Source organism: Eucalyptus grandis, chromosome 8, assembly GCF_016545825.1.
Source record: "Eucalyptus grandis isolate ANBG69807.140 chromosome 8, ASM1654582v1, whole genome shotgun sequence".
Taxonomy (NCBI): domain Eukaryota; kingdom Viridiplantae; phylum Streptophyta; class Magnoliopsida; order Myrtales; family Myrtaceae; genus Eucalyptus; species Eucalyptus grandis.
In genome coordinates, this window is record NC_052619.1 from 5,647,971 (window position 1) to 5,710,504 (window position 62,534).

The window sequence follows — 62,534 nt, forward strand, 5'->3', positions numbered from 1 at the left end:
TGAGTCGATGGGGCGGCATGAGGACGGCAGGGCGGCGTGAGGTTTGGCTGAATGAGGAGCGCGTCACCATGGAAGTCGAGCGGGCGTGGGGCTGCGGTTGTCTAGCGCGAGAAAAGAAGGTGATGGAGAGTTGCGGTGAAGGAGTATAGCCGAATGAAGAAGAAGATGAGGATGAAAAGGAGGTGGCTGGCCTTTTATGCTTCTCGTTCTCCTTCTCCGCCGCTTAAAATGGGTATGTAGTCAACAAAGGGGTGCGCCACATGGAGGGAGAGGCTGATTTATTTTTATTATTATTATTTTTTTTTTGCTTTAATGATTTGGTCTCCTCCCTTTTGCCGCTTGTGATGGTCGTTGGAGCGGTGCAATGTGGTCGAGAGTGAGCTGGCGCTTTGTCGCGCGCGCGGCAAGGAACGATGGCGTCGCAGTGGTGTGGCGGGAACGATGAGCTGGTGAGGTGGCGGTGGTTGTTTTGGTGCGATTAGTTAGCTCGGCTGAAGTGTCGTGGTGATGTCAAGGATGAGCTGAATTGGCCGTCTTTACAGTAGTGCGGTGAGGCACGGCAAAGCACGGCGCCGCGCTCCGGTGTCTAGCTTGGCGGTGTTGACTGTTAAGCGTGTGAGGCTTGTAATTCGTTGAGCGAATATCCGGATGTCACAAAATGTGAATTGACTTAAGGTGTGCTTGGTCCGGCGTTGGAAGAAATCTTATGGGAAAATGCAAAGGTTTTTAGGGTCCGTTCGTTTTACGGAAAATGGGTCATTTCCGAAAATGTTTTCTCAGAAGTCATTTTTTAGGAAAATGACAATATTTTCTGGTGTTCGGCTAAAATTTGAAAATGTTTCAAAAAATATTTTATGATATTCGGTAAGGAAAATATTTTCCGCTCACTAAATTGACGAGCGCAAGCGTCAAGCTTGAGGCTCGCCAGATCGACGAGCATGAGTTTGAGATCAATGAGCTTGAGGTTCACCTGGTCTAACGACTAGCCAAGAAAAAAAATATGGGAAAAAATAAATAAATAAATAAAAGAAAAAGGAAATTAAAAATAATTCCAATTAAAAATAATTCAAATAAAAAAAATAAGAAGAAGAAAGAGGAGGAAGAAATGAGGATTTGTATTTCCCTAATTTAAAAGACATGTTTTTCTTTCATGGAAAACATTTTTCCAAGGAATTCATTTTGCATGAAATGAACGCCGGAAAATCCGGAAATTATTTTCTCGGAAATTATTTTCTGCGAAACGAACAGAGCCTTAGATTGAAGAAATTTTTCGAAATGCAAGTAGTGTTTGATAAATTGTAATTTAAAAGTGTATTGAAAAACAATTTTAATTTAAATGATATTTGCAAAAAATGACACTTTTGTCATCATCTAGGTTTGCACGACCTAGGCAAGGTTGTTAGCACTAGATCTAGCTCATTGACAGCTAGATTTCACCTTGGCGGAGTCTTGTCGAAGGCTCACCAACGGCCTAAACCCTCGCTGATGACATCAACTGAGGTGGGGTCATTTTCGGAATTATGAAAGTTTGGCCAAGGTAAAGTTGAAAAGAAAAAAATGCATTGCATTTCATAAATGCTCAAAGCTCATAACATCTCCGGACTTGTCTTGGGCTAAAAGCTTTTAAAATGTAATTGCATCTTTTCAAAGCTCTCCAAATAATTCGCAAAATAGTATTTTGCATTTGCCCAAACTCAAAACCTCTTGACAAAGCAGTTCCCAAGTGGAGCCTTACTTGCAAGTTGCAAAAGGGTTCAATTCCGTTTTACTATTAGTATGGCTTGTCCACGTACCAACTGTACCACTCTCCAAAATTGATAGTCCATGGTATTGTTTAATTTTCCTAACCATTTAGTGAAATTGCATTTAGAATTCATCAGTGAGCTGTGTGAAATTACTTAGGTTTTGTTGAGTTAAACAGAGGAGATGGACATCCAATCAAATAGGCACCTTGATATATTTCAACAATATTTAAATAATAAATCACGTCTTTATTTAACAATTTAATATATCATAATAGTTGGATGTGCTCGCACCAAATCCATCATGATAACACCTCCTTTACCTAGCTAACGATTCTTGCTCCATGGAAACAAAGGCTTTGATCCTGTGCCTTGAGAACTGCGAACAAGTCAGTGGCGCGTTCTTGGTACATTTCATCAGGTCTAAGTTCGATCTCTTCAACAATGGGCCCCCCTATTTATATTGCGATCATCAACCCCATTAAGATTTCACTTTAGTGTTATCTCCCATTTTTGCTATAGGACTGACCCATCTTGAACTTTGACCATCCGTCGTCACGCTCGTAGGACCGTTTGGGGGCTCATTCCCCACTCAAGCTCGCCGTAGTGGCGGGCGGCATCGAGCAAGTCAGAGGCAGCCCCGGTGACCCTGCCCTAGTCGACCTTTTAATTGCGTATGTTTGTATGTGTTTTAGCAATGGGGACACAACATAACAAACACTGAAATTCCAGACAGAAGTATAGATTCTTTTTGAGTAAGTAAAACGCAAATTAATGCTGTGAAAGACTGAGAAGGCAAACTTAATGCGATTCTTTACGATTCTTCCCGTAGATTAGCTTGGATCAAGGCTCAGGCACTGTATATGGTTGGCAAAAGTACACACAAAATTGATGACTGGCACTGGCAGCCACCACATCCTGAGTCAAAAGACACATTTTCAGCCTGTGTTTAGTACGTCTCTTTAGGCCTAAGTTCGATGCCTTCAACAACGAGACCGCTCCTCAAGGTGTATTCATCGACCTCCTTAAAGCTACACTCCAGAGTTCCATCGTCTCCGTTCTCGTTGTAGAACTCCCCCATCTCAATCTCCAGCCACCCGTCTCCACGCTCCCTCGTCGACCGAGGCTCCCCTTCTCCGGGGTCGAGGACCACGGTTGGCCATTCTCTGTGCGTGTCGGTGTCGCTTTCGACCGACACGCACGACACTGCCGGCCGATGAAATCCGCTTTTATGGCATCTGAATTGAAAGACGAGGTAAGCTGCGTACCTCGTCTTGGGCGAGAGCATTTTTGTTTCGAGTCTTGCTTTGATGTGAAACCAGCCTGCGAACAGGAGCTGAGCCACTTGATCAAACCTGTTAAAAAGAAGAGCAATGGAAAAGCTAATTGATGGATCATGGAGGGGATTCATGTATAGAAAGAATTGTCTGTTTGCAAACCACAATCGATATCTTCTTAAGAGTCCATTTTTTCACAGAAAATGAATGATTTAAAAAAACATATTTCTTAAAATGATCACTTGTCTCGCCAACAAAATAAATTAACAGAAAGAATTTTCAGTCATTCACGAAAACATTCGGACATAAATTTCAGTCGACAACAAAAACGATTTTCATAGACTAATATTTTTTGACGATAAAAGGGAAAATGACTTTTTAGGCAAGCAAAGGTGGAGAAAAATAGTGTATGTTTAATTTAACTTGATGATAGAAGATAAAGGGAGAAGCGTATAGGACCTGGAATTTGGTTCAGCAATCCAGCACCACGAACGATAGTCATCTCCCCCTGGGATTGCTAGCTCTCTTGCTCCGATCATAAAGCATTTCTTTGCACTCTTCTTATCCAACGAGAAGATCTACGTGACAAGATGTCATAGATAATTAGAGATTTAATACCAGTAATTCGACGTTAATTTTTTTTGTTTGGGAGGGTGGGGGTGGGGTGGGAATGTGAAAAAGAAATTTTACGCGCGAACAACTACAACACTTCATAGCGTTGTCACGGTTGCAACAGAGAGGAATTTCACAGACGTCTTCTGTACTTCGATCATTGAAATCTAGTACGCTTAGTATAATCTTTCACAGACCTCGGTTCGATCCTGGGCTCGCCAACATTTGCCAACAGGGCTTGCTTTTAAAACAAGACAATAATTCTGCAATTAGGCTAGTCCTCAATTTATCTTGAGCACTAATAATGTCTACTCAAATCTAAAAATAAATATACTGAAAGTTCTCAAACTAATTAGGATAGAACCCTAAAACTTTCAAAAAGTGCAATTTAAGTTTTAGAACTTCTACAAAAGTGTAATTGAATCCTAAAACTTAAAAAAAAAAAAAATGCAATCAAGTCCTAAAATTTGTCGAGTTTATAGGATCGGGTTATTCCGTTAATTTCGTCGAACTTGACAAATGAAAAATGCTAATAAGTTTTAGGACTTCAATGACAACTTTATGCCCTTTATTGGATAGCTCGAATCAAATGACATCAACTAGATTATAATCCAACCCTTCTTGGATTTCTAAGAAGAATAAAATGATTTATACTTAGATAATCCTGCTCTATCTATGCAGATTCACCACAGCCCGGTCAGATATGCCAAAGAATCATTGAAGAAGATCAAACCATCACACAGAATCCTCAACACCTCGTAATCACGTGAGGCTCGCTCCATGTTTCGAATCGAGCGCTAACCATGTTTCGATTGCCGCCGATGGGGACTGGATGATCGCAGAGATGGAGGTAGAGTGACTTCTTGGGTGATACCTGAGGGAGGACGAGCTTGTCGTGGTCAGGCGGCAAGAATTTGAGCCACACCTGATCTGAATCTGCGATCGATCTGAAGGAGGTAGAGACCGACGATACTCTGCAAGCGTCTCGTGGAGTTGTGAGAGAGATGATCTGAGAGATCACGTCGTCAGGCAACTTCGAGAATGCCATCGTCTTTGCTCTCTGTTCTCTCCTTTCTTGCCTTGGATTTCGCTGACTTCCTCCGGAAAAGACAAAGGGAATCGAGTCTTAGCTGTTTGATTAAGTCTACGTCAAACTCATTGGGAGACTAATTAAGAGATAAATGTTAAATTATGTCTCAAGTTTGAGCCCAATGCGAAATAGCGAATATTCCGAATTGGATATGTTGTGGACGTTCGAAATCGAACAAAGAAGATCCGAAGGTCAACTCCCCAAAATTCGAATATGCATTGGAGAATTTGGCCTCTAAAATAGGAAAGTCTAACTTTGATTAGGACTTTGATTTTGTTTAAAATATACAGAGATATGTTTTGGATAAAATTTTTAAGATAGGAAACGGAATCCTATGAGAAGTTGGCAAAAGAATAAGAATCTCACTTATATATATAGACTTGTGGCTCTGGACGGCAGAGGATTGATCATGAAGAATTGGTCTTGAATCACCGTCTCATCATCGAGTACTTGGGAGGGATTTTCTTTGTCATTCTTGTCCATGAATTACATCCAAGAAGATTTAGTATTCAAGCCAATTAAATCTTATGGTGAGATTTGCGTGCAATTCCTTCGTGAGATTGAGAGATTATTTCTTGAGGAATTTCGGGGCTAAACGCTACGTACGTTATTAGGTGTAATTGGGGCTTGGGAAAGTATTTGAGTGACGTAATCTCCTTGGATCTATAGTGAAATTCATCGTTACTCTCCCCGTGGACGTAGGTCTTTACGACTGAATCACGTAAATCCGGTGTCCGATTTATTTTCTTCTTCTGTCTATATTATTGTTCGATCACTCGCTTTTCGCAACAATAAATGCACACGAACCCACAAAACATCCGCCACCAAAACTTTCAGGAAATACGATCGAATTTTAAAACTTATCGGCTTAGTGTAATCAAGTCCTCTTTGTATATTTGACTAGTGGAAATTGCCATAACCAATCATCGCATGCCCCTCTTGCGATTGTCAGCTCTCTTGCTCCCAACATTAAACATTTCTTTCCACTTTTCTCGTCCAGTGAAAGACTCTACTTAACAACACTAACGAATTTGCAGATTACTCGCATGCAAGTTGCAAATAAAGTTCAATTTCACCGTTTATCGTAGACCAACTTCCAATATGGATGTAGTTCATGATGCGAATTGACTTTCCTATCGATTGAATGAAAAACGAGCGTATGCTAATCGTCAACAATCGACATCGAGCTATGCTACACGCAAACAATTACATTGGACAGAAGTTACGCAAACACTCACTATACTGTGGTTAGTGAAATTCAATGGAGAACCCTCATCTTATATGGACCCTGGTTCGATGCAGGCCTCATCGACATCCATCGATCGGTCTTCTTCATAGACTAGATAAGATTTCTCTAAATGTCTGCTAAATGGTCAATGATGTTTGAACTAGTACATAATTCATCTGTGATATATGTAGGAAAAATATGGCTTCAAATCAATAAAGCAATCAAGTCGGACTTTGATGTATGATATCATTTTCTTTAAAAATTTATTTGTCTCACAAAGTTACTAATGGTCACCGGCAAGATACAACAAAGTCTCAAAATAAGAATACTATATAGTAATTCTAGTATTTCTCCAAGGTCTGTCTAGGAAATAATTGAAAATAGACTGTAATTTTGAAAAAAAAAGACTCAAAAAATGATCTCATATTCATTCATCTGGAAAACTGACACACACGCGCCCGCGCGCGCGCGCACACACACACACATATATATATATAAAGAATATAAGCAACTCTTCGTGAAAGATTACAAAGTGAACGAATGTATCATTTTAAAAGAAGTTACAAAATGAACAAAGATATCCATTCGGAAGAAGTTAAAAAATGAATAAATGCAACCCTTTGGGAGAGATTGCAAACTGAACGAGTATCATTTCCAAAAGTTATCTTGAAAAAACACAAAAATAAAAATTCGGAATAAAAAAGTTAAAAAATAAAATTTCGAATTTTCATAATTTCCAAAAATTCTCAATAAACAAAAACAACGTTTGAACTATTTAAAGTTAATAAGATATTTGTACGGAATAAAATAAAAAGACAGAGGAGTTAGTGATAATTAAACCACGGGCGCACAAGCGTGCAAGGTACGCATAATAATCGCACACCCACGCACGGGTATGGAGGGATCTAATTTATACCCAATCTTTTCTTTAGATACATTAAATAAGCCCCACACCTATTGACTAGTCCACCTCCTCCTACTTTTTCTATATGGGATAAGGAAACGTACAATCTTACGAACAAACTTCCAACAATATAACCACTTTTTAGTCTTCATTTTGATAGCTGATCAAATCAAATGGCACCGGTCAGACTATACCCAAATTCTCTGGGAAGCCAAAGAAGAATAGAACGACCCACTTGGATTTAAGTAGTAGAAATTTCTCCAAACTTCTCTATGCCATTCAGAAAGACCCTCACCATGACTGCAGCAACCAAACGCTAGGCGCACACAAGCCATCGATTTCTGGAAATCGAGCTTACCATGATCCAAACCATCAAGGCTAAATTGGAAAAAAAGAGAGTTTAAAAACCACGTTAAACATTCAAAAAGAAATTTATGGACCATCGATATCACTAACCCTAGTTTGTAATGACAGGCCGTTCACAGAGTCATTCGATATGTTCCATTTACATAATGAAGGGAAAAAAAAATGTGAAGTGAGTTAAGTTGTGTTTGGTTCAATTGTGGGAGAAAATCTTTGGAAAAATGCAAAAGTTTTTAGGCTCCGTTCATTCCATGGAAAATGTGGCATTTTTGGAAAATATTTTCTAACAAGTCATTTTCCAGGAAAATGTAGTTATTTTTTGTTCGGATGAAACCTGAAAATGAAGTGGAAAATATTTTTCCCTGTTTTGTAGGGAAAATATTTTCCTCCATATACTCTTTTTCATTTATTTTATTTTTTTAAATGGAATTTTCATATTTTAAAATCATATTTTTTATTATTTTTATTTTTTAAAATCAATTATTCAATTATTTTTTCATTTTCATTTTTATTTTCTTTGTTTTCCATATTTTTCTTTCTTGGCCGGTCGCCAGCCATGGCGATGGCCAACGACCGACCCACAGGTGAGCTTCGAGCTCGATGATGAGCATGAGGCTCGCCAATCTAGCGACGCCCAAGTCCGATGAGGTCGAGGCTCACCAGATCGACGAGCGTGAGCTTATGGTCGACGAGCAGTGAGCCTAAGCTTGCCGAGGTAGGCAAGTTGCCGGTCGTTGCCATGGTTAGCGACTAGCCAAGAAAGAAGAAGTTGGGAAACAAAGAAAAGAAAAAGAAATGAAATGAAAAAGAAAAAGAAAATTAAAAATAATTCAAACAAAAAAAAAAAAAAAAAAGAAGAAGAAGGGGAGGAGAAAGTGATGATTTGTAAAGTTGTGAGATAAGAGAGATCAAGTGAGGAAAATGTTTTCCACTTTTCAAAAATGAAAAATAATTTTCCCTAATTTAGGAGACTTTTTTCTTTTCATGAAAAATGTTTTCCTCAAGTAATTCATTTTCCGTGAAATGAATGCCGGAAAATCTGAAAAACATTTTTTTATAAATTATTTTCTGTGAAATGAACAGAGCTTTAGATTGAAGAGGTTTTTCGAAATACAAGTAATGTTTGGTAAATTGTAATTAAAAGTGCATTGGGAAATAACTTAAATTTAAGTGGTGTTTGGAAAAATGACACTTTGTATGATGACACTTTTGTTGTCATGTAAGCTCACATGACCTGAGCAAGATTGTCGGCATTAGATCTCGCTTGCAAGTTGCCAGATTTTACCTTTGCCAGAGTCTTGTCAAAGGCTCGCCAGCGGCCTAAATCCTCACTGATGATATCAAATGACACAAGGGCATTTACGAAATTATGAAAGTTTAGTGAGGACAAAGTTGGAAAAAAAAAACGTATTTGCATTATACCTCCGGACTTGCCTTGCGTTAAATTATGAATTTTCAGCGAGAGCAAAGTTTGCATTATGGAAATGCTCAAAACTCAAAGCACCTTCAAACTTGCCTTGAGTTAAAGGTCTTTCGAGTGCGATTACATTTTCCCAAAGCTCTTCAATTGCATTTACCCAAACCGAAAACCCATTAGCAAAGAAGTTCTAAAACGGAGACTTACTTCGCAAAAAAGGTTCGATTCCATTTCCCCGTTAATATTGCTTGTAAACGTACGAATACCAACCTCCAAAAGTCCATGGTATTGTTTAATTTTCCTAACTATTTAATGAAATTACAATTAGAATTCCTCAACAGGTTGCGTGAAATTAAATAGATTTTGTCAAGTTAAATTGAGGATGTGTAACATTCAATCAAATAGGCGACTTTATGTGTCTCAAATGTTAAAGCAATTGAAAAATTAACAATGTCTTTATTTAACAACTTAAATTTTTGGAAGGGTTGATTGTAATCCCACCAAATTTATCATTGTATTAGAGCTTGAGAGTTTAAAAGACAAAAAGTACAAAATTTAGAAGATGAACAATCATCGAAAAAAAAAAAAAGAGAGAAAAAAAAGAATTGGAAAATTAAACAAAATGGGGTCATTTCAAGAAAATGCATCAACGTCATATTACTAGTTATGCCATGTATGACAACTTGTACCTGTTGTAAGAGTTGAAAGATGTAAAATTATAATGGAATCTATACATATACAATACGTTTAAGGCTAAACTAGTCATTTTCCCTAAAAAGTTTTAAGTCACATTTAAAAGTAATTAAATTTTCATAAATATAAGCATTTCAAAGTTACTAGCACTTGGCAAAATTCCTAAAGGTTAATAGAAAAAGAGATTACTTTTACTACAACCAGGATCTGTGGTAAAATCTTACTTTTTAACATATTATACTTTATGAGTCCTCACAGGAACTAACCTACAAAGTTTAGAAGGTACCGACTTGTCATTATTTGAAGAAGCAATGACAAGGATGGTCCCCAAGCTTCGCTTCAATGTCTAATGTTATCCTCGACATTTTTTATTCATTAAATTCCTTCACTTTCGTAAATATGTTTTATGTAGCCCTTCCGATAAGTATATCACCAAATCAATGCATTTTCCTAATGTGGACTACCACGAAAACATTTATTGGGTTAATAAAATAATGTGAACTGCCAAGTCGTTGTTCCAAATTGTTGGGAAAACGGATTCCCAAAAATAGCTATTCGACACTCAATTGAACCCCAAAAACAACGAATGTGGAAGCGTGCCCAAGAAATACGTGTTACACCGATCATAAGATACATTACGGAGTCGAACGTACATTTTCTTTCACAGATCAAACACCGATATTGAAGTTGAAGAAAGAATACCAATACTGTTCTTGAAGAGAAGTGTAGAAAAGAAAAATCAGAGAACGTAAAATTGAGAGAGCGCAATCCTCATAAAACCATATTCTCTATTTTTCAAAAAATGCATCTTATTTGATAACCAACTAATTAGATAACCAACTGCTATCCTCCATGGGCCCTACACTTACGGGCCGGGTTTTGGGCCCAACATAGGCGGACGGGCCTAAGTAGGCCCATCATACATAAAAACCCATCACAAATAGATAATTTCCTTTTTCTTTCATTCGTGGGCCAAAATGATGAGAGAAATGTGACGGAGAGCCGCACGATAGCCTAACAGAAATTATATTCAAATCAATTAAGTTTTTTAAAATTTCTAATAGCAAGTATTGGGTGGTTTTTTTAAAGTTCAAGGTCTATATAAGAAAAAAAAGTTTGAGGATCATATTCAATATTAAAAAGAAAAAAAAAATCAAAAACCCTTCGTATCAATATCCTAAACTTGAAAGGATTGGTAGTTCGCTGAATCAATTAGTAAGTATTGATCTTCACAAATAGTAACTTTTCATGATGCAAAATTGAATTTTGTATCTATTTGAGACTACGGTTTTTAAATATGATTATTCAGTAAATTTCAATGAGGAGAAGTATGATCCCTAACTTAAGAATGTTATGTATAAAAAAAAAAAAGTTTCAATATGCTAAATATTTAGTATAAGTAACTTTCAAGTCAAATCAGTTATCTATATTACTTTTTAAGCCAGAGATTTTTAATTTGGTGTCGCATTATTTGCAGTTCTCGACTAATCATTTTCAACATCAATTTACAATGAAAAAAGATCACCTAACGGCACCCCCGCCGCTTTGGAAAAGAGACCCTACCTTCTTAGCCTTTAAATTTCGAAAGAAACTGGTCAAAGAAAATATTTCTTATTGAGGACTTTCGTAATTTCACAATGAGATTTGAATATAATATATAAAATAAAGAAAAAGATAGATGTGAAGAAAACCAACAAAACACCCACAATAATGCGAAATTCATGATTTGCAACTATTTACGATCACCAATCTCCAATCATGATTGAGAAGTCAAATCGAGCAAACATGGCTCAAAACTCAAGTTTGGTGGATCAAAAATATTTATGGCCTGTTTAGTAACCGGTTAAATAGTGCTAATTTCTATTTTTTTTTGTTTTCGACAGTAAATTTGGAACATAAACATATTTAGTAAAATTTTTATTCTCGAAAATAATTTGGAACAAAATCAAGAATATAAAAGTAAAAAAAAGTTGATTCTTATTCCTGAGAACAATTCTAGAATCAAACCCATACTTTCTCTTTTTATTTTCTTTTTTCTTGTTCTTCTTCCCTTTTCTTCTTCTTCATCTATTACCACCGCCGCAGTTGCCATTTGCCGCCCACTGCCATGGTTGCCATCTGCCACCCATCGCTCCCAATCATCGACAACTGGTCAGGCGAGCTCACCGAAAGCAAGCCCAACTACCGGCGAGGCTTGATTGATAGGGTCAACCTCGTTGAGGGCTGTCGATGCTCTAGTGAGCTCATCGGCCCTCGTCTGGTTGGTCGATAGTTATCCCAAGGCCGACGATTAGCCACTTGAAGAAGAAGAATAGGAGAAAGAAAGAAAAAAAGTAATAAAGTTATTCAAAAATTAAAAGAAAATGATTTAGAGTATAATTTTTTAGCACGGTACCAAACGCAATTTTATTTCGAGAATTGAAATTTTTTACAATTATTAAATAGCTTAAAATGCTTAAAAATTATTTTTTTGAAACATAATAAAAAATAATTATTTATAATCAGAAATTGTTTTTAAGAATAAAAATGTTACCACATGCGCTCTTAATAGGCATGACGACCATCATGTGCTTCACAACTCAAAAGATCTCGTGCCCATGGCGGTCGCTAGTTCAAAATGACTGATCATGGCTCCAAGTTCGAGTAGCTATGGCACCTGCAAACTTGAGCTTAGATGTACTTGATTGCCGCACGCCATTAGCTTGAGCTTTGCAATTATGGTGGCCCCCCTCCAAATTTGTCTTCATTTACATTCTTTAAATATGGCCCCACATAATGAGTTGAGCAAATCATAACATGACATGTGTATTTCGACGTTGGTATCAATAATTTAGCAAGACATGTCAACAAAAATCAGCCCACAAGAAAAAGGTACGGCCGGAGGACGCACAAAGACATTTTCTCAAAGGTTGAAAGAGGCTTTTCACGCACCCACACATATAGAGGGCTATTTTAATTTCCGAACAAGAAGAAACTGAAGGATCAAGGATCGAATGTAACGTCATACCTTAGAAAAAAAGCAAAGAACACAAAACCTTCTTACCCCACATTCTCAAATCCGGTCAAGGCGCGATCGTTAGAAATTCAGCGCCGACGGTGCCGTCATGCTAGCCGCGCTCCCCTCCAAGCTCCTTCGCAATAATAATCTAAGCAATTAAATTAATTCGATCCCCCGTTGGTCTCTGGTGTCGTTTTAAAAGTAAAAGTCCTGGAAATGCTTTGAAATGGAAGACCCCCTAAGAAGCTTCCGAGCAATTTCCTCAAAGAACAAAGGGAGAAATTTACAAGAATACGGCGTGCCGACTTGTTTGAATCGGGATTCCAATGAGATCGAAGGCCGTATGTTTAGTCTCACCAACTACGTACAAGGTGCTTTGCACGAGAGCAGCCTCGTATAGGCCAAAGATCGGAAACCGACCGATTCATGAGGCTTTTGATATTGCATTCCTTTGTATTTGTTTGGTCGTGTAGAGAAAGGAGGCTCTAGGACCACCACAAAACCGGGCTTTTGCGTTTGTGCCCTCTAAATGCCGAAAATTAAAAGGAAAATGCTACAAAGTTACTTGACTTTTTTTTTCCTTATATGTCAATCAATTATCTACGTTTGAAAAATATTTCATAATTCATGGAAACATTTAAATATAAATTGTTGTCGATAATAAAATATTTTTCATTAGCTAAGTAATCATTTTTAAAAAGATATAATCCAAAAAAATTTCTCCATTTCACACATATCAAGTAATATACTATCGTATTAAAAATGCTTCCAAAAAATTACGAGAAAATGATCAAGATGAAGACGCTTATCATTAATCGGATTATTTAGTCAAAGGTTTTGAAAAATAAAAAATAAAAAAATGGAGAGGACCGCGTGAGCCTCATTTCTCCGGCCTGGATGCTTCCTCCCCCCGAAACGCAATTTCCATCCCTCAATTTTCAATTCAAAACCGAAAGACGTTCAAACGACGACAAAAAATAAAAAAACAAAATTTTATAAATAAAATAAAGGAATTCAAACCCGAATCCTTCCCCGTCATTCCCATTTTGCCCTCCAACTATAAATACCATAAATTCCAGCGCCACCGTCCGCCACCCCTCGTACTTTCTCTCTCTAAAAATCTCCCCATTTCTGCGAGAAATCGCTTTCATTCTCGCCCGCCTCTTTCTCTCTCTATCTCCATCTCTCTCTCTCTCTCTCCTGGATCAAGCCGAAATCTCTCTGCTCAATCCCTCTCCGATCCGATCTCCGCCGCCGCCGCCGCCGCCGTCGCTGGACCTCGATCTCCTCTCCTCTCCTCTCCTCTCCTCCGCCGCGGAGCTCTCCGGCGATCCCGCCTCGCTTCGGCTTTAGGGTTTTCCCCTTTCCCCCGGGGTGGTCGCGATTTCGGCGAGGCATTGTTTCGGATTTCGCGGGGGGATCCATGGGTCAACAGTCGCTGATCTACAGCTTCGTGGCGCGGGGGACGGTGATCCTCGCCGAGTACACGGAGTTCACCGGCAATTTCACCTCCATCGCCTCCCAGTGCCTCCAGAAGCTCCCCGCCACCAACAACAAGTTCACCTACAACTGCGACGGCCACACCTTCAACTACCTCGTCGAGAACGGATTCAGTACGTCCCTCCTCCCCCCCGCCCCTCCCTTGTCGCGTGTTTTGAATCCGTTCGCCTCGCGTCTGGTTGGGGCGGATTGGCGGTGCCGGTCGGGTTTTTGGTTGGTTAGGTTAGGTTTGGCGTGGGGATCTGTGCGCGATCTGGCGGTTTGGTAAGGTTTCCGGTGTCTGGATACGGAATCGAGGTTGATCTCGATCTCGTGGGGTTTTTGTGATATGACTCGGGTTTGGTAGCCGATTCTCTTCGATTCGTTGTGCGCCTCCGGATCTATGCAATTCCGTTGTCATTTTGTTTTCTCTGGAGTTCAAATTTGGATGGAGCGATCCAAGGTGCGATCTGCTCATTTGTCTTGAGAGAAGGAGTTGATGCCTAAGTTTTGTTGTGTTCTGCGTTTTGGCTGTTTTTGAATTTCAAAAGATCGAAAATTTCTTCAAATAAGACAATAATCTCTAGGTTAATTTGGATGGAATGGTCCAAGGTGTGATCTGTTCATTTGTGTTGAGAGAAGAAGTTGATGCCTAAGTTTTGTTGTGTTTTGTGTTTTGGCTGTTTTGAATTTCAAAAGATCGAAAAGTTCTTCAAATAAGACAATAATCTATAGGTTAATTTTAATATTAATGATATATGGCCTGGTGCTCCTATCGGCTGAACCTCGATACTGCTTTAAAGAAGTTTTGAGAAATGAATCTCGATTTCAATACGAAAGGAACTTTACAGAAATTAATTTTTCATGTAAATGCCATTGTTTGAAATGTTATTTCTGCAGCGCATTCATAAATTGAGTTGTGAAAGTGAAAATGGGGTGGAAGGAGGGAATTTGGAATGTAGCGGTTTAGATTCTGGCGAATAAGAAAGAACCTGCCGTGAGGAAACTACTGTGAGCTAGAATACTAACTTAATGTTCTCCTAATTTTCCTTTTTGAAGCTACATACTGTGTGTCTTACAAATTGACTGCTGGATTGAGATAAAATATGTGCGACTTTTGTCTTGCCTCAATGACAATCCTTGTAGTTTAATTATTTATCTGTTTGCCATTTGAGGATTGAATCCTTTACACATGCTTTGTTTTTCTTTCGTTTTCCTTTTGGATGGCGCTTTTTTATATCTTTTAAATTTTTTGGAGTAGGGGGGTGGGGATGTTGATTTTTGCAGCCTCTGGGTTTTCAAGTTTAACCATTCTGATGTAGCAAAATGAAGCTTTATCGTTTGAGAAGTTGCTTACCTAGTGTCTGAGGGTGAAAAATTTCCAAATCTAAGCTAGTATATCTGTGTGGTGTCTCCTATTCTGTGTGAATTATAATGAAATTTTATTTTTCATCTTTGATCCTCTTTGCTTATGAACTTGCTATATTCTCATTGAATCTGTATGCGTTTTGGAAGATATTGGTGTTATGCTGATCTGGCTTAGTAATGACTCTGTACCATTTGCAACCTGGATTTACGACTTGAAAATTTTGGCAAACTCGGACCTGATACTGCTTGTTTGATTTTTAAGCTGCCACCATGCTGATTGCTTTCTACCCTTAATCCTTTAAATGTAGACAGTACTCCTATCTCCATGATAATATATGATTTTACTGCGTCTCTGTGTTGTACAGAACTCTGTGCTATCTTTTCTTTTCTACTTTGTCATAACTTATGGATGATTTCATTTATTTTTTATTTTTGATCATTAGTGATTAGATCTTAATTTTCTGCAAGTGTCTTTAACTTAAGTTAGTAGAATTTCCGGACATAACCTTTTATATTCTGATTGAAGCTGCGACATCCACTTTATTTTGTCCTGTCCTATTAATCTGTGTGAATTAACTTTTATGGTGGGTTCTTGCAGCCTATTGCGTAGTTGCAGCTGAATCTGCTGGCAGACAGATTCCCATTGCTTTCTTGGAAAGAATCAAGGATGACTTCAACAAAAGATATGGTGGAGGAAAAGCTACAACAGCTGCTGCCAACAGCCTGAACAGAGAATTTGGGTACGCACTTTGATCTTGCTATCTTTAAATGGAGAAATTGGTGTTTGAGCTTGTTGATTGATTGCATGTACTTACCCTGTGATTCTTTCTCAGTCCCAAGTTGAAGGAACACATGCAATACTGCGTTGACCATCCCGAAGAAATCAGCAAGCTTGCGAAAGTGAAAGCTCAAGTATCTGAAGTTAAAGGTGTTATGATGGAAAATATTGAAAAGGTATGGAGCTTCTATTTATTTGCTCAAAAAAATTAATTGGTTGCTTTTTGCCTCTTTGATGGGTTATATCTTTGGGTGATGGTCTGATGATTAACTTTAGTGATGTGGTGTTCCTAAATTTTTATTTCTTTCAGGTTCTTGACCGGGGTGAGAAGATTGAGCTGCTGGTTGATAAAACTGAGAACCTTCGCTCTCAGGTTAGTCAGATCGAATTTATGGCTAATGACACTGTCATTGTAGTTTGTGGTTATATTTGCAGAAGTGAGTGTCCCTGTGTAAGTATGGCTCTAGATGTTTTTGGTTTCTGTTTGGAGATAACTAGAATGCCAGCAAATGGAGGGCCTCATTATATGACGAATGGCTGCGTTGTCCGTCTCTGCATGTCCCATTATTGGCAACTCGTTGGGTCTTTGCAGAATGCTGGCAAACAGAGGGCCTCATTATATGACGAATGGCTGTGTTGTCTTTCTCTGCATGTCCCATTGTTGGCAACTCGTTGGGTGCAAAGATTAACTGCCGTTTTCTATTGTAAAAGGGATCCCATGTTTGCCTATTCTAAATGACCGATGTGATGCAGGCACAAGATTTCAAGCAACAGGGAACAAAGATAAGGAGGAAGATGTGGCTTCAGAACATGAAGATTAAGTTGATTGTCTTGGGGATCATCGTTGCCTTGATACTTATCATTATTCTATCCGTTTGCCATGGATTCAAATGTTAGTCGCCAGAATTTCACGGGTACTTCCCAACTTGCTGATTGCAGCTGTTTCTGGTTTGACTGCTTCACTTGCGGAGGTCATGGGCCATCTCGTTCTCTCCCTTTCCTCCCTCTCTGTCTCTCTCAATTTTTGGGTTTTTCCCTTTTCCCCTTTAGCCTTTCTCTCTTTACCCCGATGGCAGTCTTTTCTTCTGGGGCAAGCGTCTTGTATCGTGAATTTGGTTGTATGTGGTGGTAGTTGATTTCAGGTAGATAATTTCCTACATATGGACATATTCTCCCCAACTTTTATTTCGTATAGTATTTGAAAATCTTTAAACGCTTGATGATTGGACACTGTTTGTCCATAATGAAGCTCCTCTCTTTTTGCCTCATCACTCTATTAGTTGGGATTGCCTCAACGAATAGCTCCAGCTAACACATGAATAAGAATTTTTTTCTGTCACATCTCTCGTCTCTTGCGCTGCCCTCTGCTTCTGCAACTAGAGGTTTCCATCCATTTGCACTTGTTTTTCGCCAACATCAAGAAAGCTCGGCAATTCAAATGAGGAAAGGAATTGTTATAATTATGTATGCACCGTCAAGATGGAAGCTGCATGTCAAGATCAGCTGAGCGCATGTAGAACTATGCCATTTTGAGATGGCTTGGCTCTGGTAGTTTGTCCCAAGTGGGTAGGTCTTTCCTCGGTAGTGACTCTTTGACTAGCCCATATCGAATAAGCTTTTATGGGGCCCCAATAATGAGCGGCCGAAAGACCTTAGGTAGACGCGGCCTTTTAATATACTAGGCACCGTAAGTTAGTTTTAATTTTGATGATGAGGTTAGATAATTCCTGTGGCTTGTAGATATTGGTCCATTCAATGTAGTATGTCCACTTGAGAAAATTTGTGCCGAGCAAAAACAAGAATCGGCGGGAAGGTCAGACCAAAGGCTTAGGCCAAGGGGGCAAAAGCTATTATAGTAGGATCATTGCCGGGCTTTGTAATTTCATCTGCCAACATAAATCATTGGAGTTTGCTCCAATAGTCACTTTTTCAACATGGAAGGAGGAGGTGAAGAATTCGAATCCTCACATTCTCGGGAATTAGGATGAGGATGATATAGTTTCAGGAGTGGATTTTGACTCTCACGGGTTGAGGTGAGAACGATATAGTTTCAGGAATGGATTTCGACTCTTACGCCCTGCAAAAAGGCAGTGTAAAAGTTTGAGAGTGAGCGTTAAAGTAGGAATAGAATAAGATAAAAATAAAAATAAAAATAAAAAAAACCCAACATACCCCCTCTAAAAAATTGATTTTCCTCTATCTGGAAAATAAGGAAAAATTCCAAATAAAGACCTAGAGTGTTTTAATTTTCTCAAATAAAGTTTTGAAGATAACATTAATCCAAATAAGAGCCTAAAATATCATAATTTTCTGAAATGGAGGTCGTAAGTGAATCTTATTTCAACTCTTAGATTTCAAATAAGAGTTGAAATAATTATGTTTGTTTAAGTAACTGCTTGACTTTTTGAGTGGTCAAGAGCATTTTAATTATTCATCTTTTTTGAATTTTTTCCTTTTTCTAATTTTTCTTTCTTCTTCGTTGGTGGTCGGCTGGCCATCAATGATGCCCCAAAGAGGGTTGGGCGAGTGTCGCCTCACTAACAGCCTATGAGGTTGGCTCTTGCTAGATCCGGGTGAGGGTTGCCTCACCAATAGTTGGCGAAGGTTGCCGAGCCTCATTGGCCCCAAGTGAGGCCGACCCTCACCAAATTTGGGCATGGTAATCTCACTTTTAGCCTACAAGGGCTTGCAAGCCCTAGTTGACCCTCACTAGCGACTGGCGAGAGTGGCCGAGCCCTTGTTGGCCCTCACTAGTGGTTGGTGGCCCTCGCTAGAAAGGGGAAAAAAGAAAAGAAAATAATTAAAATAATTAAAAATCAAAATTGTAATTAGATGAAATTGGCCTTTGATCAGTTGGAATATTTAGCAATTGACGAAGTGAAATAGTTATTTCAAAATACTTATTTGAAATAACTATGGCCACTTCATGCCTTTATTAAAATAGTCATGACTACTTTAAGCTCTTATTTGATATAAAATCTACTTTGAATTCTTATTTGAAAAATATTCAAAAAAAAAATGAGGACGATTTGGGCCCTTAGTATGAATTTTCTTATAAAAAAAAAATGCAATCAAGCAATGCAGGTTTTTCTAGCCCCAGGAGAGAAATGTGGAAAGAGATAAGCTATGGCTCACAAATGATTCTTGTAGATTTTATTTCCCCATATCCTAGCACAAAGGACATTGAAAGCTACAAATGGCATGACGTCACGCAAAACATTTTGTATACTGACGTTCTTCCTCGACCCTGATCTATGTCGGACATCGCCACCAAACATGAAGCATCAACACACATTGACTCTACCATGCTAACTTTTCGACCCGAAGGCATTCCCTGGCAGGACTGAACGTCATTTCCATCGTATACATCGTGGGGGTGGCTGGGGGGATCACAATAAAATCAGCATGCCACCTGATCCCGAAAGGGAGAGATCTCTTCGAAGATGGGAAGTCTCTTCGACCGAAATGGTGTCCATTGTTTCATCAAATGGTCCAGCCCTTGCACCAGAGCGTCTTCTACGCTGGATGCTGACTCTTGTGCCGATAGAGGCGATAGAGGCGACGCATGCGATGAATTTAGTTCTATGAGTAGTTCTTCAGTTCGGGCTTTTGACTTGTGATCATTGGATCCAACCATGTCACCCTGCATTACTTCGTCCAGTATCGAGCGTGCCTCGGCAATTCGTGTTTGCTTGATCAGGCAATGACACAAGTTGCAGGCCTTGTTGGCGTCGGGGTCAATGATTTGAGCTTTACGGTAGACAACTTCGGCTGCCATATAATTTCCTTTCTGCATGTAGGCCCAACCCAAGTTGCCCTGCATTGAGCAGAATATGTAGGGTGCAGAGAATTACTAGTAGTCCAGCATGGAATGAATGCAATCACTAATAACGAACAACACGCTGGAGTGTCCTTGAAAAGAAGAAAAATGCACCTCTCAGAAACAGAAAAAACACACACGTCCACTGCTTAAGCATTGCCTGTGAAAAGAGTTCTTTCCCGCTACTATCAGAAACAAAAGTCCGAGGAAAATGAATAGAAAAATTGAATACCAGTATCCGGGATATCTCTTGCTTGATAGTGACCTGAAACTTCTTTCCATGAGAACGCGCCGTCTTTGTTGGCTTCCCGTTGAAGGCCTCGCCATGGTATATTGTCCAAAGCTTTTGTTTCAGTAGTTCTATCTGCTCTTCAAGTCTTCCGCATTTCTGGTAAGACTTGCCATGGTTACTTAGAAAGCAAGAAATTGAAAAAGGGAATGAAACAGAAGGCAGATGTTCCACAAAATATCGGCTTAAAGCTGATCCACTCGCTCGTGTATCTTCTTTATTGTGAAGATAAATGGCATTATTTGAGAAGCACTTCAAATGTAGAGATCTAGAGAAGAAAATATTAGTTCTGCAAAACTTATTAACACTATCCAGGTCACAGAAAAAAGGCGATATGATGACTAGATGTGTGATCCAGCAAGACTTAATTCCACAAGCCGATGCACAGTTTATGCCTCAGATCAGTCTAAAGTACCTTGTACAAGTCGATGAGAATGTTGTCCAGTGACTCTTGAGCTTGTTTCGAACACTGGCCTCTAAAAGATTTTATCGCTCCAATAGCTTCTTCTGTTCTATCTTGCTGTTTCATCACAATCGCCATGTCCTTAAGAGCACTATCAACCCTGTCTCCTTCATTTATAGCCTTCCAGAACAAAGCAATTGCTGCATCTGGATCCTTCTCGACCAACTGTTTAGCAGGTATAAGAAACCCGTAAATGCGAAATCATCATCCAAGAATAGTAGCTTCACATGTTCATCTAAACATTTTGACATTAGTAACCATACTTAATTGACATCGCATCATAATACATACCGGATAATGCAGGATAATTGTCAAAAAATTTCTAAAACTATGGTGCAATAGCCAATTTAGTCCTAAACTACTGTGTCTACTTAGTCCTATTTTTTTTTTTTAATAATTTGTCAAATTAGTTTCAAACCTTCTAATGATATACCGATATAGTCATTCTGGGTAAAAATCAGCAAATCATCAAGAAATTTAAGAATTAAATTAACACAATTGGAAACTTTAGAACTAAATAAGCCGCCATACAGTAAGTATAGAAATTTTGGAGAATTTTCTTCATATAATGCAATCAACCATCTAGGGATAGAAGGGTGCACAACAAATTTATTTAAGTGGCGTACTGTCTGGTAGAACTTTTATTACGCTTATAACTCCAAGAATTGGCCGACTGGCTAAGCATTTGATTTCCAAACACGCAGATCACAAGTTCGAATCATGGCGTCTCCCACTCATGGTAACCCTAAGGTCTAGGTCCGCCACTTTGCAGTTGCTGCCTAAACTGGATCGGCGTGGACGGGGGCGATTTACGTGCACAGGTAAAGATCAGCAAAATCGGAGGTTTGAATATCCATATCGTAGGGCAAATCTTCAGGATGAAAGCACAATAACTAAGGTAGTGATCACACCGGATAACTTAATATAATATTATACAGTTGGCTCATGAAGAATCAGTACTGATCTAAGTTAACGAGCTCCCCGGTTTCGCGCTCTGAGATCGTCTCTCTCGCCGGGGGACGACGAGGTATCGAACTTCTGCTCTGCACCCCCGCCATTTTCTCCCGTTCCCATTACCACGCCATGTGATTTCCAATCACAGGGAAGGTGTCCGTGCCGAATCGCGGAATCCGAAGAACCAAAAGAGAAGAAGGGACGGCGAAATTCGGAGTACGAAGAAGAGAGAGAGAGAGAGAGAGAGAGAGAGACCTGGAGGCGCTTGGCGCGGACGTAAGGAGTGTCGCCGGGAGGGAGCTTGTGGACCACGTGGTACGGCGGCTCTTGCCTCTCGCCTCGCCGTTGCCTCATTCTCCGCCGCTGGCCACCTGCGTTTCCGGCAGAGAGCTCCTCTTCCTTCTTCTTCTTCGATCTTCAATGGAGATAGAGAGAGAGAGAGAAAGAGAGAGAGAGAGTTGACGACGAACGTGTACAAGAAGGAAGGCTTTGCTGGAGAAGGTGCATGAACCTGGACATTGGGTTCGGCCAGGTTCGTCGATCGATACGCCCGTGGGATTCGCGTGCTGCTGCCGTTCGGAAACGTCATGCCGTTCGACACGTGGCTCTATCTTATTCATTTCCCACGCTTCGCCTGGCCTCCTTTTATTAGAGGCGGGCAGATGAGCTGACCGGGGGATGAGGGGGGGCATGTATCGAGCGCGGCAGGATGACGTGAGCCCGGCTTCATCACGGCCGTTGAGTAGTCCGGATCGTGTACGTAATCTAACGGTTGAAATGACGTTGGGATTTCTGTTTGGAGTTCTGTTTCTCGGTCTATTTCGGGTTCTGCCTTCTCTTATGCGGGCTGGGCCTTTTCCGGTTTACAGGTGGGTCCGATTTGGATACAAAATGACTTTACATTAAAGGGTTTTTTTTTTTTTTTTTTACAGGATGCACATAACGTTTGCTTTTGAGGTCAAAGGATTTTCGCAAATTGCGAATAGTTTGTAAGGATTTTTATCACAAAATGCGAACACTATTTGCATCGAGGATTGTAGGTTAAAGAAAACTTTGCAATGGTGATGATGGAAGCTCTAAAAAGTTAGGTGAAGGTGGAAGCTCTAGCAAACAGCCGTCATGTGACTCTAGTAGATCCACACTGACATCCTAGATTTGCAAAATCCTAAACACCAAATTTGTACGAAATCTAGCCACTTCCAATTGAACTATGAGCTAGAGGTTTTTTGACTTTCGTTTGGGCCATGGCTGCCAGTGCTCTTAAGATCATAGAAGCAATGCTGCAGAAAAAGAAGATTTGTTACAATGTAGCTCCATAGGAACCATAAATAGAAACACGTGAAATATTAGCAGAAATAGATATTTTATGCATAATAGAAATGAATGCTGTAACTGGGATGGGTGAACCCTAATAGATATCAGGTGCCCACATATATAGAGTCAAAAGAGATATAGAATTCGAAGGGGAGGGGGTTTTCTTCGAGGCTCAAGAGATGGAATAGATAGGGCTCCACAAGTTTTGAATTCGCCGCGGGGGAATTCACACGAAAGTGAGCTCGATTTGGATAAGAGGTAAGCGTCGTGCATAGGTTGTCAATGTTGCTAACCCTAGTGAACCCATGTCGACATCTTAAATTCGCAAAATTCAACGCTCGCGTTAATACCAAATCTACAAATTGAGGTTTGCGGCCACCAAGGTAGTGCAACCCTTGGCCCCTAAGGTTGTGTGGTCTTAGGCGAGGCAATTCCAAGGATTATGTGACTTCATAGGCCCTTGCCCTAAGTCATGCGAACCCAAGTCTCATGCGACCTCAACCATTGTCGGCAACTATCGAAGAATTTGGACCAAGGGCAACAAAGATAATGAATAGTGACAAACTAAGGGCAGAAGAGGGATATGAAAAATTAGTGAGGGCAACATTGAAAGAAACAAATTATTAATTATGATATCGAGGATTTTGAAAATGTTGGAATGCCCAATGCTTGTTCTTAGTGGCCTTAAAAGAAAAGCCTTTGGAAACCTTTGGAAATGCAATGAATTTCCCAAATGGACTTCTAAATTTCTTCACCAAACACGTTAGCATTTGCACAAAGGCATGTAGATATGTTTGCAAAAGCACCACAATCCGGCTTATTCATAGCTAGTTTACTTTGAATTCAAGCTAATAATGAATTTAAAATGTGTATTTTTGGGGCAATCAAAAGCTTTCTCTTTACCTTACCAAAAAAAAAAAAAGTGTATGTTTGGGGAAAACTTCACAATAAAGGAAAATACTTTTCGAGAAATCATTTTTAAGAAAATATTTTACCCTTTTTAGGTTTGAGAATTTATTTTTGTAATTTTAAGCATGCATATTTTCTTTAATCATAAATGATTTTCAGTTAACTAATTCAAAGAAAATACTTTCATTTAAACAAACTCACTTTTAGTTCTTTTTTTTTTTTGAAAAAAATATTCAAAAATCCTAAACCTATTTCAGTTTTACAAATTCAATCATAAACATTTCAATTTTATCAATTGAGTTTATCTGGCCAGCTTTAGCCAAGATTTGTTGATGTGAAGGTCAATTGTCCTGCATGACAATTTTTAATAATATTTTATTTTATTTTTTTCATTTCTTCTCTTTTCCTTCTTTACTTTTTTTCCCCCTTTTTCCCTCATGACCATTGCCAAGGCCTGCGATGATCGACAAAGGTCGTCAGCCTGAGGCAAGGGTAGCCCTTTGCCGGATCAAGCAAGGGTTTGCCTTGCCTGAGGCGGGGGAGGCTCGACATTGGCTAGCAGAGGGAAAAGGGGGGAAAAAAAGAGAGGAAAAGTAAACATGTAAATAAAAAATCCGAAAAAAATTAAAAAATATTAAAAATTACCCATGTTAACGCCGGCCGTACCACGTAAGACAGTCTATATCCATGTTCGTGTTAGCGATTTCTGACTAAAATTGGCAAAATTTAAAAATATTTAAACTCAATTAGCAAAATTGAAAATGTTATAATTAAATTGGAAAAACTCCAATATGTTCAGAATTTTTTGGATGATTTTCCTTTTTCTTTTTTTCAAGTTAGCTATTGGAATTATGCCATTTGAGTTGAATGCGGGTCTTTTTTTTTTTCAGATTGATCGGGGCACAGATTATAGAATTTACAACTAAGGTAGGACTAGATCAATTTTCTGGTGGATTGAGCTGTACCTCATCATAAATTGCCATCCCGTGTCGAGCTCACTGGGAAGAAGGAATCCAAGAATGGTACGTCTTACGCCAAGTGATCTAAATCATTAGAAACAATGTGAGATTGATGGAGATTTTGGGCATGCCGATGTTGAGAACAAAGTCGTTGTTTTTACCAGGGGAGAATGATTAGGGCTCATTTCCGAAGAATTTAGCATTATCCAAACATCTAATGCGAAATTGCTTAAACGTTGAGTAATTTCATCTTTTCTAATAGAATTTTAAGATTCTCTTTCTATACATATTTGAGAGGCTTTTCGTGATTAGATATGGTCAAATAAATTATGGTTGGAACGTCAGATGTGTCTAGTTTCAAATGAATCAAGGTCAATGTAATTTGGAATCTTCTGTAGAGAATTATACTCATATTACTCTAAAATCAGAATATGTTTTATAGGACCCAACAAACGCATACAAATACTAAATATAGTGTGAGGGAAAAATTCTTTTGCCGCCAACTATTGTAGGAAGTAGTCACCGTACAACTTCTGTTGCTCACAGTAAATTGGGTTGTAATATTTTTGAAACTTTATTAATCCCAATAAAGAAAAACTGTTGAAGACTGCCCTAAGATATTATGCTTTCAAAACATAAAACATTTCTATTTAAAACATGTAAATTTTTAGTACGTTCATTTTCAATTTTCAAAAGGTGTTGATGCGTTTTTACTGTTTTTATTAGTTTGAACTAGTGCCCCTGTGGCACGTGTTAACAAGACCCTTCCCATAATAATGTGAGAATAGTTTGATAATGCAATAACTAAATATTGACTCATCTTTTAAGATATTATTATGTAACTAAACCCTACCGCATATCACCCTCCAACAATTTTGTGAGATATATAACGGAGTCTTTGTCTAAAGAAATGCATTGAGAAAGGACAAATGTATAAAACCTTTCCAAGAGATAGAGCTTTTTCTCTCTATTTCGTATTTACTAAACCATGAGAGTTGGTATCTCTCTTTAACCTCGCACTTCCAAAATGAGCCAAGCTATATATGAAGAAAATGTACCAAACTCGTTATCCAAATCTGCCCATCACCAAGATATTTGGGTGAGTGGGCGGGTCCAACTGGATCGCCGCAAAGGCCGGACTTCTAACTAAATTGCCTTGTCCGAACCCGCCATAGGTGCTCGTCAAGTCTATTTGGCCCGAACGAAGCATTGGCCGCCCCGCCGTGATCAGATCTATCGATAACAAATGGTTCAATTAAAGCACTGCCCTCGCACCAAACAGATCCATGGGGGCGGTCAACCTTCTTTCATATGAAATAGATGACGTAGCTAAATACACCAGATTAAGAGTTGGTTTGTCTGGATTCCTAAGTAGTCATATCAAACTGCAAGATGTTTCTTCAATTACCGCCGCATTAAGGGATAATAAAAAATTTAATTCTAATTATTTTATCTAAAGTTATATAGATGAAATAAAAAAAACAAAAATAAAATTTTCAGATTTTTTATCGTAGAGAAATAAACAAAGAAACCAAGATATAAAAATAAGATAAAATAATCCGGCCTAATAAAATAAAGCAAAAATAAAAGAAAATCTTGAGTTACATGTATATTTACATCTCAATATAAAAGTATTCCATGTATTTCACATTGAAAAGAGTTGAAATTGCGCTCCACAAGATTATATTACACCTAAGTAGTCATATCAAACTGCAAGATGTTATGAAAGAGTTACATGTATATTTACATCTCACTATAAAAGCACTTATCAAGAAGTATTTCTCAAGATAACAAATAAGTTGGCATTCTATTTGTCAAGAGAATATCTGGAATCAAGTCAGTGTGAGAGGTTAATCGCCCGTGTGATTGGCCACAAAAATGACGAAGAAAGTTTGGCTTCTGAAGCATTATATATACACCGCAGGAGAGTTGCACAATGACAGTTAAAGAAACTGACGAAAAAAAATTTAAACCTATCTCGGACTTGCAGTGACTGATAAGAGGAGGGATTTCTGGTATGCACAGAAGCTAGAAATGTATCTTTCAGAAAAACAGCTTAAGCCTTATGAGAAAAGCGGCAGTCTTTGCTCGCCCGAGGCATATGAGATAATGCTCCTTTTGAGAGGTGAGATATAGTTGGCAGCATGGAGACCAGCAGCTCGTAGGATGTTTAAAGGTCCAAAATCAACGGAGTAAGCCTTCTGAAACCCGTCAAGGATCGCCATCATGGCAATGTTAGCTGGCTTCCTCTCTGCTTCATATTTCTTTAGTAGAGAAACCTGCAAGATATTGAACCCTACCAATCAAATTTGACTTAACCAATATCAATTTGCTCTTATCTGCAAATTTAAAACCACCATGCATGGATGAAAATCCCAATTTTAGCCAAAGAGGAACAGAGACACTTTTCCACTGCCTATGCATAAGATCTCAGCACTAGAACCCTGTTTACCGGTAATATTGAACAAGAAGTTGCTTATTCCTCTCATCCAAAAAATTCCGTGATATCCATGAGTACAATTCTTGGTCATGCATCAGAAGAGTTACTTTTGGTAGACCAAGGTGGGAAATAAAATCAACAAGAGGAAATAAATTTATCAAAGGAACTTTTCATGCTCCCTCTAAGTATAAGCATTGGCTCGTTCTGACTGTTGAGGAAGAAATGAGCATAATAAGCTAAATGTGGTCAACAGTTTTTCTTATTCCATTCATTCCCAAAAATGGAATGCTCAGATGGAATTTTGTGCAGGATGTTCAACAAAGGTCTTCCCGAAGATGAATCAAAAATTTTAAGCAACAATTGAGCAAGAGAATACGAACCTCCCCAATGTCCATACCAACGGCAATGGCCTCACCAATTACTCTCGAAAGAGCAAATGCGTCTCCAAAGCCCAAATTGACTCCCTGACCAGCCAAAGGATGTACAGTATGTGCTGCATCACCAATTAAAGCAACATGCTTCGACACATAGTCATTAGCATGTCTCAGGGACAAAGGGAACACCATTCTTTCAGATGCCAACTTGAGCACTTTCGGTGGAATTTCAAATCCTCCATTGCCAGATGTGACCACACCTGCTCTGAACCAAGAAAAGAAATTGCCATTCCCTAACAAGCTTGATGTGGGGTGAGGACCAAATCCATGATCAAGAGCATGATTCACTGTCTTCACAAAATCAGCCTCAGTCATTGATTTTTGATCCAAGGCTTCTTTTGGGTTCATGGTCCAGACAATATTGCTAAAGTTATCACCAACTGGCAAAAGGGCAATTGGACCAGCAGGAAGAAACCTTTGCCAAGCACATCGGTTCTCTGAAGCATGTTCTACTGTACAGATGATTGCATTTTGCGAGTAATTCCAACCAGTAGTCTTAAATCCAGCTAATTCCCGAACTTGTGACTTGGACCCATCAGCACCAACCTGCAGTCAATGTCAGTTAACTCGATCACTTTGTAGATGCCTACCTATCCCAGTAACTCATCATTTGGACAGTATCAAACTAACTTATTAAAACTAGATGAAAGATATATAACTCAACATTACCACCAGCTTTGCATATAGGCAGGTTCCATCATTCAATTGCAGCTTAGTGAGGTCCCCCCTAGAAATCTCTGGAGAGATACCATCCATCCGTTTAGATTTCAAACCTGGATTTAAGCTCATGGAAACTAGTCTGGAAGGAAAGATTTTCTTCTGAATATCTGCATTCTGTCAGGACTTATCTCTTAGCTTCACGTGCCAAACTTGGAATATTTATTCTAAATTACATTAAGCGGATATTAAATTGACAGCAACTCTGTATTATCTTCTGATTTGTCCACTTAAAGTAAAATGACTGGTCAACTTCAAATATGTTACCAGGTGCACCAATAAGTGAATTAAAAGCACAATTTCACATATAAGGAGATAATAAGCTGGTCTTCTAGAAAGGCAGACCCAAAGAAGATAAGAAAGATTGCAATAACTGAAAGCGCTAATCCAACAAATGAAATTTGAGTCACTAAAAAATAGAATAAATTACATTGCATTTTCAACAAGGCAACGATTGTACGAGTAGCATGTGCCATTTTTTTTAGATTGATTTCAGGATGAGTAAAGTAACAGATTCACCACCTCCCTCAGAAGTCCCTAAAATCAGTTAATTCACACATCATTTACCAACACATAAGTATGATCTTATTTGTATTCATCGTCCTGTCCTTTGACCACAATAAATGATGTTGTGGAGTTTTATATAACCTTGGTTAGTTATAGTGTATGAGTAAGCATCACATATGCTGTTACATATAAAATGTGACAGGTGAACACCATCACAGTCACCCTACACATGATTTCATCTAATTTTCTATCATGACAATGGAAGGATGATGAAATCCATCATGTGAATCGTATACATGAACCATGATTACATTCTTATTTTCCTATACTGGCATAAGAAGGGTGCAATGCCTAATCAAATGATATATGAAATTAATATGAAAAACATAAGGATTTATGCAGAATTGTTATGCTAGGCAACAATGTACTGTACCACATATACAGTAAGGTGAACAAACTAGTTGATATATGATTTTCTGTTAAGTTATTTACCTTTAGTCACCTAACTCTTATCAAATGTACAATTGGGTCATCCAACTTTTTCTGTCTGTTCAATCAAGTCCTTTTGCCATGTACTGTTATTAACACCTGAGATGTAGCCCTGATGACATGGCAAATTGTCACACTGTCACACATATTCCAACATGGCGCCTACCACCAAGTGGCCATAAATAGAAAATGAGTTAGGATATCGAAAGTGTGCTTAAACCACTTTATATTCATTGTTGTATATGGACATGGATCAGCCATACAAGTGAACATCATTCACTGTATCTCTCTCTCTCTGTACATTTAGGGTATACAGTACACACGTGAGAGAAAGTTGAATTCTGAATGCAGTGATGGTGGTGAGTACCTGTATACACAGCAGAAGAGAACTTTGAAGCACCTTATTCTCAACCACGCACCTGTCATTCATAAAAACAGCATCATCAACTAGATTGTGTCTGGAAAAACACGATACCAAAGCTCACTATATACACATGATGCTTACCCTAGCGAATCTTTATCCACATCTCTTGCATGGTATCGAGTATATCCCAAGCCAGTATAATCCCATACCTAAGAAAAAAGCAGGACATTAACCCAGAACGATGCATTTTTATGCAGCGGTATAGTTTATCAAACAGCAATGCCAATATCCATATGAAATGACATGGCAAGACATAAATCATAGTTCATTTAACCTACTACAACAACCACCACCACCACCAAGCCTTATTCCACTAAGGGGTCAACTATAGTACAGGTGTGACTCAGATTTAAGTATTCCTCAATCGACATTTTCAAAATCTTCATGAACCCAAAAGTCAAAGTATGGTGAGAAATGCTTCTCCACTTAAAATAAAAGAATAGTTATCTCCATGAACCTGGTCATGTGTATCTCCAAAATATTTCCTAGAAAGCGAGTCCTCCAATCTGGATTTACATTTTCAAACTCAAAATTCTGCCACCAGAAGAAAATTCCATTCCCAATTCACAGGTTGACATTTCGTCTGAAGCCAAGAGATCACCTCTGCTACTCAGAGCCCCTACTCATTTCGATCTACTCCAAAGAGTCTCATAGCTTACTGATTCATAGAAAGATAAAAGGGGGGAAAAAGTAAAAGAAATTCTTCTACTATGTCTATACAAAGAAAATAGGTGAAATAATAGAGCGTCAAGCACACCATTATATCATTTAACTGCTGTAAATCTTTGAAACACCACGGGAGAAGTGGTTTTACAAATCAAGTAAGAGAAATACCTGCATTTTATCAAAATATGCATGTCGATATTGCTGAAGATATTGCCAAGCACCAATATCTACAAAGTTCACCATGTTATTAACGTATACATATATTACATAAGCATTGTCGCCTTCAAAAAAAGCTATAACCTCTTTCTTGTTCACTCCATCATAAAAGGTAGAATTAGATATTCACTGACTCATCTACGGCATGAGAAAGTAAAACACATTATTAGTATGACAACTCCAGAAAACGAGGAAAAGTTCTGACCATAATACACATCTGTATCTATCTTACGTCCTGATCCAACATAAAACAGCTTTGCTTTGCATGAGCAGGAAAGGAAAAATGGAATGGTTTGTCCAAGTATGTTACCAAGGAAATAATCGTTTGAAGGAAGAAATTCCTATACAACAGACAAAACAAATGAAAAGTTTAAGCAATGCTGACCAAAAGAAATAAATAAAGAGCACCAAGCTCAACAGAGGGACTTCTGCTTGACATCATTAAGAAAAAGTGACAGCAGATAGACAGTAGTAGTTAAGAAAGTGGAGCGAGAAAGATGAGAATGAGTAACCTCCAAAAGATCCTAAATTTTACGGTAATACTACTTTACCTCTAAACATTGATATTGTTGCAGGTGTTATTGTACTGACCCTAGGATCCGGAGGATCCTCTTTGTTGATGCGAATTCCATTGACCAATGCTGGATTGCTATCAATGATGGCAATATTTAAATTCTTTGTCAATGGCATGCTTGCTGCAGATAATCAACATTGACTGCATGAAGTTAGTTGAAGGTACAGAAGTGAGGCAGGATCACTAAAGACAGATGAGCAAATGGTTTCATATTCCAGTTTCTATGCCACAAATATTTCAGGATGTTATCATCTTGAACGAATGACATAACTAGATATGTCATCATTCGTCACCATTATCAGCCTTCAATACCAAAAATATGATAACGATCTAAAACAAAGACTCTAATAGTCTCTGGAGAAGTACATTTCAAAAACCATTTTCCCAATTTTCCAAGGCCTGAAAGATTGGAAAAGACAGGTCAACGAGAATTATGTTTAATTCAGTTTAACAAAAAAAGCATACTGAAATTCTGAAAGCCACCTCATTTTTTTTCAAAAAAAAAAAAAAAAAAATAGAACTACTTGTTCTTCAGACTTAACATAGGACTGCAAGTCCACCAACTCGTTCACCATCACCTTCACCCACCACCGAGAAGAACCACCTTCAAGGATCCCACTTTCACCACACCACTAGTGCCACCAACCACATCCGCCTCAAAGACACCATCCCTATTGCCGTCACAGCCACTGCCTCTTCCATCAGCTATCACCGCCATTTTTACGTGCCCATCAGGACCTGATACCGACAGCCACCACTGGCCACCAATAGCATCATCGCTAGAATGGGTGGTAAGGTCCGCCGCTACCAAAGTATCACTAACCGCCACAGCCGCCAGTGGGACAGTAACTTGCATGACCAAGTATCCTAATTGCTTCTAAATTTTTCAAGCAGCGTGAGCCCCATTTAAGCACTCAATTGAAATCTATCACATCACTTAGTGAACAAATTCAATAGATGAGTCTTAACACATCTACACTGCAACATCAAACAGGGTTAGACTCAGACTATCTGTCTAGTGTTACAAAATCGGCATCCGGACATCAAGTCCCCAAGAAGATTAAACATGACTAACAGCAAGCCACAGCTTACCTAGGGAACAAGCAAGAGCCATGCCAACCATTCCCCCTCCAACAACGGCGACGTCGTATTGCGCGACCCCGGTTCCGCTACATTGCCCCTCTTGACCCTAGAATTTTCAAGCACATTCCAGCACCAAACATCACAAAAACAAACCTAAAAAACAAAGAGGCACACCATCGCCCCAAAAAAAAAAAAAACCACAAACACGGCTAAAAGGAAAAGGATCAATACATGGTTTGGTCCGCGGATCGAACTGGACGCGCCGGCAGCAGCGGCGGCTCCACAGAGGCATCTCGATCGGACTCGTTGGCCGCCTAAATTTGCGGCGAGGCTCTTCGCGATGAACCTGCGACGCGAACCGCACGAGAGAATCAGAGCAAGCCCTCGACCGAGCGACGCCCGGAAATCAACAGGAAACGGGCTCATTCGGAAGGGGCCGGCACCAGCCGGACACCGATTTGATCGAACGGACGTTCCCGCGCATCTCGAGAAGCGCATTCGCCGAACGGATTATCGGAGCGGCGAGGGAAGATCGAGCGACTCGATATGGAGGAAGATGGGGAAGAAAGATTCGATTACCTGTTCATGCTCGGGGTGCAGGAGCGCGCGCTAGAGAGAGAGAGAGAGAGAGAGAGGGGACTGCGTTCGAGTTTCGCGTACGTTGTAGCGTTGTCGGTCGGGCACGTGCGATACGCGTGCATAGCCGGGGGAGGTTCTCACGCGAAGGGGAAAAGAGGAAACATTTCGAGAAGTGATATATTTTTACCCAAAAAAAAAAAGAAGGGAAAAGACTACCAAATATCCCAAACTTTGCCTCAAGTGACATATTTACCTTATATTTTTACCCCCAAAAAAAAGGAAAAAGATTACCAAATATCCCAAACTTTATCTCAAGTGACACATTTATTCTAAACTTTTTTTTTTTTGTGATGTAAAAAACCTCAAACTTTTCAAACAATGATACATTTATCTCATTAATAGCATTTTTGTCTTATTTTTTCTGTTTTTCCTTTTCCTTTTTTTTTCTTCTTCTCTCCGCCAGCCATGGTGGAGCGGATGGAGGGAAGCCGACGTCCGGCGAGAGCTGTCCTTGCCAGCGTTGAGTGAGGGTCGCCCTCACCTAGGTTGGCTAGAGCCACCCTCATCAAGCATTTAGGTTTTTTGTGTCACAAAAAAAAAATTAGGGTAAATATATCACGGTTTATAAAGTTTAGGGTTTTTTACGTCACAAAAAAAAAAATTGGGGTAAATTTGTCACTTTGAGCAAAGTTTAAGATTTTTCGTAATTTTTTCCCAAAAAGAAAACAAAAGGCATAAAATCGTATAGCTACCGAAAGGACATCATAAAGGTGAAATACAACGAGGGCATATTTGGTAACTGATCAATTCTTCATTAATTAATATTCTTTTGATTTTCAAAATAAAAAAAGAAAGACATAATTCCATATAATAACGTTAGTAAAATAGAATCAAGAAATTAAAAAAAAAAAGTTAGTTTTTTATTTTTGAGAACAATTCTAAAATCAAGTCATTTTATTGTTTTTCTTTTCTTCTTTCTTCTCATCTAGCCACTAGCTAAGTCTTTACAATGGTTGGTGATCGACAAAAAAAGAAAGTCGGCGACATTGCCACATGACTCATAGCCCTCTACCTAGTACAAAGAACAAGTGATATTCGCAATCATGGCACCGTGTGCATTTAAAAAATAACTATGCATGAACAAGTTTTCTTTCTTTTCTATCATGATATGCCAATAAGATCTATTAACAACACTACGTGTTCATTCACCCAAAAGCAAACGGATGGCATATCATAAGATGCATCAGTATCACCTACTGGTTCAATACCAAACACATGTCATGCATCTCACCACTATATATACAAGCGAATTCATATATGTCATGCATTTCAATTGTGTTTGGTTTGGATAGTATTAAGACCCCTAGTTAGTGGATGGTTAATGCAGTCATTGTCCGAGGGATACTCTCAATCGATAGTGACAGCCTACGTTACCTGCCAACTGTTAGAACTGGAAATGTTCACCAAAAATCAAAGTGGATATTAAGACCCCTAGTTAGTGGATGGTTAATGCAGTCATTGTCTGAGGGATACTCTCAATCGATAGTGACAGGCTACATTACCTACCAACTGTTAGAACTAGACATGTTCACCAAAAATCAAAGTGGAGCTATGCACGTGGTCTTGAGACTACAACTGCTCTCCTCAGAAAACCGCAATGGACATGAGCTCGAACCTTAAGGCTTCATTTGTTTGAAAATGATTTTTTTGAAAAATATTTCCTAGAAAATGATTATTTTTATCGCTTAAAATAATTAATTGATAAAAATATTTTTATTATTAATAAAATTTATGTATAATATTTTTTTCATTCATTTTCGTAAGCGATACAAATGATTACTTTTAGAAAAATGTTATCCGCATCATTTATTTACGTGCAACAAACGAAGGCTAAAATTCAACTAATTTTTCCACTAACTTTTCAAATTTCTCATGCTCCAATAATTCGATTTTGCCAACTTCATGCATGAAATTTTGCCCACTTAGCTTGTTAAGTTAATGAGAGATCAATTAGACATAATCTCAATTAATCTAACTAATTTTGTGACTTTACTAATCATTTATCCACTCCTTGTAGGGGAAGTTTGTTGAGATGCACATATGAGTTATGTTAGAAAAGTCCTATATCAGAGAATTAGTGTGATGTAAAATAGTTAATATATCCAAGTTGATCAATAGCTCATTGACTTTAGCTTTTCAGTGAATATAGGTTTAACTAGATATGTTGACCGGTTCATATTTGAGCTCCCTCTTAACAACCTCCCCAAATGTTTTGTCTAGAGTAAAAAACTGGGGATGAAGTTGGCCGTTGATGGAGAGATTCAACTTGAGATAAATTGATACAGAATGATATTTGGAATAGGAGGAGCGGACCTAATACTAAGCTCACATGTGAGAGGAAGATTGTGTGTGTGGGGGGGGCGGTTAATGTATCCAAGTTGGGTGAGGAGATTATATTAGTGTGTTAGTGTGTGTCTTGGAGGCATCTGGCCTCTGCTACGGACTCCCAACAACACTAAAGGATATTTGCTTCACAGATTAGGGGAAATATTTTCTTAAATATAATCTTTTCTTTTTTCGATAGGAATCTACCGAGTAGGTGCGAGTGCTGTATGATGATGAACAAAACGATAAAAAAGCTAGAATCACGTGGTGTTACATGGGAAGGGGCACATAAGAGTAGATTGATAATTGAAGATAGAAGGAGCAGCTAACAACATAAACGCTTACTCCCCGTGGCATCACAATCCAAAACATCACCAAGAAGGCTCTAGACCAACATCGAAAAAGACCATACGAATAACAACAGGATATCATAAGTGGAAATAGGAATAGGTGGAGGAGGCAGGCGAGGTCGGACCCCGATGCGAAGCCCTAAGCAGACAGGGCGTGGAGGACGACGGTCTCGACGGTGAGGCCGGGACCAAATCCGAAGAGCACGCCCCATTCGAGCCCCTCTCCAGTGGTCTTGAGCCCTTTCTTGATCGATTTCTTCCTCATCTCGTCCATTATGAAGAAGACGCATGCGCTAGACATGTTGCCATACTCGCCGAGCACATACCTGGAAGCCTCCATCTTCTCGGGCTTGAGCTTCAACTTGGCCTCGACGTCGTCGAGGATCGCGGGCCCGCCGGGGTGCACGATGAAGAAGAGCGAGTTCCAGTCGGTGATGCCCAGTGGGTGGAACGCCTCAGCCATGTTCTTCTCGACGTTCTTGGAGATGAGGCCCGGCACGTCCTTGAGGAGGTGGATGGTGAGCCCGATCTCCCGGACGTGCCCAGCAATGGCCCCCTCGCTGTTTGGGAGGATAGTCTGGGAGGTGGAGACGATCTCGTACAGGGGCCTCTCGATCCCCGGGACGGGGTCCGAGCCCACGATGACCGAGGAGGCGCCATCGCCGAACAGAGCCTGGCCCACGAGGTTGTCCAGGTAGGTCTCGGTGGGGCCGCGGAAGGTGCAGACGGTGATCTCGGAGCACACGACGAGGACGCGAGCCCCCTTGTTGTTCTCAGCAAGATCCTTGGCGATGCGGAGGACCAGGCCAGCGCCGTAGCAGCCCACCTGGTACATCATGTACCGCTTGACGGTGGGGCGGAGGCCCAGGAGCTTGGTGAGCTGGTAGTCGCAGCCCGGCATGTCGACACCGCTGGTGGTGCAGAACACCAGGTGGGTGATCTTCGACTTGGGCTGCCCCCATTCCTTCAGGGCGTTCGCCGCCGCCTCCTTCGCCAGCTTCGGCACTTCCGACACCAGGATGTCCTGCCGGGCATCCAAGGAGGGTTCCGTGAATGAACTCATGCTCGGGTGCTCTTTCAATATATCCTCCGTCATGTGCAAGTATCTCCTCTTGATCGACGACCCCTCACCTGAAACATACACAAACCAAACACAGACCCCATGTCAATGAGCCCCTGCTACGCCTTTTTTATAGTCCTTCTCTACGGACCGATCGAGCTAATGGTACGCGACGATGAAGGGCGCAATCTCTTCAATGACCCCACAAGTTATTACCGGAAGAAAACCGATCCTGGCATCGGAAACTCCCATCGAAACTACTCTTGATTTGCTTTGACTGTCTTTCCTTAATTTCGTATCTAAAGCATGGATACGCTAGATGAAGTGAATCCGGCAAATTCTTACGTGATGATAAATGATGAGGGCGCAGCAAAAAATTTACATATAAATGAAAGAGCATCAATGTAGGTATGCTTTGAACTATACATACACATGCGCTTGAACTTCTCTTTCAGGTCGGTCATGTGCTCGCTGTTGGTGATCCGAAACAAATAATCCGGGTATGTGCTCTGTTCGATGACGTTCTTGGGGACCGCCGTTCCGATGGCGAGGACCGAGGCAGGGCCTTTCGATTTCTGGGCACGGCAGAATTCCTCGACGCTCACCATCTTTTCTTTGTTTTTCTTCTCCTTGTCAGGGGGTTTCGAGGAAATGAGAGACGGCGACGGTGGCCGTCAAGCGGGTCGAGACGGAGGAGGCGGTGGTGGACTGGTTTGCTTGTGACTCTCTTCTCTTGGGGTGGGGTGCACGAGTGAACCTTTGGGTGAGGGAGTGGGATTTATATAGAAGAGAGGCGGAGAGATGGTGGTTGGCCCCTCACGTGCGCGCCTCGTGATATGGCTTCGGGGACCTCGCTGTCACGTGACACGCGCGTGCTCGTAATCACTTTCCTCATCGCATGTGAGGAACTGTCATGGCAAATTCCATCGTCTCTTACTCTGAACATAAAGTTCATGAACGGCACATTACTCATTGGCAAGCTCTAGAGGCACGAGCGAGGTCGAGTCAAATTACTTGCAAGAGCTCCGGCTCGGCTTGTTGTCTCGTCGAGATGGACTCGCTTAATTTTGTGCTCCTCGAGTATCTTGTATAGTTGAGCTCGAGCTTGTCAATATTCAACTTAATAGGCTCACGATTTTAATTGAGTTTTCATTATATCGTAAAAATGCGCGAAATACTTAAAATTACACTCAAAGCTTATAAAACTCGAGTTACTCAAGCTTTATCTATAAGTTGATTGCAATTAAATCCAATTGAATCGGATTCGAGAATCTAAATTTTCTAATTGAATCAAGCTCGAGTAGGAAAATTAATACTCAATTGAGCTTAAATCTAGCTTTGAGCACTGAGTAAGTGAACCGAGTTGAGTCGAGCTCAAACTTGGTAGTGTATCAACCCACCTCGGCTCGACTATATGCCTATATATATAATTCGATTGTGATCAGAATCATGCTATCGTATGTTATTAAATTTTTTCCCTCTAATGATATACTTAATTTGTATTATCAAGGTTAGATTATACTTTGTGTTGCTAAGAAACAAAAGAGGTAGGTTACTCAAAGTCCAAAAACTTCTTACGAAAATGCAATTAAATTCTAAAACTTTTAAAACGTGCAATCAAAACTTAAAACTTGTCAAATTTGCGCAATCAAGCTCTTTTGTTAACTTTGTCTAGCAAATAGAAAATATCAAAGTGCCTTTTTTTTTTTTACTTTCTCTCCTACATGACAATTTTAATTTTTCAAATTTTACTTAAATTATGTTATTTAAATTTTAAAAGGATCAAACCAATTAAAAAACCAAGTATAAAATAGGAGGAACAAGCCCTCGCTGATGGCTGCCACCACCACCCATTATCGGAAAGGGTTTGCAAAGGTCACCTAGGCCTTGCCAAAGCTTGACAACCCTCATCAACCATTGGTGAGGCCTAAGTGACCTCCATCGGCCCTTTCTAGCAATGAGTGGCGACGCTAGCCACTAGCAAGACTTCTAATTTTGGTTTTTTTTTTTTTTTTTTTTTTTTTTAACTTTTAGCATTCTTAGTTGGGTTAACACACTGAAAAATTCTAAATTAGTGCATTTGTAACAAATTTATCCAAAACTAATATTTTTTATTTTGTGACTCAAGAATAGTTGGCGAATTTGGTGAGTAAACCCGTGGAGATACGTAAGCAAGAGGACCCACTACCCCCGGCGTCCCACTTAATACCCCAAGCGACTGTGAGAAGATTCGAACTCCTAAGAGAGAGCCCAAACCATCGCGGCCACCAAAGCGGTGGTTTATCCAAAACTAATTTTTTTTACTACCAAAAATCCTGAATCGATACACTCATGACCAATTTATTCTAAACTAAATCTTAAACTAGTACACTTGTGATAAATTTATCTTTGTTAATTTCCGTCAAATTTAATCACTAAATTTGTTAATCTAGATGACATATGGTGACATGATACACGTGGAAATCCATAGCTTAATATCATGAAAAAATCCATATATATTTGTAACAAATTTAGTAGCACTCCTATGATAAATTTAATGGAAACCCATGACAAATTTAAGATTTTTCGTGACATTAACCTTATGGGCGTCCCCATAACATGTCATTATATGTCATCTATGTCGGCAAATTTAAGTATAAAATTTGACGGACGTTAATAAATAATAAATTTATCACAAGTGTACCAACTTGGATTTTTCGTGATCAAAAAATTGATCTAGGGTAAATTTATCATAAATATATCATTTTGCAATTTCTCGTGATATTAACCAATTTTATTTTTAGTCTAATTTAGTTTGTAATTTAAATTTTTGAATATTTTTCTAGAGTGGTGTTTGATGGGTGCCACATCATCACCACGTGTCTTAAGAAAATAATAAAATAAGACATGTTGGAATTTTTTTTTCTCTAGTCTAATTGGACAGAGTTTACATAATGACTTGATTGAATCAATTTAATAAATTTTAGCACTTAGTTATACTTTTTAAAAATTTTAGGACTCATTTATATTTTCATAATAAATTTTAGAATTTTTGATATACTTATCGATGTTAAATACACCGTCCACCGTACTCTGATGGTGAAAACTCTTAGAATAATAGTCGAGGGCGGCATCTTATTAGGATCTAGAGAGCTGTACCCTAAGGTCTGCGCGTGCGTACGTGAGTAGCTAGTGGCTGCATGCATTACAGAGCTGTAAGGAGGGTGGATTAGGGAGGAGGCGTCTAATCCTGTTGATCCATTGCGGTCCTTTTTTTTTTTTTGAAAATAAAAAATAAAAAATTAGTGGCTGCACGCGATCCTTCGCCGACAATGAAAATAATCATTCAAGTCCCATTTGACTAAACTTAGTAACCGAAGAGTCCTATTAGATGTTTCTCATTTCTGGCATATTTGAGAGCATGTTCGAACAGGTTTTTGCTTTTTAGCACGGAGGAACCAATCGATACTGCCCTCTACAATGTAGCATATTTGAGAGCATGTTCGAACAGGTTTTTGCTTTTTAGCACTGAGGACTTGGATATTTAGGATCATTTGCAATCATTTTTTCTTCCTCTTTTAAAGGAAAATTTGACAAGATTAGAAAAACAGAATAAATGAAAGACCGAGATCAAAGGTTTCAACCGAGTCAACTAAGAACTGATGGATTATACTTTGGTCTATTGGAAACCTAAAACTTACAAAAAGTCCCAATCAAGTCGTGAGCTCGCCCTTAATAGAATTCAGACGTCGGAAATCTGGCATGGCTTTCATGTGAAATATTTAGCCATTTGCCATGTGTGATTTCCAAGGTTTAAACTCCACAATTTCGAGATTGACACTTGACTATGGTTTTTGTAAAGCCTTAAGTCCTTGATAAACTGTATTAATTAATAGCCAAACCTTAAGACAAGTATCCACACTTGTCCCAAACAAGAACCAACTTGATGTGCATCAATTTGGGTTTATAACGTGTAGTTTTGTCGTGTTCTATCATGTCTTATTCGCGAGTTATGAATATGAAAATGAGTCTACAAACATAATTTACAAAATGACATGACTGATTTATAATGGATTTTCGATGCGATCAACTTATCAAAACGTCCCATCACACCATATCTCATCAATTTCCAAAACCAATATTTACAAATATTACAAAACAAAAATTATATTAGGAAGGTTATATAGCCCCATTTTTTATCCGGATTAGTCACCAACTGCGATGACTTATTGTCAGTCTCACAAATTCTTCTCATGTTACAAGGTTGTTGAGGCATAATTTTTTTTTCCATATTTTCTACGGTCTTAATGATGATTTATTACCTAAAATATCACTCCTATACAAGGAGGTAATCTCTATTTAGGTGGTACTTTCGGGTTAGGACTTATGGTGTGCAGATGTTTTTGAATGCATTATGATGGAACCACCAACCGAACTAAGCTATTCAAGGGAGTTTGGTCCCGGAGGAGAGGGGGGTCCAAAATTTCTTGACTGACTAATGTCAAGCTACTCACCATTGAGCAGACTCTCCTTCCCTATTATACGCAAAAGTTGGTAAAACAACGAGATGGAAATGTTGCAGACCCTTATTTTGCATTATGGTTAAAGTCAAGCTCAGATTGCTCAAACTGATACATCAACGATGAAGGTATCGATAAGATGCCCTCAACCATAACCTTGCCTATCTCTTAATTTCTAGGTGAACTTTTCTCAGATGTACAATCACCACCCATTCAGCCAATTTTATTCCCGGCTGGCAAGTGTAGCTTAAGGTTATTAGATCTAGTAAGCAACTTATTATCACTAGGTGACATCTGAACTTTCCTTTTCAATTAGTATCCTATCTACCTTTCCACAACCAAATAATATCGTTACCAAACCTTGTGGAAATCTCTATTTTGATTGGAATAATTTTTCCCGGGACTTCATGCATATTCTTCATGAAGATTATAAAGACAAAAATGCCCTTATACCAAATCAAGTGGACAGTTGCTATTTGTGTTGCGCTAAGGGGCTGTTTGGTAACCATCCAAATAGTACCCGATTCTGATTTTTTATTCCATAGAGTAGTTTTGGAATAAAATCGTGTTTGATAAATTTTTTGTTCTTGGGAATAAATTTCTATTTTTTTGTTTCCAGAAGTAGATTTGGAACAGAATCAAGAATAAAAAGAAAGTTAATTCTTGTTCTCGGGAATGAATCTAAGAATCAAGCCATTTTATTTTTCTTCCTCCCTTTTCTCTTTTTCTTCTTCCATTTTCTTCTTCTTCATCTACCGCCACCTATGTAGCACCGACACGGACACGCGACACGCGACACGACATGCTGACACGTCATTTCTTAAAAATGGAGAATTTCGACACGTTCCGACACGTTATATATTAAATATTTTTATATATAAATACATAAATAAATAATAATAATAATAGCCTATAATTAATTTACACAAAAAATATTAAAGAATATCATTCATTATTTTAATTTGTTACAATAATACATAAAACTTAGAGGAAAAAAACATTGTTCAAAGAAAAATGCTGAAATGATATTTTTAAATTTATTTATTTATCATATATAGCATTTTTTATTACTTCTTTCATAGTAAAAGACTTAAAAAAACTAAAACAATTATAAAAAAAAAACTGAAAAAAAAAATTGACCCCATGCGTGTATATTTATAGCAATTTTATTATTTCTTTTGTGTATATTTATATTTTGACTCCTCAAATATTATAAATTTTAAAATTGACCCCGTGCGTGTCGGAATCATGTGTCGGAATTCTGGACTCGCGTGTCGGAGCGTGTCGAAGAGAGTTGACCACGTGTCGGATTTTTTGACACTCGTTGACCGCGTGTCGGGACGTGTCGGAGCATGTCGGACACGACACGAAGGCTTCCAAAGAGTGTTCGTGCTACATAGACCGCCACCACCGCGGTTGCCATCCGCCGCCGTTCGTCGTCCGCCACCACTGGTTGCCAGCAATCGGTCTGATGAGCTCGTTAGACCTAGCCCTAGCCGAGCAAGCCTCGCCGGTGGCTAGACGGACCTCGCCCAACCCGGCGAGGCTGCGCCCTTTGGCCACTGGTAACGCTGGGTGAGCCTCTCCCAGCTGTCGGCCTTGCTGAGGGCCGACAATACTCCAATGAGGTCGCCGGCCCTCATCTGGCTGGTCGCCGATCATCCTAAGGCTGGCAATCGGCCACCTTGAAGAAGAAGAAGGGGAGGAAGAAAGGAAAAAAAATTAATAAAATTATTTAAAAAATAAAAAAATGATTTGAAGTATGAATTGAAATTTTTTTATTTATAGAATACATATTTAATTTTGTATTCTAATTTATTATTTAGTATTTATATTTATAGTTTATACTATAGTTTATTATTTACTATTTAATAAAAATTCGATTAGTTAATATGTTTATTACTTAGTATAAATATTATTAATCAATAGAATTTCTATAATTTGATAAAATTTTAGAATTTGAATAGAAATTTTATATAGTTATCAAACGCATTTCTATTCTTTTTCTATTCCAAAATTAGAAATTTTATACAGTTACCAAACACGTTCTTTTCCTCAGAAATTTTTCTCGATAACAGAATAAAAAATAATCATTTTTTATCAGAAATTGTTCCCGGAAACATAATCGTTACCAAACGCGCCCTAAATCCACCCGCATTTTGGAGCGTCGCACACATAACGTGGGTATGTATGTCTTTCTAACTTATTAAGGTGTGTACGGAACCAAAGTTTGGGTGGATTTAGCGATAACCTTAGTTTTCTAGTTTCTACCTTTTTTTTTTTTTTTCACTTTTTGCTTATTTAACCTTATTATAATCTAAGGGTGCGAAATGACTCCTTTTTATTATGTTATTTAAACAAGTTTATGAGCATTTGAATATATTTGGTAATTAATTAAAATTTTTATTCCCAATATAGAAATGTGTTTAATAAAATCTCAAATTCTTTTGTCAATTAGAATTTCTTTTAATTTTTTAATACTTTTGTTATATATATATATTTTATTTTTTCTCCTTTTTTCTTTTTCTTTTTCCATCCCTATTCTTCTTCTCTAGCTAGTCATTGGCCAATGGTTGGCGACCAGCTAGGTGAGGTCCACCAACCTTGTTAGAGCCTCCCCAAGCTCATTAGACCTCATCCAACCAGTCGTTAGACATCACCATGGCCGGCGACTAGCAATGAGGAAGAGAAAGAAAAAAAGAAAATAGAAAAAGAGAAAAAGTAACTTTATTCTACTTTTTGATTATGTTCCAAATATATTTTTGCGAACAAAAAAAATGAATTTTTGTTCCTGAGAACAAAAAATTTACCAAACAATTTTTTATTTTTTACTCTGGGAAACAAAAGAATAGAATTGGGCATTATTTGGAGTGTTATCAAACAAGCCCTAAAAGTACCAATGTCTATTTTTCTGAATACTACATCAGAATTAATTTCTTAAAAGAACAACAAGAAGAAGCCCATATTTTCAATTTCACTCTAATTTGAACATAAATCATATAAGTAAGTATCAAAATCTATTGTACTTTTTTGCATTGAGTTTACCTAAAAATAAAGGGTATATCTTTATTAATGGCTGTTCATTCACTTAAATTAAATAAGCTATTCTGTAAACTATAAATAATGTGTTATGAAAAATCTTTAATCTTTTTCCATTTGTCCATGTAAATTAAGTAGATAAGTCATTTAATGGTTACATTAAAAGTAATGCATTTTGGCAATTGACAAGAACAAATTTATTAACTACAACCTTTTCACTTAATCAATTAGGTTGTACGTAAATTTATAAATAAATGTTTTGGGAATAAGATAAGTTTGTGCTTTCTTTGCAATTTTACTCTAGTAAGATGAACATTACTAACTTTTTCTCAATGAGTAAATTCGATGGTTATGGTATTAAGGAAAGTTATGCATTAATCGAATAATCTACTTATAAACTAAGTATATTTCTATTGTTTACTCTTATCATCTCACTGTAACACCAATTAAATAGATTGTGACGAGCTATTTGCCTTAATCACTTCGTGGTTGCCTCATACTATCACATTAGTGCAAAAGAGCACATAAATAAAGCAAAAGTGACAATTAAGTTAAGAAAAGAAGACGCTTTAGAATGAAAAAGGAAAGTTGATAAGGTTTCTTGTCATGGACAAGACAAACAAAATTAGGTCTATACTCTTTTGATAATTTAATTTGGTAGAAGGTAACTTTGGGAGCGCATGGAAACACTTCTGTTCTTTTTTTATTCTTGGGAACATAAAAAAAAAAAAAAAAAAGTGTTTCTGTTCCGGGGAACAGTTTTTGAACAAAAGAACGCGTTTTGTAAGTGTAAAAAAAAACTGTTCTTGGAATAAGAAAAGAACATAAACACGTTTGGTAAGCTGCAGTGAATTTCTGTTCCTAGAATAGAAAAAAACAAAAACACGTTTGGTAAACGACAAAAAAATTTCTGTTTTAAATTTTTCAAAAAAAAAAAGCTTTTCTTTAATAAAGTTTAAATTTGATATTGAATTCTCATTCTTATGAAATGCTCATTAATTTTATTTTGTTCATGGTTAGTGAAGACAAACATTTTGAACATGGCATATTTCGTAGAAAATTTTGTAAGTAAAGTTTGTATCAAATTTTTTCAAGTACTTTTTTATTTTTTAGTTTTAACGCATATAAACTTGATATTAATTTCTCATTCTCATTAAATGCTTATCAATTTAATTTTGAAAAATGGTGAGTGAAGAAAAATATTTTCAACATGCTCATATGTGCGCCCTTAAACGAAAATTTCATACATCTTAGCATGAACCCTTCCATACATGACATCACAATAATGAAGTAATATAATTCATTGTTCAACTGCATCACAGTGATGGAGATGGACCTGGCCATGGTGAGGGCGGCTGTGCAGCCGAAGGCGCTGGTGGAGAGGCTGGAGCAGGCGAGGGCCCGCTGCCGGCAGGCCATCCTCGTTGCCAATTCCTTTTGACCGTCCCAGTCCCGACACAGAGAATTATGTTAGTGAGGTGGAATTTCGGATAATTCGTTTGTAAAAATATCGCGAATTTGAGGTTCGTGTCTGTCGATACGTAGTTTAACATAGTGATTTCTCGATTACAGTATGGAAAGATTTTCCTACTCTGATAGGCTCGTTATTCCAGGTGCCTCGGATGTGATCATTGCACGGAATATTTTTTTCTTACATGATCAGAGAGTTTGCACGAAAACACATACGCGTGATCATCATTAGGATGACCTGCGATCGTCACTTTCAAAGAAACCAATGTCTAAGTAATCATCCGTCCATAATGATCGCTTATTTATTATTCTTTTTAAAAGAGTCGCTTCATCAAAATATATATTATCACAAGTTATGACTAGTGAAATTCGACATCGAACCACATTAGAAGAAGTTTGCTGCTCTGAATTTTTTTAATTGTCTGACTTCGTCCTCCTCCAAACTATCACAAAAACCCCACGTGTCATCATTTTCACATCTTTATTTCAGCAAGATTGCATATCATCTCTGAGAACACGAGCTTTCCAATGAGAGAACTCAAAACGGCCAAAATTAATTAAAGCGCCTTTTGAACAGAAAGACCACTAGTGACATTATTTGCAATAAATACGATCCATCATTTTCTTTTTGTTGCTCAAATGTTTTCTTTTTACTGTTTCATTTGGTAAATCAGAACGTAGATTAACAAAAGTATAACTTCGAAAATCAGAACCGCTGACGAGTAACTTTTGCAACGAAATATTACGTTTTCATTCCGTCCGATAATTACATTTACTAGCATCCATTGGCAAATACCCCGTAACTTAGTAAATTCTCAGAATTATTACAAAGCATAGAGCTGCAAAGGTAGATGCTGAGACATGACAAGTTAGGTAAATACTTAGATATATTAATAACCTTCTTCGCTTCACACCATTAATTAATAAATTTCACAATGACTTCCCTTTTTTTTATGAAAGAACCAAAACGAAATTAATCATCAAAATCCGAGGACCCAATTCGTGAAAAAAATAAATAAATAAATTCAAAGACGATATCGCACAAATGGAAGAAGTTCAAAGATTTCTCATGCTACTATTCCCAGCATTTTGATATATTAGTAACCATTAGGTTAGATGAACGAAGGAATCCCGTGAAAATTTGTCACAAGAGCGTTGGAGGATGATGATGCTACGCTAAAAACAACATCAAGGCAAACATGTACAAGAGGCTATTGACCTAGGAACTACAAAGTACTCGAACAGGAATGCAGTTAGTCCTCGCACTCACTTTTTCGCCTTCGACTTTTTATGCTTTATTCCCTTTGTTTTCCGGTTTTTCTCCGTCTTTTTCTCAGATGCCATCTTGGCATACACCGTTTGGGATTCTTGGATGATGAGGCGCACGTGGGGATCGTCCTTGGGCATTTTGCTCAGCACAATCCTTGCAGACTTGAGGTCTCCTGAAGCCAGAAGGGCTTGATACATCCTACCAATGTTCATAAAGTAGAGACATCCACATCAAGCTTGAAAAACTCGGCAGATTCAGTCAGTAACTCGTATGACGGCCAAGGATTAAACAGCTCAAATCTGATTCACTTGAATGAGACGGATTAATGGGGAGCTTGAGAGAGTAATTAAAATATCACCTCAAGAAACTCAGAATATTGTAAGGGAGGTCAGCTGCTTGATATTCCTTCCAAATCAAGATAGACTTATCCATGTCTTTCGTACTGACACAAGCACTGAGAAGAACATCGAGAACCTTCCGTGAAGGGGCAAGGCCAAGATCATTCATGATCACTTGAAGCAAGTCGAAGCCCATCTGCAGAAGTGTTGTCTCTTCCGCAATGCTAAAGAACACCTGCATGAATGAAAGAAGAAGATAGAGCGGCAGTGATTGATATATTCCAGCATCCTTGCATGCATCAGTCAAATTTTGCACCCTTTGCAAACTAGCAGGCAATTGCTACAGATAGCAAAGAAGGCCATTTGTGTCTACAACTCAAAATAACTATAGAGAGAGGGGGAGGTTGGGAGATGGGAGGTAAAGGAAGAACAAAACCACTTATCCAGTTGACTCCAAAAGAATGGTGCTTGAAAAGTACCCTAAGCATAAATAACCCTGATTTTCTAACATATATGAACTACGATTCTTGATTATCTCTTGCATTTCCAATCCCAGAAGCCAACTTCCTGACCAAAACTATTAAGAGTTTTCAGCTTAAGAAAATAGAATAGGTTCGAACCTCATCAAAAATTGCTTCCATGGCCATTTCATCATTGCTGATACGATCTTTGAGTTGCTTCAGCAAATCAACAGCAGCACTGAATCAGATAAAGAAAATGTTATAAGCAACTAAATGCATCAATGACACATCCAAGAACCAAAAGATAACAAATAGGACCTTAGATGATTGAATCGAACAGAGTACAAGAGGACTCTGTAACATCCATCAAGCCAGAAGTCTCGATCAGTTAACTCCTCAAGCAGCTTAAGCAATCTACTCAGCTGGAGCTGCTGCTCGAGCAGCTCTGCCAGCTGGAGCTGCAGCTCGAGCGAGCAGCTGCTGGAGCTGCTGCTCGAGCTCGAGCGAGCTGCTGCTCGAGTAGCTCTGCCAGCTCGAGCTGCAGCTCCAGCAGCTCGCTCGAGCTGGCAGAGAGCTCGCTCGAGCAGCTCGAGCAGCTCGAGCGAGCAGCCGTCCCAGATCTGCCGCAGATCTGCGAGCAACGCTCGCTTGAGGCTCGAGCGAGCAGCCGTCCCAGATCTGCCGCAGATCTGGGCGAGCAACGCTCGCTTGAGGCTCGAGCGAGCCGTCCCAGATCTGCCGTCGGCAGCCTCAAGCGAGCGTCCCAGATCTGCCTCGCCGAAGCCCATCGTCGACCGAAGAAGGAGGAGCACCAGAAACGTACCTGGATTCGGAAGCTTCAGTCGGTGAGTCGCCGGAGTGAGGAGTCGCCGGAGAGTCAGCCGAGTGGGAGCCGCCGGAGAGAAGGGAGAGACGCCGGAAAAGGGAAAGCACGAAGGAACGAAGCTTCAGCCGAGAGCACGCACGAACGAAGCTTCAGCCGGTGTGTTCCAGTTTTGTTTTTTGTTCTTTTCATTTTTGTTCTTTTTCGGAACTGAAGAAGTGTTCTTTTCTCCGGAAACAATTTTTTTGTGTTTTTTTTTTTTTTTTTTGCTCCAATTTTATTCCGAGAACAAAAAAACAAAAAAAGTACAGAAGTGTTCCAGAAACGTTTTTTGGGAACGTTTCCATGCACGCCCTTTGTCTTCAAAATTATTGGGAATCTTTATGGAAAGTAATTGTGGATGAGATCTAAGGGCAAATCAAAATAGAGATTTCGAATAATATTTTTTTTTTGGTTGTGGTAAATATTATTTCCCTATCTATTTACCACATATTCAAACGCCAAAACCTTAATATCGAAAGATGAAAGAATAAGTAGATTGGAATTGATTGATTCATGGATTTGGTTTGGGATGCGTTTGGTATGATTACTGTTCCAGGGGCGATTCGACAAGAAATAATTATTTTTGATTTCTCCCTAAGCGATTCCCGAGTAAAAAAACACGTTTGATAACTGTCTAATTTTTTTTATTCGGAATAGAATTGCGTTTGATACCGTGCTAATTAATTATGTTCCAAATTAATTTCTTTTAATATTTAAGTACTTTTTTTTTTTTTTTACTTTTTCCTTTTTTTCCTTTTCTTTTCTTTTTTTTTTTCTTTTTTTTTCCCCTTTTCTCTTCTTCTTCATTTGGCCGGTTGCCGGACCAGTGACCGGCCAGACGAGGGCCGGCGACGCTCACTGGAGCGTAGTCGGCCCTTGTCGGCCAAGCCTCGCCGGTGGCCAAGCCGGCCTCGCCCCACACCGCCCGGGCGGCAGCCACCGGCGGGCCGGGCGAGGCCTACGCGGCCACCGGCGAGGCCGAGCCTCAACGGGGCTAGGCGAGCCTCGCCCAATTGTCGGTGAGGCTCGCCCGGCCATCGGTGAGGCTCGCCTAGCCCCGCCGGTGGTTGGGCTTGCCTCGGCGAGCTCGCCGGACCGGCGACGGCGGCCGCGGCGGCGGGCGGTGGCGGATGGCGACGGGCGGTGGTGGACAACAATCACGGGATGTCGGAAGGGAAGAAGGAGACTTGATTCTTTTTTTGATTTTTGGACGGAGAATCATTTTTTTTTTTTTATTCTCAATTCTCTTCCTAATCTGTTCCTGGGAACAAATTTTTTACCAAACGCGATTCTCGTCCTAAACTGATTATGGGAACAAAAAATCAGAATTAGGCACTGTTTGGCACGTTGCCAAACAGCCCTTAGTAACTTGAAGGGCTCGAGAGGCTTAAAGATCTTTTGGGCGAGTTCAAGCAAACTCGTTGCCCATTGGGCTAGTCCCCCGGCCTAAACATAAAATGTACTTGAATAGTTTAATACATGAATTATCAAGCTTGGGTCGGTGACATTGTTCATGGACAAATCCATGGAGTTGCTCAACGATTGATGGATAAATTTATATGTGGTTTGAGTGCATACAATAAATTCGATTTTCCATTTTGTTAAAAACAATTCTATGTCGGATCATCAATATGGACAGATTTATGTTTTGAGTAGCTGGGGCTCTTATATAAGAGTTTTCTAGTTGTGGACTACATTAATTGATATTGTAATTTACCATTTAACGTTTACCGTTTTACGGGGTTTGATTTAAGGTGAGATAGAAGGTTTCTTAATTACTCTAATATGGGCTGGTTAGTGTGAGCCGAGTTGAGCCTGGCCCGTAATGAGAGGGATTGGCTGGAAACTCTATAAATAGTGCTTAAGTCTCTCCTCTAACCCTAATTCTTACCTGTATCCTCACCTAAGGGGCGTTTACTTAACGCTAAACGTGAGGGGGGCCGCCTCATTGAGCGAGTGATACGGAGAGCAATAGAGGAGAAGGACTTGATGCGTGGATCCCCTTGATATATGTAGGTAATCCTTTTTCTGCTTCCACTTTATGTTCGATGGATCCCAGAATAGGTGCGTTAATCTTTTGATTCAATTATGCATGTTCTTGTTCTAGTTATGGAGATCTTGGGTTGCGCAATTTGCGTCCAACATGTGGTATCAGAGCAACCGTAACCCTAGAACTTGAACGCATAAAGTTTTTGCCATAATTTGTAATTTTCGAGATTTTTTGTTAAATAAAAATAAAATTAAATCACAAATTCGGACCGGGCTCAAAGAGACGAGCAAGACGGTTGGCGGTGCGTTGGAGGAGGAGGCCGCACGCATGGCCATGCGCCGCCTGGGCGTCGAACGCGCGCGGTGCGTGAGCTTCACGCACCGCGCACTCAGGCGGCGCGTGTGGGCGCGTGGAGCCTCCATTCGGCGCGTGGATGGTGGCGTTAGGTTCGTATGATCATCCTCTATGTCGTGGTGTATTTATTTTACATGTTTGATAATTTTATGGATGCGAAAAATACATACATAACCCTAAATACGTGTATTTTTAGTGTATTTTTGCGTATTTTTCTTATATTTTCTGTGATTTTGGAAATATAAGTGTTAGGTTACATGTATGTTATCACATAAACATTATAATGGTGTGATTCATTAATAAAAATTAAACTTTATTGTGAACTAAAGCTAGCTTAATGAGATACAACCATTATGGGATAATATTTGAACTATGTATTGAGACCATGAGAAACAATAAAAGTTATGGAACTTTTGTTACTCAAGCATAGTTATTTATACGCATCTTGATGTATTTTTTGTTTCTTCTGATAACCTTTGAATGATGGACATCTTAAGAACTCGTGACCAAATTGATTATATTAATTATTACATCTTTGAATGTGGGTAATGCATGTTAGTTAAGTTATTGCATATTTTACCTAAATTCATCTGGTCACTTGTTAATGTCTATCAAGTTGAGCATTGGTTTATGGTTAAGAAACATGACAACATTTACGTAGAACAATAATATCTACTGTTATAAGATTAGATATTTGGTTATGTGTTTTGACTCAAAATATAGGCCACTAGTTGATGTAATGATAAAAATTGGCTAATTAATCAGCTATTGGCCTTGGAGTCATGTTTTGCCTTATAAAGCTCATGATCAATAGTTGATGAGCTATTAAGCTTGTCAATCTGGATACTCTATATTGTTATTAATGTTAACTTGTGAGGGATCCTTTTGATCGGCATTCTTTTAATATTGTTTTAGTAATTAGTAATCGGGGTGCACAAGATGCTTGCTTTTATGAGAATTTTCTTGTGTTGCTATGATTGGTGATCTCATTGAAGTTTGACTTTCAGGTTTTTTATATATAGATATATGAATATTTTTATAAAGTAATATAATTAGCATGATATGTGATTTTGGTGATATGATGCCCCTATCACTGAAGTTAAAATTACATGTATATGGTATATGTGAGAAGTAAAGTTTATATCTCTGGTATGAGAGAATTTCAAGGATTCAATTGAGTAGTGACCGCCAAAGTGGCATGCTTGATTGAGTTTGAGAAATTTCGGTCTTGTATAATTATTGGGATGTCTTCTAGTCTAATGCGTAGTCATACTCCCAAAGGATGTGATTGTGTATTAGTTCATGGAGGGATACATGATGGTGTGGTGGAGAAGTAACTGATTCTAGTGATTCATATGCCTAAAGGTGATGAATTCACGAAGAATATATTCCATAATCGCTATTATGTGGGGAGTGTACAACTACATGTCATGTATTATGTCCAAATGTGATTATATGATTATGCATGTAACTCTCTAGATGTGTACTTGTACGTCAAGTTACACGGTACTCACATGATGCTAATTATATATATTGATTGGTTTTCAGTCACATTTTCTATAATTAATAACTCCACTATTATTGAGGTTTTTACTACTTCAAATTTTAAGTTGTAGACATATGATTTGTTGCTTAAGAAAAGAGCAATTGAATTTGTTTACTGTTCATGAAGCGTTCCATTTTAGAATACTTGAAAAGAGGTTTGCCTGCGGATTGCACTGCTATAAGATGATGGAAGCCTTAGTTGCTTAAAATTATGTCTTGTATGATATTGAAATTATGACACATTTGCAAAAATTGTGTTTAAATCCTAATGACATATACATCTCATATATGGTTAAAAGGTTGTTTCCGAAAGTTTTCTATTTAAAGAAATTGACCGAGATAAAGAATAAACTGGTTCAAATTAGTCTTGAAGGTTGTCAGGCTTAATAGTAACAGTAAGTATTTTGGCAAGTATGACAATACTGAATTGCTTAAAGGGTCATTTGTCAAATATTTGGTAAATTCTTGGGTGGTAATTTAATTACTATACCTGAAAATCCTGACAAAAAGATTTGGCTAAAAGGCATAAAGCACCATAATGAACATGGTGATGAGTATGATCAATAAGACCAATTTATCCAGTTTTCTGTGGGCTGATATTATGGAAGCAACTTTTTCACATACAAAAGGTGTTTCTTATCAAAGTTATTTCATAAACTTCTTTTGAGTTATAGACTAGATATAAATTACTTGAATCATATTAAATTTAGAGGTGTCACGCAGAAGTGAGATTATCTAATTCAATAGTAAGTGCGTTGGAATTTAAATCCACTCGGAATTATTTTGTATTTTATCTAAATTGTTAAAGGGGTATTAATTTTATGACCCTAAAGAAGGTGCAAGAATTATGGAATCACATACTCTAAAGTTTCTAAAGATTGATGTAATTGTAGATGATAGCTGCTCTAAGACTATTAAAGATAATAGTATGAAGGAGGTTATTGTGTTTTTTGTCTTTACCTATACAGATAATTATGAAATCTCCTGTATCATAGACTAAATTTGTTGAGGTTCAAGGTATTATTCTTGATATAGTTTATAATGAAATTTCTTAAACCTCTCAAGTGCAGAATGAAGTGGTTGTAGCTTTATTAAGGAGATTTGTTAGGGAAAAACGATCAGTTATACCATCAAACTATATAGTTTATTTGTGAGAGCATGATTATAATATCCACTATATGGTTGATGTAATTGCATATTTATAAACGTCGTTTCTTATTCTTAATCAAGTATATGATTAGATGCCATAAAAGACGGTATACAATCTATGAAACATCATAGTGTTTGGAAACTAAATTACTTGCCTAAAGATCATAAGTTCATTAGTTGCAAAATTAGCGTGCACAACTAAAAGAATTTCAAAGAAAGATTGTAGAATTTAAAGCCAAATTGGTAGCGAAAGTTTTCACTCTGAAAGAGGGGTGGATAATTAATAGTGAAGAAATAAATTCTTTCTAGTATTTTTAAAGATTCTTTCAGAGTGAACGTGGCAATAATAATTTATTTCGATATGGAGTTACGCCAAATAGATACAAAATCTATATTGTGCAATTGGAGGATTTTGCAATATATTGCACAATATAGATGTTTCAAGTAAACTTGTGTGTAGACTGAAAAGTCTTATTCATAGTTTTAAGCAAGTTTATAGACAATATTATTAAAGTTTCATAGTGTTATTATTTTGTTCAATTGGGAACAAAGTAATTCAATAAATTGCAAGGTCAGTGGGAGGAAAATTATTTTTTCTCATACTCTATGTACATAATATTTTTGCTTACAAGTTGTTACCTTGAGACATCTTATATCATTTGTACTGAAATCTGTAAGGATTGTTTTTGTCATATTATATATTAGATTTTCTCGGAGGACATTTGCTTATTATATATTGGAAATATTCAATATACATTATTGCAAGCCAGGAATTGCTCCTGTTGTTAAGGGTGATGGACTGAATCTATCACATTGTCCTTATTTAGATATTGAGAAAATCTAATTAAATGGTGTACCTTGTGTCAGTACACTTAAAAGTATAATATATGCTCGAATTTGCACTAGACTAAATGTTGTCTTTGTGACGGAACTTCTAGGCAGATATCGGTTAAATCCAGGACATGATTATTGGGTTACTGTCAAGAAGGTTTTAAGGTACTTAAAGAAGACAATAAATTATATGCTAATTTACAGACATATTTTATTCTTGCAGTTAGTAGGGTATTTAGATGTAAATTTTGTTGTCTGTTATGATGACAGGAGATCAATAACATAATACATATTTATGTTAGTAAGAAGTGCAGTAAATAAAGTTCTATGTCATCTTCTACTATATAAGTAGTGTTAGTGACATTCTTTTAAGCTGTTACTTGGGTTATTATGCTCCAGAACCTCATGAAGGAGTTGACCGTTTTTAACTTTATGGATAGACCTATACGATTGTATTGAGATAATAAATTTGTATTATTTTTATTAACTACAGAGGTCTCAAGGGGTTTAAATATATTGTGGTCAAAATTTTTGACCAAAAGCAAACGGTATAGAAATATGACGTTTTAATATAATATATTTTCACTGATGATATGATTCCAGATCCACTAACTAAAGGCCTATGCCCGTGTGTATTTGAGTGACATATCGTTAGCATGGGCCTAGAAGCATCATGAGATGCTGTTGTTTAGTGGGAGCTATTTTGGCTTTAATTTGATAAAGGTTTCATTTGTGTTCGTTACACTTTGTAACGGTTTGATATGTATCAATTTTTGCATTCAATAAAATATTTTTGAATGTATTGTTATTATGTTGAATACATATTGATAGTCTCAAGGGATTGCATAAACCTTGAGTGAAGGTTAGGGACATCCGAACATTCGGTTATTAGCCTTGTGCATATGTCTTGTGATACAAAAAGAAATGTTAATCATAAGGACAAGACATATGTGGGTTCATTGGAACCATAAACATTCTCTAGTGGCACAAGTTTTTTGTGACGCCTAAAGTTAAGAGAATGGTGACTGACAAATGGAATCACTCTATGAGAGATGTTATCCATTTGCCACACTACCATATTGAATCCATATCAATAAAGTTAAGAACATTCGTGACCATGGAAGGCTCTGTGTGTGACGCCCAAAAATTTCAATAGTAGTAGATTGAGCATATTAAAGATTTTATACATATATATATATATATATTATATGTATAGGTATATTTGTAAATAATAAATAGAATAGTAATAACCTAGAAAAATAAATCAAAAAAAAAAAAAAACAGAAAAGAAAATTCGAAGCGCTTGTTTGCTTTACCCACGTAGCATCCAGGTGTGTTGAAGAAAAGAGGGGGAATTACACGCATCTCTCTCTCTCTCTCTCTCAAGCGAACAAACCCATCCGCGTCTTCTCTATCGAGACACCTTGCTTTCTTTTCCTCTCGCTTTTGTTCGTCTCCACCGAGCCCACCCATCTCAGCCCCTCACGACCGGCGCCATCATCAAGTAGCAGATCGTTGCTGCTCGGTTCGATCAAGGATTCGACGCCGGCTGTGAAGCTTAGCGTCCGACGTCTCCTTTCCCTTCCCATCGACGAAGTATCCAGGCAAGTGGGCTGTTTCGTGGTTTTCCGTCCCTGATTTGGCTCATTTGGGTGTTGCATGTGGGGTTAGGGTTAGTTAGCTGCGATTGGGGGATGCAAGGGATGAATAGAAAAGCCATGTTCATGGTTGAGATTGGTGGATGGTGAAAACCGGTTGCGGTTTGATGGGTAAAATAGAGGAAATCATCTGTGCGTGCGCTCTCCATCCCCGTTACGATCTTTGTTGCTTTGTCTTAGAAAATGTATTGATAGGCTGGGTGATTGGATTTTGATGTTGAGTGATGGTTTATTGAGCAACCGAGATTGTTGTGAGGTTGAAGGATTGATGAAATGGTTGGATTTCTCAGGCATGTGTTTGATTTCTTTGAATTTTAACCAAAACAGATTTTGGCAACTAAGAAATCTTGGAGAATTCAGCCATTGTTTTGGATTTGGAAAGGAAAAACCTCCCGACTTGTGTTCTGAAACTTTATTTACTATGGTACTAGCTTCAAGTGTCTTAAAAAATTTCACGATGCTTTCAATATTTTCGAATTGTGTATCAAGCTGTCCAAACCAGGGAAGGTCGGGTTGATATCTCGGTTTACCACAGGAGTTTTTGAAATTGTTATTGTCTTTTGAACAAAATCTGACTATAAACTGATTTGGAAAAACCTCCCGACCCTTGCTGAAATTTTACTTACCGAGGCACCCTTATCAATGATTCAAAAAGGAAAAGAAAATACTTTTTGGTACCTTCCAAAATTATAAATCTTTGTACAAACCAATCTTTGAAAATCTGGAAGTTGGGAGTGTAGCTTCAAAATTTCTCTTGAGCTGTATGTGGAGTCTTTGATATGTAGGAGGGTGTTAGATCAAGAAAATCTGGTTGTGGATAAGGTGCATGTGCTGGATTCCGAATTTCATGAAGTGTGAGTGCTGGATTTTTGAACTTGCAAGTAAAACCAAATGAATTTGAGATTCTGACCATGAGGAATCTTGGCGATAATCATGCTGTGGTAAGGTGTACCGTGTGTATGGACAGAGAGCATAATGATAGGAGGAGTTTTGTGAACTAATGACCTGTGTTTGTGAAAATCAGTGTGACCTCAGTCGACGTTTTAATTTTTCTGTAATTATCTGACCACAATTTGATTTCGAACCCTTGATGAAAGTTTTAGAGCACATCTTCATGAATAACATATTCAAAATTCAGAGAAAACGAACAAAGTATGACCCTCGAAATAATTTTCCTACAAAAATGTGAAATCTGGAATTTTACAGAATGTTGGGTAGGAAGAAAATTGAAGTTTTACCCTCTGTGCCTATGGAATCTGACTTAGAGTTCTTCTTGAGATTTGTTCCTTTAGATCTTATCAATAACGTGTCAAAATTTCGTAATATTCTGATAAGGATTGATGTACTTTTATGTCTGCAAATAATACTGCTCCTTTTTGTTCATAGATTTCTTGATCCGAGTATATGTGTTAGTGGTTGTCTTTTGTATTGGATCCTTATTTGGCTGAGATTGTTGGTGCTGTAACAAGGGGAACTATGAATGTATGATTGGCTATTGAGCTAATGTGAGACCCCGGGTGTCGGGATGCCTGGAGAGGGATGGAAAGAAGTAATGGTGTTCTCTCCAGAGGTTTGAGAAGAGTTGAACAGCTTCTCAGGGGACCTCGTGATGCCAGGTTGGGTGCGAGGGGGTTCAGGGTGGAGTGTCGTCTCCCCCGGGTGATGGTTGTAGCTGGGTTTCGTGGATTCAATAACTTGATGTTTTGTTTACTTATTTGCATTGTTTTTCTTTTTTTTTTTTTTTTTTGGCCAATCCAAGTTAGGACTAACCGCTTACTTGCTGAGTTTTTATTTTAAAAACTCACACTTGTTAATTTGTTGTTTCTTGAGTAGAAGATGTCGACGCACCGCCTACCCCGCCTGCTGCCATGACAACCATCCTCTACGGCTCCCCCGCCGACTTTGTTTGGCGGCAAGAGGACTTCCAGGACCACCATTTCCCGGGAGTTGTGTTTGTCAAATGCACCTCGTGTTTGACAATAGACACAGGGGCGCCTACGGGACCGGCTTACATGGTCTTCGTGGCCCTTTACGCTCGGGTTGATGGACGGTTGGTGGGACCCTTGCAGCTGTATGATGATGGGCCGGGGCAGGGTGGTAGTCTGCAGTAGGAGGTGTAGAGAGGTGCCGAACGTGTGGGAGGATTTTTGGTTTTAGTTGTTTAACAACATGTACATAACAAATGAGAGGCGGAATAGTTAGTGTTTGTAGTATATGGTGTTTTTTGTAGAGATTCCCCTCTCAATCTCATCTTCCCCACGTGTAAATGAAGGAACCAAGTTTATAACAAATAGAGCCGAGTAGCTCAGTTCCTTATGTCCTTGCTTGATTGGAATCTATTCATTCATTTCATATAATTCATGAAGTATAAACAATTATTGAATGAAATCAAGGTATATGAGATCCTGGTTGCCACACTGTGTGTATACATGCAGTTACCGCCATGATTCGGTGTTTAAGACTTTATGGGATATGATTGACTATTGAGAATTATCTCTGGACCAATGTGCGCACATACAGTACGATTTTAATTAATATAGTCCAAGTGGGAGAATGTAAGAGTTTTTCTAATTGTGGACTACATTAATTGATATTGTAATTTACCGTTTAACGTTTACCGTTTTATGGGGTTTGGTCTAAGGTGAGATAAAAGGTTTCTTAATTAGTCTAATATGGGCTGGTTAGTGTGGGCCGAGTTGAGCCTGGCTCGTAATGAGAGGGACTGGCTGGAAACTCTATAAATAGTGCTTAAATCTCTCATCTAACCCTAATTTTCAAATATATCATCACCTAAGGGGCGTTTACCTAACGCTAAACGTGAGGAGGGCCGCCTCATTGAGCCAGTGATACGGATGGTAATAGAGGAAAATGACTTGATGCGTGGATCCCCTTGATATATGTGGGTAATCCTTTTTTTGCTTCCACTTTATGTTCGATGGATCCCAAAACAGGTGCGTTAATCTTTTGATTCAATTATGCATGTTCTTGTTCTGGTTATGGAGATCTTGGGTTGCGCAATTTGCGTCCAACATCTTATCCCCACTCACTTTGTTATAGTTATCATCGTCGTCGTCATCATCAAGAATAGGAAGAAAATACTTCCATCCGGACCCACTTTTTTTCTCCTTTTCAAAAGTGGAGAGAAACGAAAGGATATGCAATTGTTGTGCTTTATTTCAAGATTGCTTGTGCTTTATATATATAGTGGCAATAAGACGAAGGTTAATTATGTTTATTCACGAGATTAATTTTCCTTCACATTATTTGCACTCAACATGCATACATAGGAAAAGGAATTTAACTTACTCTTCTTTTTTTCTCCATTTTCTATCTCTTCCTTTCCATCCATTTCCTTCCTCACTTAGATTATCAAACAAAGCGTTAGAGTCGAGTGGTACATAGGGGAATCCTTTTTGTGCATATAATCATTGCTAGAATTTTTAGAATCGCACTTTTTAATAGAAATGTAGTTTATTTAACAAATTTAAGGAAGAATTCAACACCATAAATTCTAAACATCAAAATTCGCGACTGCAATAAATATTTTAGCTTATAAACATACACATGTTCTATTAATTGTTTTGAATCATAGAAAGATAATACAAAAGCAAATTGAGGAAACGAAGAGAAAGAAAGGATTAAACAAGTAAGAAAAAGACAAGAAGTGAAGTTGAGAATTTTTCAAAGAGGCTGAGCATATATATAGAGCAATCCGTTATCTTCCTTTTCATTTTTCATCAGTATCCCTTGATTTTTCTGGTTAGAAGTATCCTTTATTCCTTTTAACATGGTGGCATTATTCTTTCTTCCTACGAGTAGTCGATATGCCAGCAAGTCCTGTGAGTGGTGTCAGTTTAGGGATTGAATTTTCCTTTCATATACTCATCCGATGGCGAGGGAGGGCAAGCAGTTGAGTTCTTTTCTAGATTGACTGCCACTGACTGGCTTCCTTCCTTGATTGAAAGTTCCGCTTTGGAATCTGGAGCGAGAGCCTACTGTCCCTTCCCATGTTTTCTTATGATCGCGAGGGAAATCTACGCCGTCCCGTTTGCGTCGATTGCGAAGAGTGAACTCTCTTGAACCACTGGGGTTCGTTCTAGTGGCCACCCTTTCAACTTGGAAGGGGGAGGTGGGGGGTTCAAATCTTCACTTTCTCAGGAGGGATTAGGGTGGGGACGATTTCATTTTAGGAGTGGGTTTCGACTTTCACGCTCTATAAAGAGGTAGAGCAAAAGTTTGAGATTGAGTATTAAAGTAGGATTAGAGTAGGACCGACAAAAAAAAAAAAAAAAAACTCTCCTAAACCTCCGGGAGGGCCCTTACCTTGGCACTCAGTAAAGTCGAACCAAGTACCGAGGGAGGATTCAAACGCGCATCCAAAAGTGCGATTGAAGTAACGCCTCCTCACGCACAAATGAAAAGCCTCATTGGGCTCGATTTGTGAAGGTCTTCTTCTAATGTGGTTGAGCCCGCTCAAGTAAGTTGTTCACATCATCTTTTTTATGGCCAAACCCCTAAAAAACGTAAGTATTTTTGCATGCACGATAAAAATGTTAGAAAGTCCAAATAAAAAACTTGATGCGATAGATACACCACTTATGCCATAACTTTTGTATGATGCTCACTTGAGTGATATAATTTTTTTTTCAACCAATTGGGTGCCATTATATCTATAAAAAAAGAAAAACATCTACTTAAGTGTCACAACTTCTAATCAATTACTATATCTTTTAAAAAACGGTCACCCAAGTGTTAAAAATTTGACGTGACATGACATAGTGCACATTTTAAAAGTTATAGTATTTAAGTGAGCATAAATGAAAGAGAGAGAGAGAGAGAGAGAGAGAGAGAGAGGTTATAACACATAAGGGAACGCCATACAAAAATAAAGACACTTGTGATATTCTTTTCCCAAACCTTGATCAAGTAATAGGGCGTGGAAATATATAATGGGGAGGTAAGGCAAATGAGGAGCTTTAAATTTTAACCCACAACATCTTAGTTTGATACCATGTAAAATTTTGCTTAAGTTCATAAATGGAGAAAACTACGTGTACATAAAGAGTATATAAACCTTATAGTCAAATGATGTCGGATATTCAACACCTCCTCTCATGTGCAAGCTAGATTATAGATGACACATGAATTTATGGGATGGATAGATATGCGAAATAAAGTGGGGCAGTATATGGTTATAATGTCATATTAGAATGTCCAACCTAAAGAACTTAAAATGTTAAATAAAGGCATATTTCACATATATTCTAGCATAACATACCTCAATTTTCAAGGTTTAATATTGCCAAAAATTTAAACTAGTGCACTTTCAACAAGTCTACGCTTTGTTAGCTATCATTCAATATCTCCATTATGTTGTTGATGTGAAAACACACATGGCGAGCAAATCTCATGGATCCAACATGGAAATTTAGGCTCTTTTTGGTAAATAAATTTATGTTCCTCAGAACAATAATTTCTGTTTTTTTTTTCAGAAAAAAAAAAGAATAAAAACTTGTTTGGTAAAATTTTTGTTCTCGGGAACAAACAATCTATTGTTTTTGTTCCTGGGAATAGATTTGGAACAGAAATAAGAAGTAGCAAAAAGTAGCTTATTGTTCTCGAAAACAATTCCTAAAATCAGTTCCTTTGTTTTCTTTTCTTCTCTTCTCCTTTCTTCTTCTTCCCATTGGCCGGCAAGCTTGCCGGGCACCCTAGCGAGGCCGAGCCTCACCTAGCCATTGGCTAGACTCGGCCTCGCCGGGTCAACGTCACCTAGCGATGGCCCAATGAGGTCGAGCCTCACACAGCCAAGGTGAGGCTCGGCCTCACGAGCTAGCATGAGGCTTGGCCTCACTAGGCCAGGGCGAGGCTGACCTCGCTCTACCTAAGCGAGGTCAAGCGGTCAAGCCTCGCTGGTGGCCAAGCGAGCCTTTAGCGAGCTCGTTGGACCTTGGCCTAGCCTAGCGAGGCTCCGATGAGCTCACCAGACCTCCCCTAATCAATCGCCAACCAAGGCAAAGTGGCCGACGATTGGCAAATCGGCTACAAAGAAGAAGGAGGAAGAAGGAAAAAAGAAAAGAAAAATAAGAAAAATATAATAAAAGTATTAAAAATTAAAATAAATAAAAGAATTTAAGAATTTTACCAAATGCATTTCTATCCACGAAATATAAATTTTGAACAGATTTACAAGACGTTCATTTACTCAAAAATTATTTCCGAGAATAGAATAAAAAAATCATTTATGATAAAAAAATTGTTCCTCGAAACATAATGGTTACCAAACCATATAAATGTGTATTCTAAACAACATTGTTTGGGAAGACAAATTTGAAGAGAATGAATAGAATTTGCCAAATTGTTAAAATCTGCTAATTTTTCTGAAGAGCTCCCTCACATTTAGAAATCTACTAAAATCACCAACTTTTAATTTGAGATTTTTTTATGACATGAAAAGTCTAGGTAAATGAAATACATATGTATC

The 62,534-nt window shown here is 38.4% G+C and overlaps 6 protein-coding genes across 7 annotated transcripts; 1 reads left to right on the plus strand and 5 right to left on the minus strand.

Annotated features, from left to right (window-relative positions):
- Positions 1–2,644: 2,644 nt before the first annotated feature.
- On the minus strand, positions 2,645–4,691 carry LOC120286927 (F-box protein PP2-B11-like). Its single transcript, XM_039299535.1, has 3 exons — positions 4,398–4,691; positions 3,479–3,597; positions 2,645–3,097 (listed from the first exon to the last, which is right to left on the minus strand). Exons 1-3 carry the CDS (start codon positions 4,677–4,679, stop codon positions 2,692–2,694), a joined length of 807 nt encoding a protein of 268 aa, XP_039155469.1. The 5' UTR covers positions 4,680–4,691; the 3' UTR covers positions 2,645–2,691.
- An 8,722-nt stretch (positions 4,692–13,413) lies between these two features.
- On the plus strand, positions 13,414–17,220 carry LOC104456049 (putative vesicle-associated membrane protein 726). Its single transcript, XM_010070764.3, has 5 exons — positions 13,414–13,937; positions 15,770–15,911; positions 16,005–16,125; positions 16,260–16,322; positions 16,703–17,220. The coding sequence occupies exons 1-5, from the start codon at positions 13,748–13,750 to the stop codon at positions 16,844–16,846; spliced, it is 660 nt and encodes a 219-aa protein (XP_010069066.1). The 5' UTR covers positions 13,414–13,747; the 3' UTR covers positions 16,847–17,220.
- Positions 17,221–19,074: 1,854 nt separating this feature from the next.
- Positions 19,075–21,930, minus strand: LOC104456050 (protein SULFUR DEFICIENCY-INDUCED 2). Its single transcript, XM_010070765.3, has 4 exons — positions 21,731–21,930; positions 20,474–20,686; positions 20,002–20,157; positions 19,075–19,766 (listed from the first exon to the last, which is right to left on the minus strand). The coding sequence occupies exons 1-4, from the start codon at positions 21,827–21,829 to the stop codon at positions 19,350–19,352; spliced, it is 885 nt and encodes a 294-aa protein (XP_010069067.1). The 5' UTR covers positions 21,830–21,930; the 3' UTR covers positions 19,075–19,349.
- A 4,515-nt stretch (positions 21,931–26,445) lies between these two features.
- On the minus strand, positions 26,446–32,916 carry LOC104456051 (ubiquinone biosynthesis monooxygenase COQ6, mitochondrial). 2 transcript variants are annotated; one of them, XM_010070767.3, is made up of 10 exons: positions 32,787–32,916; positions 32,439–32,553; positions 32,217–32,313; positions 31,102–31,245; positions 30,503–30,561; positions 29,750–29,817; positions 29,612–29,663; positions 28,201–28,365; positions 27,478–28,077; positions 26,446–26,936 (listed from the first exon to the last, which is right to left on the minus strand). In XM_010070767.3, exons 1-10 carry the CDS (start codon positions 32,906–32,908, stop codon positions 26,721–26,723), a joined length of 1,638 nt encoding a protein of 545 aa, XP_010069069.2. In that variant the 5' UTR covers positions 32,909–32,916; the 3' UTR covers positions 26,446–26,720. The 2 variants fall into 2 exon arrangements, with proteins under 2 accessions (XP_010069069.2, XP_010069068.2); XM_010070766.3 differs by lacking the exon at positions 32,787–32,916 and having other exon boundaries at positions 32,439–32,778.
- A 2,483-nt stretch (positions 32,917–35,399) lies between these two features.
- Positions 35,400–37,325, minus strand: LOC104456052 (chalcone synthase A-like). The gene is made up of 2 exons (XM_039299417.1): positions 37,012–37,325; positions 35,400–36,652 (listed from the first exon to the last, which is right to left on the minus strand). Exons 1-2 carry the CDS (start codon positions 37,187–37,189, stop codon positions 35,661–35,663), a joined length of 1,170 nt encoding a protein of 389 aa, XP_039155351.1. The 5' UTR covers positions 37,190–37,325; the 3' UTR covers positions 35,400–35,660.
- A 9,310-nt stretch (positions 37,326–46,635) lies between these two features.
- Positions 46,636–48,628, minus strand: LOC104456053 (pentatricopeptide repeat-containing protein At4g04790, mitochondrial). The gene is made up of 5 exons (XM_010070769.3): positions 48,482–48,628; positions 47,977–48,012; positions 47,818–47,896; positions 47,218–47,432; positions 46,636–47,057 (listed from the first exon to the last, which is right to left on the minus strand). Exons 3-5 carry the CDS (start codon positions 47,842–47,844, stop codon positions 46,856–46,858), a joined length of 444 nt encoding a protein of 147 aa, XP_010069071.1. The 5' UTR covers positions 47,845–47,896; positions 47,977–48,012; positions 48,482–48,628; the 3' UTR covers positions 46,636–46,855.
- Between the last annotated feature and the right edge of the window lie 13,906 nt (positions 48,629–62,534).

Bases quoted from the DNA above. Each gene is read 5' to 3' on its own strand.
- LOC120286927 (XM_039299535.1), bottom strand. From the start codon at position 4,679: ATGGCATTCTCGAAGTTGCCTGACGACGTGATCTCTCAGATCATCTCT. The intron at 3,598-4,397 runs GTGATTACGAGG...CTTGTCACGTAG, and splicing joins AAACATGGAGCGAGCCTCAC to ATCTTCTCGTTGGATAAGAA. The intron at 3,098-3,478 runs GTCCTATACGCT...TCTTTTTAACAG, and splicing joins ATTGCTGAACCAAATTCCAG to GTTTGATCAAGTGGCTCAGC.
- LOC104456049 (XM_010070764.3), top strand. From the start codon at position 13,748: ATGGGTCAACAGTCGCTGATCTACAGCTTCGTGGCGCGGGGGACGGTG. The intron at 16,126-16,259 runs GTATGGAGCTTC...TATTTCTTTCAG, and splicing joins TGATGGAAAATATTGAAAAG to GTTCTTGACCGGGGTGAGAA. The intron at 16,323-16,702 runs GTTAGTCAGATC...GATGTGATGCAG, and splicing joins CTGAGAACCTTCGCTCTCAG to GCACAAGATTTCAAGCAACA.
- LOC104456050 (XM_010070765.3), bottom strand. From the start codon at position 21,829: ATGAGGCAACGGCGAGGCGAGAGGCAAGAGCCGCCGTACCACGTGGTC. The intron at 20,158-20,473 runs GTACTTTAGACT...AAGTCTTACCAG, and splicing joins TTCTCATCGACTTGTACAAG to AAATGCGGAAGACTTGAAGA. The intron at 19,767-20,001 runs GTATTCAATTTT...TGCTCAATGCAG, and splicing joins AAGAGATATCCCGGATACTG to GGCAACTTGGGTTGGGCCTA.
- LOC104456051 (XM_010070766.3), bottom strand. From the start codon at position 32,705: ATGCGCTTCTCGAGATGCGCGGGAACGTCCGTTCGATCAAATCGGTGT. The intron at 30,562-31,101 runs GTAAAGTAGTAT...TGAACTTTGTAG, and splicing joins AACAATATCAATGTTTAGAG to ATATTGGTGCTTGGCAATAT. The intron at 26,937-27,477 runs GTTCGTATTCTC...AATATCTTGCAG, and splicing joins TTGGTATGGACATTGGGGAG to GTTTCTCTACTAAAGAAATA.
- LOC104456052 (XM_039299417.1), bottom strand. From the start codon at position 37,189: ATGGTGAGCGTCGAGGAATTCTGCCGTGCCCAGAAATCGAAAGGCCCT. The intron at 36,653-37,011 runs GTATGTATAGTT...TGTATGTTTCAG, and splicing joins AGAGAAGTTCAAGCGCATGT to GTGAGGGGTCGTCGATCAAG.
- LOC104456053 (XM_010070769.3), bottom strand. From the start codon at position 47,844: ATGGCCATGGAAGCAATTTTTGATGAG. The intron at 47,433-47,817 runs GTTCGAACCTAT...TCATTCATGCAG, and splicing joins TGGAAGCAATTTTTGATGAG to GTGTTCTTTAGCATTGCGGA. The intron at 47,058-47,217 runs GTGATATTTTAA...GAACATTGGTAG, and splicing joins AATATTCTGAGTTTCTTGAG to GATGTATCAAGCCCTTCTGG.